General features: G+C 47.4%; 1 protein-coding gene across 1 annotated transcript; it reads right to left on the reverse strand.

Annotated features, from left to right (window-relative positions):
- Positions 1–6047: 6047 nt before the first annotated feature.
- TYR (tyrosinase) lies at positions 6048–58160 on the reverse strand. Its single transcript, XM_060235194.1, has 5 exons — positions 57271–58160; positions 38378–38594; positions 18436–18583; positions 10897–11078; positions 6048–6333 (listed from the first exon to the last, which is right to left on the reverse strand). The coding sequence occupies exons 1-5, from the start codon at positions 58087–58089 to the stop codon at positions 6113–6115; spliced, it is 1587 nt and encodes a 528-aa protein (XP_060091177.1). The 5' UTR covers positions 58090–58160; the 3' UTR covers positions 6048–6112.
- Between the last annotated feature and the right edge of the window lie 13375 nt (positions 58161–71535).

The raw sequence follows: 71535 nt of genomic DNA on the forward strand, positions 1-71535 counted from the left end.
CAAAAACTCTGTGGTAAAAATGGATTCTACCATTTCTGTCCACATACCTGAGTGTTGTCCAGACATCTCAGACGTAACCAGGGGTGGAATTCCAGCAGGAGCTCCTTTGTGTACTAGGCCACATCCCTCTGATGTAGCCAATCTTCCAAGAGCTTATAAGACTCTTTTTTGTAAGCTCTTGGAGGACTGGCTAAATCAGGGGTGTGTGGCCTAATATGCAAAGGAGCGCCTGCTAGAATTCCATCCCTGGATGTAACGATGTAATTTCTGGTACACACCAAAAGTAATGTTGCAACATTGCCAGTGATGTTCCTTCTGCTCCTTGCAAGTCCCCCTGCTGGCCAGCTGATCAAGGGGGTAGAGTCCCTCTAGCTTGCCACCCTATTCCTGCCCCAAAGTCTCCAGGTCTCCCAACCCAGAAATTAAGGCCTGCAGTTTGTGTAGTGGTTAAGTGTGTGGACTCTTATCTGGGAGAACCGGGGTTTGATTCCCCACTCCTCCACTTGGCCTTGGGTCAGCCATGGCTTTTGCAGAGCTGTCCTTGAAAGGGCAGCTTTTGGGAGAGCTCTGTCAGTCCCACCTACTTCACAGGGTATCTGTTGTGGGGGAGGAAGGCAAAGGAGATTGTAAGCCACTCTCTCTGAGATTCAGAGTGGAGGGCGGGGTATAAATCCAATATCATCATCATCACCACCATCACCATCACCACCACTGCCGCCATCACTATCATCACTATCTTCTTCTTCTTCTTCTTCTCATCAGAGATCAGCATGTTCATTTACACCCCACCTTTTTATCCATCAAGGACCCACAATAGCTTACATCCTCCTCCTCTTCTCCATTTTAATCCTCACAACAACTCTGTGAGGCAGGTTAGGAGGACAGTGTGTGACTGGCTGAAGGTCAGCCAGCAAGCTTCCATGGCCAAGTGGGTTATGGCCACAAACATGGATTTGTTTCCACCCTGGAGTGCATTAGATGATGTCTATAAATGCACATTCCACTCAGTCATCCATTAGAAGCGATACTGCACAGAAGTTAATCCATTGTCTGTCCAGCCATTAGTGCAATGCATTGGATAATTGGTCACTCATTCATCACGCATTAATTTAATGAAGTTTTAATTAGACGCCTGGGAAAGTATCATTCGTGGGAAAGTATCATTCGTGGCAATGGCATTTTTTATATATATGCAAAATCGTCCCAATCAAAAGGAAGTTAATCAATAGGACAATTTAGTCTCAGAAACTTAATTTCGGCAGCACTTAAGGGCTAAACGGCACATCATCATATTGGGATTCCCCAAATGAGCCTGCAAACATGATTGGTGGTCCTGAAAAGTGAGTTTAGGAGTAGGGTTGCCCACCTCCAGATGGAGTCTGGCTGGGGTGGAATTCTAGCAGGAACTCCTTTGCATATGAGGCCACACAACCCTGATGTAGCCAGTCCTCCAAGAGCTTACAAGGCTCTTTTTTGTAAGGTCTTGGAGGATTGGCTACATTAGGGGTGTGTGGCCTCATATGCAAAGGAGCTCCTGCTAGAATTCCACCCCTGAAGTCTGGAGATCTCCCAGAATTACAACCAATCTCCAGGCTACACAAAATGGCAGCATTGGAGGGTGGGATACATGGCATTATAACCTCCACAGGTTCCTCCTCTCCCCAAACCCTGTCCTTCCTATGCTCCACCCTCAAGTCTCCGGGAATTTCCCAACCCAGAGTTGGCATGGCAACCCTATTTTGGAGCCTCACATTGGATAGAGACTTTTGTGCTAAGGGGTGAGTGGATTCACCTCCAGCACTGCACCTCCCATTGAAAATGGCCTCCCCAGTTGCTTGAAGCTATTGTGGTGGTACATAAGAACATAAGAGAAGCCATGTTGGATCAGGCCAATGACCCATCCAGTCCGACACTCTGTCACACATTGGCCAAAAAACCAGTTGCCATCAGGATGTCCACCAGGGGGTCAGGACACAAGAAGCCCTCCCACTGCCCCCCCCCAAGCACCAAGAATACAGAACATCACTTGTCCCAGACAGAGAGTTCCATCTACACCTTGTAGCTAATAGACACTGATGGACCTCTGCTCCATATGTTTATCCAATCCCCTCTTGAAGCTGTCTGTGCTTGTAGCTGCCACCATCTCCTGTGGCAGTGAATTCCACGTGTTAGTCACCCTTTGGGTGAAGTACTTCCTTTTATCCGTTCTAATCTGACTGTTCAGCAATTTCATTGAGTGTTCCCGAGCTCTTGTATTGTGAGAAAGGGAGAAAAATATTTCTTTCTCTACCTTCTCCATCCCATGCATAATCTTGTAAACCTCTATCATGTCACCCCTGAGTCGACGTTTCTCCAAGCTAAAGAGCCCCAAGCGTTTTAACCTTTCTTCTTAGGGAAAGTGTTCCAATCCTTTAATCATTCTAGTTGCCCTTTTCTGCACTTTCTCCAATACTATAATATCTTTTTTGAGGTGTGGTGACCAGAATTAGTGGTGGTGGTGGAGATAGTTTGCACTGAACTGCCACGAAACAAAGGCAAACAGTTTTGAAACAAGAGTCATTTGAAGAGCAGAGAGCTCCAGGTAATAGCTGAGCTGCTGTATTTCCAACCAATCGATGTTTCCAAGTTGTCTCCAAGAGCAGCTACATGAAGAACACGTTGCAGAAGTCTAGTCTGGGAACTACCCTGCCATAGATCATCATGGCCTGCTCAGCTGCATCAAATAGGCAAGATAAATTCCATATGAAAGGAAGCTGGAAGACAGCACTTCGGCCGCCATATGTTTTCCCAGGGCTTTTTTTTTTGTAGCAGGAACTCCTTTGCATATTAGGCCATGCCCTCCCATATAACCAATCCTCCTGGAGCTTACAGTAGGCCCTGTACTAAGAGCCCTGGAAGCTCTTGGAGGACTGGCTACATCAGGGGTGTGTGGCCTAATATGCAACGGAGTTCTTGCTACAAAAAAAGCCTATAGACTTGGTGATGGAGGCAGGGCAGGACAGAAACCTCAGTGGAGTACAGTACCATAGAGCCCCCCCCCCCAAGCATCCATTTTCTCCAGGGGAGCTGATCTCTGTATTCTGGAGGGCTGTAATTCCAGGGGACCCCCAGATCCCAACTGGAGCTTGATATCCTTATGAGATCAAAGACTTTCTGCACTGGAAAGCCAATGGGCTGAGTTAAAGATCCATCCCACATTTGAACCTTGTGGCGAGTGACAGCCAGTTTCAAAACTGAACCAGCTTCAAAAAATATAAGCTCTACTGAATTGCAGCAATATTGATTTTAATGAAATAGGAGTGCCACTCTGAGAACAGTTATGCCCTTATAAATCCACCGAACGATGGGATTAGATGAGGGTAACCACAGCGATCATTAACCAGGGACTAAAGCAGCAGATTAGCTGAGGGTGTAAAAAATAGGAGTCGTTTTTGGTCCGGTTGGAGTAGTCTTTTATTTTTTAAGGCAGAAGACAATATTGTGTAATATTAAGATATTTGATGCATGCCCCCAGAAAAGGCAAAGGAATACACATTTGATTTTAGGAATATAAATACAATGACCAGTTTTCAATATACAGAACACTATATAAGCCCTCTGAAGATAGATGGCCCAGGCTAGCCCACTGTGGTCAGATCTTGGGAGTGAAACAAGGTCAGCCTTGGTGAGGACTTGGATAAGAGATCACCAAGGAAGTCCGGGTTGCCACACAAAAGCAGGCAAAGGCAAAACTCCATTTTTCTCTTGACTTCAAAACCATGTAGGCTGAACCTTGACGGCACTAGAATCATAGAATTGGAGGGGACCTCCAGGGTCATCTAGTCCAACCTCCTGCACAATGCAGGAAACTCACAAATACCTCCCCCTAAATTCACAGGATCTTCATTGCTGTCAGATGGCCATCTAGCCTCTGTTTAAAAACCTCCAAGGAAGGAGAGCCCACCACCTCCTGAGGAAGCCTGTTCCACTGAGGAATCGCTCTAATGGTCAGGAAGTTCTTCCTAATGTTGAGCCAGAAACTCTTTTTTATTGAAATTTTGAAAGGGGGAAGGGTAAAGGAATGCAGAAATGGAAGGGAAAAAGGGATAAAGTTAAAATAAAGTCAACAATGTTTTCCCCCCTGCATCACTAGATTGCATGAAAGTACTCTTAGTCTTAACAAATTCCTAGCCTATCGGTTATGCTAAATAGTTTGCTTCTATAAATTCAACCATAGCAAAATGAGGAATACATTAGATAGTGCAACAGATAATTTACATGACCAAGTTCATGCTTTAAGCCATTCATAAAAAGCTTTCCAGAGATTTTCTCCATCTTTTGGTATTTTGCCCTTAAGATGAAGTGCAAGTATATCCATTTCTGCTGTCTCTAACATTTTATCAATCAAATCTTGTTTCTTTGGAGCTTCATGATGTTTCCAATGTTGTGCTATCAAAAGTCTTGCTGAAGTTATGATAGGTAGTCCCCCTGTGCAAGCATCAGTCATTTCCAACTCTGGAGTGACATTGCTCTCACGACGTTTTCATGGCAGACTTTTTACGGGGTGGTTTGCCATTGCCTTCCCCAGTCATCTACACTTTCCCCCCAGCAAGCTGCGTCCTCGTTTTACCAACCTCGAAAGGATGGAAGGCTGTGTCAACCTGGAGACGGCTACCTGAACCCAGCTTCCACCGACACAGACCTCTCCACCAGGGCAGAACTATTACTTTGTAAGGTACAGACAAAAGCAAAGCAAGCAAGGCGCAGCAGAATAAAACTCCCCCAAACATTCCCAGCACAGTTACAGAGATTACAGAGAACAGAAATATTCATGGCAAAGCCGCTTGACACTGCCGTTGATCTCGAAGGCACTGCTGGATTCAAATCTAGCTCTAGAGTGTCAGAAGCACTACTGCTGACTCGTGTGCCTATGTGGCAATGTGTAGATTTCCCATGTGGGTATGACTTCTGTTCACATGAAAGTGAATCTACATGGATGGAAACCCAACGCAATGTCTCTCTGTCAAGTGATATGATCACCATCTTCAAGTACTTGAAGGACTGTCATCTAGAGGATGGTGCAGAATTGTGGCCCCAGAAGGTAAGATCAGAACCAATGGGCTGAAATTAATTCAAAGGAGTTTCTGGCTCAACGTTAGGAAGAACTTCCTGCCAGTTAGAGTGGTTCTCAGTGGAACAGGCTTCCTCGGGAGGCTGTGGGTTCTCCTTCCTTGGAGGTTTTTAAACAGCGGCTAGAGGGCCATCTGACAGCAATGAAGATCCTGTGAATTTAGCGGGAGGTGTTTGTGATTTTCCTGCATTGTGCAGGCGGTCGGACTAAATGACCCTGGAGATCCCTTCCAACTCTATGATTCTATGATTCATCGGGACTGATCACTTGGGAATTTCTCCCCACTTCCTTCCCTAGTCTGTTCTCCTGAGAGTCCCCCCACACCTGCCTGTTCCGTCCCTAACTCAAAACCACAAGCTTTGCCACCCAGGAAAGGAGCAGGTGGAAGAACCTACAGCCGTTATGCCTTCTGCTTCATTTCAAAGCTACAGCCCAAATCTTCAGGTATTATCCTGGCAACACTGTTAACAGGGCTTTTTTTGGTAGCAGGAACTCCTGTGCATATTAGGCCACACCCCTCTTATGTAGCCAATCCTCCAAGAGCTTTCAGGGCTCTTCTTACAGGGCCTACTGTAAGCTCTTGGATGACTGACTACAGCAAGGGGTGTGGCCTAATATGCAAAGGAGTTTCTGCTAAAAAAAAAAAAGCCCTGTCTGTTAATAACCACAAATTGAATTCGTGGGAAACATCCTGTGACCAGCTGATCAAACACAGCATTTGTGGGGTATCGAAGCCTGCCTTAAATGCAGGGCTTTTTTTTGTAGCAAGAACTTCTTTGCCTATTAGGCCACACCTCCCTGATGTAGCCAATCCCCCTGAAGCTTACAGTAGGCCCTGTAAGAAGAGCCCTCTAAGCTCTTGGAAGACTGGCTACATTAGTGGAGTGTGGCCTAACATGCAAAGGAGTTCCTGCTACAAAAAAAAGATCTGCTTAAATGTACCTGAATTCCAGTTAGCACCTTAGAAGCACCGACGGCTTAAGACCGGGCCTTGGGCAGCGGTTATAAGTGCGATTGGTAGGACACGGGCTGATAATCATCACTCTCCATGAGCAGAGGCTGGGTCTCTTCTAAAATCGTTTTCTTCTTCCGACATCCCAGAATGGTGCATCCAGCTATCAGGGCGGTGAGGAGACCACCTAACAACGCTGCTCCCACCAGCCAGGGCCAGATCTGTCGGGCTTGTTCCCAGTAAGGCACCAACAATGTCTGGAAAGGGTCATCTGCAAACAAAGGAAGGAAAAACTCTCGTGTTAACATCGTCATAGAGAACAGCAGGGGTCATTTAAAGCCCTATATGGCCTAGGACCTGCCTACCTTAGGGACCGTCTCTCCCCACATGTCCCCAGAGAGTACTGAGATCGGGCTCTCAAAATCTGCTTGCTATCCCCAGGCCAAAGGAGGCCCATCTGAAATCCACCAGGGACAGGGCCTTTTCTGTAACGGCTCCTTGCTGGTGGAACCAGCTGCTGGAAGAGGTGAGGGCCCTGCGGGACCTTGGCCAGTTCCGCAGGGCCTGTAAGACAGCCCTCTTCCGGCTGGCCTATAATTAACTGGCATTAGAAATTCTATAGAAGGTTCAGTGTAGTATTTTGATAGATCGCTGTTTAAAAGTTTTATTATTTTACCGTTTTAACTGTTGTAATTGATGTATTTTAAATTTAAAATTCTATGTTAGATTTTATATGTTGTGAGCCGCCCTGAGCCACTTCGGTGGGAAGGGCGGGATATAAATTGAAATAAACTTAAACTTAAAACTTAAATTTCATAGAAAAAGAGGTGCCGGAGCTCATAAGAATAACTCATTTGCATCACTCGTTTGCCTATGCCACACACCTCTGACATCACCAGAAGGTGTACTAAATTATATCAGCTCAGCATCTCCCTTAAAATGCTTCTTGGATTTTAATTGTCATAACAAAACCTTACTCCCATCTTACTTTTAAAATTACCTTCTCCTCTGGGGCCACAGTGGCACGATGAAGATTTCCATCTGTCTGCTTTGGTTATTTCCCCATTTTTTTTGTGGGGAGGAAATATTAGAAAGTTTGTCAAATCATAGAGTTCAGCAAACTAAGTGTAGCTCTATTAGATTTCTGCTTTGTTTTAATGCTGTGCTTTGCCTTGTTTTAATGTTTTTATATTTTAAATGTCTTAATTGTGTAAATGCCTAAACTTAATTTTGTTATGTTGGATTCCATGTGTTGTGAGCCACCCTGAGCCACCTTGGTGGGAAGGGCGGGATATAAGAAAGAAAGAAAGAAAGAAAGAAAGAAAGAAAGAAAGAAAGAAAGAAAGAAAGAAAGAAAGAAAGAAAGAAAGAAAGTTCTCCTAGGGTGTTTGAACAATGGAGCCTAGCAGCAAGTATTGAGGAGGGTTAGGGTGCTGAGAGAGATTCCACAGGGCCTGTAAAATGGTGCTCTTCCACCAGGCGTTTTTGAATCAAAATCGACAACAACAGGAAAGCAGAAGTTAATCCATTTGGCCCACCTCCAACATCATATTGTGACTGGGGTCTTTTTCTTATAGGACATTCAGCAGAAATAATACTTAAATAATAAAATTTTAACACTGATGGAGTTGGTAGTCTCCTGCCATCATCCATACATCAATCTATTTTAATGTGAGATCAAATAGCACCTACCATTACGTAATTGTACATATGAACATATGAAGCTGCCTTCTACTGAATCAGACCCTTGGTCCATCAAAGTCAGTATTGTCTTCTCAGACTGGCAGCGGCTCTCCAGGGTCTCAAGCTGAGGTGTTTTTTTCACACCTATTTGCCAGGACCCTTTTTTGGAGATGCCAGGGATCGAACCTGGGACCTTCTGCTTCCCAAGCAGATGCTCTACCACTGAGCCACCGGCCCTCCCCAAATTGTTTTATATATTTTTATTTAGGATGTACTTGTATTTTTATCTTTTGTCAATTCATGTTGGCCTTATGTCCTCTTCATGTGAGCTGCCCTGAGCCTGATTCGGCAGGAAGGGCGGGATACGAGTCGAATAAATAAATAAACAATAAAAGAAAGAAGACAGGAAGAAAGAGCGCAGTAAAATTTTGAGGTTCCAGATAGGGTTGCCAATCCTGAGGTGAGGGCAGGGGATCCCCCGGTTTGGAGGCCCTTCCCCCACTTCAGGGTCATCAGAAAGCAGGGGGAGGGGAGGGAAATGTCTGCTGGGAACTCTGTTATTCCCTATGGAGACTTATTCCCATAGAAAACAATGGAGAATTGCTCTGCGGGCATCTGGGGCCCTGGAGGGGATGTTTTTCGAGGTAGAGGCACCAAATTTGCAGCATAGCATCCAGTACCTTCTCCTCAAAGTACCCTCCAAGCATCAAAACAATTGGACCAGGGGGTCCAATTCTATGAGCCTCAAAAGAAAGTGCCCCTATCCTTCATTACTTCCTATGGAAGGAAGGCATTTAAAAGGTGTGCGGTCCCTTTAAATGTGATGGCCAGAACTCCTTTTGGAGTTCAATTGTGCTTGTCACACCCTTGCTCCTGGCTCCACCCCCAATGTCTCCTGGCCCCACCCCCAAAGTCCCCAGATATTTCTTGAATTGGACTTGGCAAGACTAGTTCCAGAGCTTCACTCCTGTGAGCTCCTGCCCCAAATGAGACCTCCTGGGTGGTATTAGCAGTGCAGGCTGGGGTGCCACGTTAGGCTTGCCTAGGGTGCCAGGCAGGCTAGGGCCAGCCCTGAACCAAAACATTTCTAAATTTCATTTTGGAACAACCCAACCAGGAGAAGGAAATGTTCTGAATACCCCAATTTCTGGTCTTTCAGATGGTTATAGCAGGCAGACACTGAGAAGAAGAGGACAGGATAAATACCAGCATCATGGCTAAAAGTAGCAATACTTTCAGTCCACTCGCAATGCACTTTGCCCCTGGATCTCACTGCGTGAAACGGCAACTTGCGCTCGCCAGAGGTCATTAAGTGCGTCGAAAGTGAATTGAAATGGCATTATTCAGTGCATGTGGAAGCACCTTAGCTAGGCACAGAATTAACCCTCGAGCACGATCGCATCCTGCGACTTTTCCCCTCCCATTTCCACCCTCCGTTAAATATCTGCATCGGCAGTCATCTTAGACGCTTTCCCCGGCAGATCGTCTCCAACCTCTTCGGAGCTCCCCAGCTGATAGTTACCTGCTTCAAAAGACTCGGCGCTGGGAAACATTAATTACTTTTTAAAAAGAACAAACTGCTGTTTCCCGCTATTAATTAAGTCAGTGCTGAGAACAGTCGTCCTAACCTCCACAGTGTTTTTTCGCATGAAGGGGACTTTCCCCCTCCCCTTGCGTTTCAATTATTTTCCTCTCCCCTGTAGGCTGAGACAATTCCTGTGGTTAAATTTAATCCTCCCCCCCCCCCCACCACCTTCCTTGCAATCAGATGTTTTCAATCTCATTCTCCCTGAACCCACATTTTAGGAAACCAAACACTTGTACAGGGGTGGAATTCTATCAGGAGCTCCTTTGCATATTAGGCCACACCCTTCTGATGTAGCCAATCCTCCAAGAGCTTACAAAAAAGAGCCTCATAAGCTCTTGGAGGATTGGCTCCATCAGGGGCGTGCGGCCTAATATGCAAAGGAGCTCCTGCTAGAATTCCGCCCCTGGGGCTTGCCAGCCTCCAGCTGGTGGTTTGAGGTTTTCTGAGATTACAACTGACCTCCAGGTGATGCAAAGTAGTTCACCTGGAGAAAACGGTCACTTTGGAAGGTGGGCCTTATGGTGTTATACCTCACTTAAGCCCCTCCCTTCCTCAAACCCTGCCCTCCTCAGGCTCCACCCCCAAAATCTCTGAGTATTTCTCAATCTGGAACTGGCAACCTTCACCATCAATCTTCCTTAGGGCCAACCAGTCAGCCATCATCAACATCATACATCAAATGGTCAAGTATCCCACCTTATTCATGTGTTATAATCAGGGCTTTTTTTGTAGCAGGAACTCCTTTGCATATTAGGCCATGCCACCCTGATGTAGCCAATACTCCTGGAGCTTACAGGAAGCCCTGTACTAAGAACCCTGTAAACTCTTGGAGGATTGGCTACATCAGAGAGGCTCACAATCTCCTTGTCCTTCCTCCTCCACAACAGACACCCTGTGTGGTAGATGGAGCTGAGAGAGCTCTCACAGCAGCTGCCCTTTCAAGGACAGCTCTGCGAGAGCGATGGTTGACCCAAAGCCATTCCAGCAGCTGCAAGTGGAGGAGTGGGGAATCAAACCCGGTTCTCCCAGATAAGAGTCCGCACACTTAACCACTACACCAAAATGATGAAATGATCCTCTCCAGGCTGTTTTGGACTTTCATACCAGCAATTCCCCATGTTCCTCTTTCTGAGTGTTATGTAAGTGGACTCAAGGGAAGACTTTGGATGTTTCTGCCGGGCTCATTGGAGCCGTACGGACTGAGCTTGGGGACTTGGGAACAAAGGGCTGCAGGATTCAACCCCCTGCAGCCCAGGACCAATCACAAGCCCCCACCGGTTTGAATGACCCAATAACGTGCTTGCGTGGGAACCCAGAATTGTATATAAGTTTGGCCCGTGGGCCTCAATGCCAGTCTTGTAATGCGACCCTATACTATGTGACTCCTATTAAAGAGCTTGTTATCACTTACTCTGAGACTCTGCCATGCATAGAACCCACTATATTATACCAAGATTGCACAAAGGTAGAGGCAGCTGTCTCAAAACATGGCTTTTGCGTTTCCAATCCGAACCTAAATAAAGATCTGACACAGGTAGGCTGTCCGGTCCCTTTCAGCATTACCTGGATTTGCTAGATATTCGTAATCATATCCCAGCTCTTGCGACAAAATGAAGAATTCGACGTTCCTGTAGAGAGGAATGAAGGGGACCATGTAGGCTTCCCGGTTGTGTCCGATGGGGGCGTTGGCTGCAGGGTAAACCTCACGATCGGGTCGGTGTCTTCTGAGCCACTGTTCAAAGATGCTACAGGAAGAGGAATTTGCGTTAGTAGTCACGCCACATAGGTAAGGAACTTTTTGAAAAGAAAAGCAATGCAGCTGGTTCAAGACCCTCAAAGAGGTTTTCCCTTTTGTAAGCCGATTGGAGAGCCGGTTTGGTGTAGTGGTTAAGTGTGCAGACTCTTATCTGGGAGAACTGGGTTTGATACCCCACTCCTCCACTTGCACCTGCTGGAATGGCCTTGGGTCAGCCGTAGCTCTGGCAGAGGTTGCCCTTGAAAGGGCAGTTGCTGTGAGAGCCCTCTCCAGCCCCACCCACCTCACAGGGTGTCTGTTGTGGGGGAGGAAGGTAAAGGAGATTGTGAGCCGCTCTGAGACTCTTTGGAGTGGAGGGCGGGATATAAATCCAATATCATCATCTTCTTCTTCTTCTTCATTTGAGGCTGTGTGCTGACATAACAGGGGCATAAGAGCATGGGATTCCCTGGTTTGGAGGCCCTCCTCCCCCTTCAGGATCATCAGAAAGCGGGGGTTGGTGGGGGGAATTCTGCTGGGCACTCCATTCTGCCCTATGGAGACCAATTCCCATAGGGTTTAATCAGGGATCGATTTCTAGAAAAATAGGTAGTGGAGCTCATTAGCACAACTCATTAGCATATGCTGCTTCTCCACCAGCCAAAAGGAACCTGACTCAAGAAAGGAGAGCCCTGGGTGAGCGAGGCCTGCTTGGGCTGGCCAGAGATCCAGCCAGCCCAAGCAGGCCTTGTTCACCTGAGGCTCTCCTTGGCTGCCCCCGCCCCCCCCCCCCGGTCAAAAGGCCAGCAAGCCACCTGCCATCCAAAATCACATAAGAAGTGGAGAAAGGGTGGCATGGGATTCTCCGGGGGCTGAGAGTGTGGCAAAGCTCCTGGTGGATGGCTGACTGCCTGCTCTCCTAATCCAGGGTTTGTTATGCAGCTGCACCTACTATTCAATGGACAAGGTAGGTGGGGAGGAAGAGGGGTAACCCTCAGAAAGGTTCAGGAGCTATGCTCCTGTAAGCTCCTGCTGAATTCAAGGCCTGCTTAAAAGAAGCCTGCAAACTGCTTGTTTTGGAAACTGTGTGTGCCTTTAAATCTAAGCAAGAGGAAAGGTGAATGGGTAGGGTGAATAAGCAGAGCTGCATGGGTCTTCCCAGTGAGTGTGCAAAGTATGTGAGAAAGGAGGAGAAAACATCAGAGTTCCTCTGTTTGTTTGGAGGAAAATTTCACCCCCTAGGCTGCTCTGCTTTCATTTTTCTGTTAGTCTGTAGCTGATTGAAATACAGCAGATGGTTACATTCAGCAACTCCCATGAGTAAATTGCCCCAGTGAGATTACAAAAGTGTGTGCATCCTGGGTTTATTTTGGCTGCTTTATGATAGAGTGTGTGAGAGTGTTCACTTTCATTTAGTGGAAGTGCAGCTGCTGGAGGCTGAGGAAATGAAGACTGTATTCAGGAGAACTACTCTGCTGTATTTTTATTTATTTATGTTAGGGAATGGAAAAGTCTTTCAGCTTCACCCCCAAAGTCCCCAGATATTTCCTGAGCTGGGCTTGGCAACCTCATGGATTTAGTATCACACAAACACATGAAGCAGCCTTATACTGACTCAGACTATCAGTCCATCAAGGTCAGTCTTGTCTATTCAGGCTAGCAGTGGCACTCCAAGTCTCAGACAGAGGTTTTTCACATCTCCTAGATGTCCTTTTAACAGGAGATGCCAGGGATTGAACCTGGGACCTTCTACATGCCACAAAGATGCTCTCCCACTGGCCCACAGCCTCCACCTAAAACATAAAACCTTCCACTGAAAGAAAGAGCACTTCTGTGGGGTTTTTAAAAAGTTCTTAATAGGTAAACTTTTCAGTTGAAAAAAATTGCCTCCTTTATCTCATGAAATGGTACAGTGCTTCAAGGGCACTGTCCAGTGTCGCAGAATTTTGGGTTGGGTCTCTTATGAAATGGGCACTAACACCTTAAATTACTATATTTCTCTTTGAGTTGGCGTTCACAATTATTTTGGATGCAGTTATGGAATTTGGCCACTAGAGGTCTCCATCTTTCAGCACCATGGGGCTTCTATATTAGGGCTAGATGGAGTAACTGAGTGAAGGTTCAAGCCACCTCTTCAGGCAGAAAGTACCATATATGGTAAAGATCCTTATATGGCAAGGAGGAAACAATATGGAGGAGGCAGCCCCAGTAAGACCCAGAAAGTAGGTGAAAGGTAGAGAGGAACTGGAGACAATCTGATTGTTTACAGTAGGCTGTAGAAATTGTTGACAATAAATGATCCAGTAGATCTGATATGAGATCGCTGGAGCCTTTATAAGCTATGAATTTTGGGGGCCAAGCTGCTGATCTGTGCTAGAGGTTTGGTACACTGCCTCTATGTCAGATCATGCCAAGCTAACTGGAACTTAGACTCCTGAGTTGCTCTGCAGAGACAGTTTCTCTGCTGAACAACCTAAGAGGAGAAACAGCCTTTGCTGGTTTTAAATCACCTTCTGTTTGGGATCTCAAACATGCTCAAACATAGTTTAATGCTTTGCTAGAATATAGAGCACAGCTCTGTTAGAATTGGACTTGGGACTTAGATTCTAAATGGGAAAATGTAGACTAATAGGGATAAGTCCCTGTTGGGACTTAGATTTTTCATTATTGCTTTATTGTATGTTATGCTTTATGCTTGATTGAATTCTAATTGTGTAACTGTTTTCTGTTTGCTTTTCTGTCCATATATTTGAAGCCTATCTAAAGGAGAAACTGAAATGTACTAAGTTTATCTAACTGCTTTGTTTTCTATCCATTTGAAGAAGCCTTCTGTCTAAAGGAACTGTATGAGCAAGTGTAGTAATGTAATCTCTTGTTTTGCCTTTCTAACTATATCTGAAGTCATCTGTCTAAAAGAGAAACTTGGAGTCTAATAAATTGTTTGCTTTCCTAAACATGGAGACTAAGAAAGTTTATCTACAAGGTCTTAAAACTTATTAGTGAGTATGTATTAACCTTCTGATAACTGCAGATTGTTTTGATAACTGCAGGGTTTTAGTTTTGGGTTTTCTGTTGCTGGGGGTACAAAAGAAATCCCCCAACAAATTATTCTGGACAAAAATAAAAACAACAGTTTTTAGAAGAAGAAGAATTGCAGATTTATTTCCCGCTCTTCTCTCTGCATCAGAGACTCAGAGCAGCTTACAATCTCCTATATCTTCTCCCCCCACAACAGACACCCTTTGAGGGCTCTCACAACAGCTGCCCTTTCAAGGACAACCTCTGTCAGAGCTATGGCTTACCCAAGGCCATTCCAGCAGGTGCAAGTGGAGAAGTGGGGAATCAAACCCAGTTCTCCCAGATAAGAGTCCACACACTTAACCACTACAAACTGGCTCTTTACTGAATGGATGTGTTCTTAAGCCGTCACCTGGATGGCCAAGACTAGCCTGATCATGTCAGAAGCTAAGCAGGATCAGCCCTGGTTGGTACTTGGATGGGAGACAACCACAGTTACTACAAAGAGGCAGACAATGGCAAACCACCTCTGAACATCTCTTGCCCTGTCACCATAAGTGAGCTGATGCTTGATGGCATTTTTCACCACTGCAGGTTGGATCCAGTGGTGCAAAAAAACACGAGAGCTGCTAACAGACTGGCACTTTGGGTCAACCTAGAGACGCCTCAGGAGGCAACCCCCCCAAAAACCTCCACATGCAAACATCTGGCGGGCATCCCATTTTCATACTCACCCCGTCCTTGAGGCTGTTCCACCCACCTCAAAAAGGCACCACAGCAAAAGTGGTGCCTCTGGAAGGCTCAGAAGCACCTGAAGAGCACCCGGGGAGCTGTGAACAGGATTCATAAACGTGCCAGATGCTCCCCTGTTGCTCACGGCCAGCCCCTTCCTGCAAGCGCCATCTGGATGTTCCAGGGTGCTCTATTTCCAGCCAACTGTATTCAGGGTGGCTTCAAGCCATCCCAAAGTTGCCATCTGTTATCAGCCAGTTACATGCAGGTCTCATTTTGGGCAGGAGCTCACAGGAGCAAAGCTTTGGAGTCTCTAAATGTGTTCTTTCTTTCTTACTCCCTCCCCCACCCCAAGAAAACCACTTGCTTCTGGGCTCCATTGTTCAAACCCCCTGTGAGAAGTTTGCTGAACTCTAGGATTTGACAAACTTTCTAATATTTTTTTCCACACACAGAAGATGATAAATAACCAGAACATATAAAGCAGACAGATGGTAATCTTCATCATGCCACTGTGGCCACACAGGAGAAAAGTAGGGCATTTTTTGTAGCAGGAGTTCCTTTGCATGTTAGGCCACACACCTCTGATGTAGCCAATCCTCCAAGAGCTTACTGGGCTCTTAATACAGGGTGCAGAGTGGTAAAGCTGCAGTACTGCAATCGGAGCCCTCTGCTCATGACCTGAGTTCAATCCCGGCAGAAGCTGGTTCAGGTAGCCGACTCCATGTCAACTAGGCTTCCCAACCCCCCCACCCTGGTAGGGGACCCCCAAATTTGCAGCCTCCTCCCCCGCTCTCCAAAAATCCGGAAGCGGGGGGGGGGGGGGAGAGAACATGCGTGTAGGCATCATGTAGTTGTAGAGCTTCTGATCCGTTTGTAAAATGTGTGCCTTTAAGGCTGTACAGGAAACAGGAAACAGGAAGGGCTTCATTGGAAAGTGTCAGTAATAGTTTCCATGGAGAACGGCCCCTCCCTTTCTTTTGCTTTCATTTTCACAGCAAGTAAAGTTCTGCAGGAAGAAGATCTAGTAAGTATTTGTGTGTGGGAGAGAGAGAGGGGGCAGGGGATTCCCTGGTTTGGAGGCCCTCCCCCCCCCTTTAGAACGCATTGGCAGGGGGAGGGAAATATCTACTGGGCACTCTATTATTCCCTATGGAGAACAATTCCCATAGCGAATAATAAAGAATTGATCTGTGGGTATTGGGGGCTCTGGGGGGGCTATTTTTTGAGGTAGAGGCGCCAAAATTTTAGTATAGCATCTAGTGCCTCTCCCCTGAATACCCCCCAAGTTTCAAAACGATTGGACCAGAGGGTCCAAAAGATGGTGCCCCTATCCTTAATTATTTCCTATGAAAGAAAGGCATTTAAAAAGGTGTGCTGTCCCTTTAAATGTGATGGCCAGAATTCCCTTGGAGTTCAATTATGCTTGTCACACCCTTGTTCCTGGCTCCACCCCCAATGTCTCCTGGCTCCACCCTCAAAGTCTCCTGGCTCCGCCCCCAAAGTCCCCAGATTTTTCATTAATTGGACTTGGCAACCCTAAGGTCGACTCAGCCTTCCATCCTCAAAATGAGCACCCAGCTTGCTGGGGGTCAAGTGTAGATAACTGAGGAAGGCAATGGCAAACCACCCCGTAAAAAGTCTGCCTTGAAAACATCATGATGCGACATCACCCCAGTGTTGGAAACGACTGGTGCTTGCACAGGGGACTGCCTTTACCTTTTACTGTAAGCTCCAGAAGGATTGTCTACCTTGTGTGTATGTGTACGGCCTAATATGCAAAGAAGTTCCTGCTACAAAAAAAGCCCCGGGAGAAAGTCATTTTAAAAGTATGATGGGAATAAGGTCTTATTATGACAATTCTAATTCAAGAAGCCTTTTAAGGTAGACGCTGAGCTGATATAATTTAGTCCACCTCCCAGTGATGTCAGGGGTGTGCGGCATATGCAAATGAGTTGTGCTAATGAGCTCCAGCACCTCTTTTTCTATGAAATGACCGCTGGTCACGTAGACTTTATCGATACCCATGAGTTATGAGCAAACCGTTTGTTTTCTGTCCCTGCCTTGGAAGAGCCACCTGAAACATGGTGTCGTCACCTCTCGAGCTCTGGAGAGGGCGATTTTTCTTCACACCTGGCCTAGAGTTTAATTGGGGCTTGTTGCGGTTTTATTATTTTTTTTTTTTAAACCTCATTAGTCTTTGGCTCTTTGAAGGACTGGGAGAAACTTCGTCCTCAGCAAGCCAAGTACAGACTGATCGGGGCCCTGAGCTGACAAACATTTCAAGCAAGGGAGAAAATGTTACAGATTTACTGTAAGTGTGGGCGTCAGGCCGCAGTTAATGGCTGCCTCTTGACCTGCCTTTGTCTCTGAGGACTGCCGTCGATTGGAGCTGTATTTCATGCCATTCCGTAGCATATAATTTGGAGCAGATTTCGTCATTGGAGGGGGAGGCAAGGGCTGGGAACCAGCTTGAGGCTCCCAGTGTGAAAACCAAACAATAAAGGTAATACGAATAATAATATTTGGCATGCATGCCGAGCCTTTTAAATGCCCAACTGCTGCATGAATATTAATCAGTCTTCCAGCTGAAAATGGATCACATCACGGACGGGTGAAGTGAGGCAGTAGGCCCCTGTTGCCTTAACCCGATTGGTCAGGAGCTCCAGAAGCAGGGGGTGTTTTGTCCTAGAATGGCAACATAGGCCTGCCCTTCCCTTTTTAAGTGCTCAGCAGCAGTGCCTACACTTAACTTCCTGCAAATATTGCTGTTATTCAGAAAACTGTAACCATTCTATCATGCTTTTCAGTGTATCTCTCCGTCTCCCACTCTAAAACTGCAGTCACAAGTTACTTATTGGGCCAATGTCAGGGGTTGGCATGATTGGTGAGGGGTCTGGAGGGTGAGGGGTATGGAGATCATGTCCTATGAGGAAAGGTTGAAGGAGCTGGGGATGTTTCGCCTGGAGAGGAGGTGGCTGAGAGGTGATACGATCACCATCTTCAAGTACTTGAAGGGCTGTCATATAGAGGATGGTGTGGAATTGTTTTCTGTGGCCCCAGAAGGTAGGACCAGAACCAATGGATTGAAATTAAATCAAAAGAGTTTTTGGCTCAACATTAAGAAGAACTTCCTGGCCGTTAGAGCGGTTCCTCAGTGGAACAGGCTTCCTCGGGAGGTGGTGGGCTCTCCTTCCTTGGAGGTTTTAAAACAGAGGCTAGATGTCCATCTGACAGCAGTGAAGATCCTGTGAATTTAGGGGGAGATGTTTGTGAGTTTCCTGCATTGTGCAGGGGGTTGGACTGGATAACCCTGGAGGTCCATTCCAACTATATGGTTCTATGATTGACAAGCTACCAGCCCCTAAGAGGCCCCAATGCTGAGTCGGACCCCTGACTGATGAGTCTTAGAGAAGCATAGGAAGTCACACTCCACTCCCTGTCCCCAGAGCTTCCTGTCGATGTCAAACACCAACCGAGCTTGAAGTATGGAGGATTATCCACTCTGGCACTTAGGAAAAACAGAGGAGGATTAGCTGCTTCAGGGGGGTACAGCCTAATATGCAAAGGAGTTCCTGCTACAAAAATAGCCCTGGTTTTGCAAGCATCAAACCTACCTGTCAACAAAGGCATGGTGCAATATAAAGATTGGGTCGTTTGCTGATCCTTGTACTTCAGACATGGTGCCATTCATGTAGATGTGCAAGGCATTATGCAAACTGCTTTGGGATGTATTCGAAATCGCAGTGCTTGGATTCGCAAACCCTGTTGGTAAAAAAATAAACTGTGCAGTAAAAGGCAATGCATACACATTGAATTTAAAGAATGGCGGAAGAGTCAACTGATTGGTCCAAAATGGGGGGCAGAGGCTTTTCACTGATGCCTTATATAGAGAAAAGGCTTAAAGCACAGCACTCATTCACGCTTAGTTTCCAGATTCAGTTCAAAGCTCTAATTTGTACCTTATAGAGGACAGAGCTTCCATTAGCTGAAGGGGATCTCCAGCTTCAGAGATAGATTGCCTCTGAAGATTAGATGCTGTGGGGCAGTCAGTGTCCTTTTTTAAAAAAACATATTATAAGTTTATTTTAAAAATTCCAGGTTATACAGAACTTTGTTGGATGAAGTAGTATCAAGAAGATTAATTCCACACATAAATTCTACTGTGCATAAAGTACTATGGTATATATAACTTTGAAGAATATCTTATTTAGCATTTAAGGCAATGTCCGATAGATAGATAGATAGATAGATAGATAGATAGATAGATAGATAGATAGATAGATAGATAGATAGATAGATAGATAGATAGATAAAGAAATAAAAACATATATAAATAAATATATTTGTCTTAGCAGTAGTATGTGCGAAAAGGATTCTAGGGGTCTTAGTGGATCATATTCTGAACATGAGTCAACAGTGATGTGGTGGCTAAAAAGGCAAGTGCAATATTGGGCTGTATTAACAGAAGTATAGTGCCCACATCAGGTGAAGTGATGGTATCACTTTACTCTGCTCTGGTAACATTTTGTTCAGTTTCAGGCACCACATTTTAAGAAGGATATAGACAAGTTGGAACGGGTCCAGAGGAGGGCGATGAAGATGGTGAGAGGTCTAGAGACTAAGTCCTATGAGGAAAGGTTGAAGGAGGTGGGGATGTTTAGCCTGGAGAGGAGGCGGCTGAGAGGTGATATGATCACCATCTTCAACTACTTGAAGGGCTGTCATATAGAGGATGGTGTGGAATTGTTTTCTGTGGCCCTGGAAGGTAGGACCAGAACCAGTGGGTTGAAATTAAATCAAAAGAGTTTCAGGCTCAACATTAGGAAGAACTTCCTGACCGTTAGAACGGTTCCTCAGTGGAACAGGCTTCCTCCTTGGGAAGTGGTGGGCTCTCCTTCCTTGGAGGTTTTTAAATAGAGGCTAGATGGCCATCTGACAGCAGTGAAGATCCTGTGAATTTAGGGGGAGGTATTTGTGAGTTTTCTGCGTTGTTCAGGGATTGGACTGGATGACCCTGGAGGTCCCTTCCAACTCTATGATTCTATGAATATCTTATTAAGGATAAATTAACTGATAGTTGGGCTAGAACTTTTGACTCTTAAGCTAAGAATAATACCTTGCTCCATCCCAAGCCAAATGAGAAAAAGAGAAAGAGGGGATATCATATGTTGGAAAGAATTATAGTGAGAGAAATTGAAGGTAAGTTGTGTTACCAGGTAAGATGTTTTTAGATTCAGTACATTCCAGAAATGGAAGTCATTTTTCTTCAAAAGATGTGATCTTAAAAAACAACAACAATGTGATCTTGGGGTAAATGTCGGACAAGGAAAGTTGTGCCGTGATTTTCTCCATTATTAAAATGTCCCAGGTTTTGTAAACCAGAGTTCAAGTGCTGGTAAGGTGTTGGATTTCCACAGAGATACTATAGTCATTTTAGCAGCTGTAAGAAGACTTTAAATCAAAAAGTCAGTGACTGATTGGCTACTGTTGTGCAATGCTGTCTCCCTTCCAGGCCCCCTTCTCCCCCCCCCCCAAAAAAAAAAAACCCCTCTTGGGATATCCAGGCTTGCACCAGGCAATCTATTCTAACAGACTCAGTCCAGGAGATCTGAAAGAATGTTTGATATACAGGGCTCTTTTTACAAGGCCTACTGTAAGCTCTTGGAGGATTGGCTACATCAAGGCGGTGTGGCCTATTAAGCAAAGGAGCTCCTGCTAAAAGAAAAACCTGGTTAGAATATTGAAGACATATTCAGCCTAATGCAGCTCACTGGCTTGTTGAGCCTCAGCCAATAGAAGGAAGAGAAGCTTGGCTCAGTAGCTCTGCTGTGCAGTTCAGAGAGCCTGGCAAAACAAAGCTATCCCTCCATCCAGGGGTGGAATTCTAGCAGGAGCTCCTTTGCATATTAAGCCACACCCCTTGATGTACCCAGTCCTCCAGGAGTTTACAAGGCTCTTTTTTGTAAGCTCTTGGAGGACTGGCTACATCAAGGGGGTGTAGCCTGATATGCAAAGGAGTTCCTGCTACCCAAAAAAGCCCTGCTGATCTTCATCGACCAAAGATCTGGTTCATTACAAACACAGCTTTTTTTTTTTTTAGCAGGAACGCACAGGAACACAGTTTTGGCTGGCTTGGTGTCAGGGGGTGTGGCCTAATATGCAAATGAATTCCTGCTGGTTTTTTTCCTACCAAAAAAGCCCTGAGTACAAGGGAAGCTTTAAGTCGGCTCTACAGAATGTCCAAAGTGACCGCCCCCCTCCCCCAGGCGCTTCCAGCATCTCACATTCCTGCAACTAATTTTTCATCAGAAATTGTCGGACAAGAAATTACACCACCGGATTGCATGCTTGCCCGAGAATTGTATCCAGGAGTCAAGAACTCGGCCAATCAAACGGTTCCTCTTCAGCGATCTTCATTTGTTGGAGAGCCGACAGTGCAAGACACATTGAAAAGGTTTCGGAAAGAGTATATCTGTATTAATTGCTTGGGGTTACTCAAGGGGGAACGGCCAAGGTTCCCTACATCATTCTTCGCCTGCGCCTTTCGACTCCCGATTCAAACATCCATGACCCTCTGGCTCCGGTAATGTGAGATTGCTTCTTTTCTGGTTGGTTCTCTTCCAAATGACTGCAAGCTGTTTCACACATGCATGCTTTTACCTGACGCTTGCAATGCCAAAGGATTCACGAGGGCCTGAACAGGGCTACCCCACCCTGTCTGAAGAAGACTGCAGATTTATACCTCAGCCTTCTCTCTGAATCAGAGACTCAGAGTGGCTTATAATCTCCTATATCTTCTCCCCCCACAACAGACACCCTGTGAGGTGGGTGGGGCTGAGAGGGTTCTCCCAGCAGCTGCCCTTTCAAGGACAACTCCTGTGAGAGCTATGGCTGACCCAAGGCCATTCCAGCAGCTGCAAGTGGAAGGAATCAAACCTGGTTCTCCCAGATAAGAGTCCGCACACTTAACCACTACACCAAACTGGCTCTTGTCTAAAGACATTGAGTTCAGTGGATTTAGAAAGCTGTAACTCAGCTTATGATTGGTCTCATTGCTCCACATGGGGGAAGAAGATAAAGGAGATTGCAAGCCGCTCTGAAGCTCCGATTCAGAGAGAAGGGCAGGGTATATATCTGCAGTCTTCTGCTTCTTCATTCCAGAAATTTGATTTATATCCTGCCCTCTACTCAAAAGCTCAGAGTGGCTCACAATCTCCTTTATCTTCCTCCCCCACAACAGAAACCCTGTGAGGTAAGTAGGGCTGAGAGAGCTCTCCCAGCAGCTGCCCTTTCAAGGACAACTCTGCGAGAGCCATGGCTGACCCAAAGCCATTCCAGCAGCTGCAAGTGGAGGAGTGGGGAATCAAACCTGGTTCTCCCAGATAAGAGTCCGCACACTTAACCACTACACCAAAATTGTGAAATGAGCCTCTCCAGGCTGTTTTGGACTTTCACACCAGCATATTTGCATATTAGGCCATACCCCTCTTATGTAGCCAATCCTCCAAGAGCTTATAGGGCTCTTAGTACAGGGCCAACTGTAAGCTCCAGGAGGATTGGCTACATCAGGGGTGTGTGGCCTAATATGCAAAGGAGTCCCTGCTACAAAAAAACCCCTGGGTCACACCACTCAAGTATATGCGAGGTGCTTTCCTGGCTCTCCACAGGCATTCAGATGGCTGGGGAAAGTGCCCCACAATCGCATTAGAGACTTGTCACCAGTTAGTGACTAGTTGCTTTTTAAGGCAGAATAGAGGTGGCGGATGATGGGGGTCTTTACCCCACCATGAGATGGGACCCAGATGTGCATGTATGAATGCACCATTTTGATCTAGTTATTGGGGAGGGGGGGCGGGGTTGCCTGTGCGGACCCAAATTGGCTGTCTGAATTCAGCCCTCTTTTATCTCTCTGTTAGTGGACGCTGAGAAGCTCATCAATGGAGCACAAAGGGAACATACTTTTCATCTATGTGCAAATATGCATGGATTAAAGGGAACGAGGGCAGCATGATACAGCCTGGCCCGGTTAGGGTTGCCAATCCCCAGGTGGAAAATAAATGCTTAAGCAGTTCCTTTCATAAGGATGCAATTATTATCATCACAAACCAACATTCATTAGATGCCCATAGAAAAATCAAAAAGTTATTTCACGCCGCTCTTGTAAGGTAGCACTTTCAAAATCAGAATGTTATTTCACATCACTCTTGTGAGGTAGTACTTTACAGTCCACTGTCTCAGTTCTCCTTTGCTTGAAAGACGTAGACAGTCCCTCGCTTGTATAGGATTCCTCCTATGGGTAGCAGACCAAAGTGTGCGGTGCGACGGCTACACAGGTCCTAAGTTCACTTTTGTGTTTTGTTCACCTTCCGCTGGCCGCTTTCTTTTAGCTTTGGAACCCGTGCTAAAGGCAGTCGCTCACACGTTACAATACAATGTTACTTTGCAGCTTGCACGAATGGTTTATTTGCATATTAGGCCATACCCCCCTGAAAACAGTGGTTTATTTCTAGTGTTTGCTAATCAGTACACTGCAGTTTCCGGTTTGCCCAATCCCCAGGTGGGGGCAGGGGATCCCCGGGGTTTGAGGCCCTCCCTCCACTTCAGGGTCATCAGAAAGCGGGGGGAGGGGAGGGAAATGTCTGCTGGGAACTCTATTATTCCCTATGGAGACTTATTCCCATAGATAATAGTGGAGAATTGATCCGCGGGTTTGCGGGGCTCTAGAGGGGCCTGCTTTTTTGAGGTAGAGGCACCATGTTTTCCGTATAGCATCCAGTGCCTCTCCCTAAAATATCTCCCAAGTTTCAAAAAGATTGGACCAGGGGGTCCAATTGTATGAGCCCTCAAAAAAGACGCCCCCTATCCTTCATTATATCCTATGGAAGGTATTGAAAAGGTGAGCGGTCCCTGGCCAGAACTCCCTTTGGAATTCAATTGTGCTTGTCACAACCTTGCTCCTGGCTCCACCCCCAAAGTCTTCCGGCTCCACCCTCAAAGTCCCCAGATACTTCTTGAATTGGACTTGGCAACCCTAGGTCCAGTCAGGTGTGGGAAGCTAAGCAGGGCCGGTACTTGGAAGGGAGACCCCTTGAGGAAGTCTTTGCAGAGTAGGGATGCCACGTCCAACTCAAGAAATATCTGGGGACCCTGGGGGTGGAGCCAGGACACTTTGGGGGTGGAGCCAGGACACTTTGGGGGTGGAGTCAGGACACTTTGGGGTGGAGCCAGGAGCAAGATTGTCACAAGCACAACTGAACTCCAAAGGGAGTTCTGGCCCTTTCATTTAAAGGGACCGCATGCCTTTTAAATGCCTTCCCTCCATTGGGAAATAATGAAGGATAGGGGCGCCTTCTTCTGGGGCTCATAAAATTGGACCCCCTTGTCCAACCTTTTTTAAACTTGGAGGGTGTTTTGAGGAGAGGTACTGGATGTTATGCTGAAATTTTGGTGCCTCTGTCTCAAAAAACAGCCCCTCTAGGCTCCCAGATACTCAAGAATCAAGTCTTCATTATACTCTATGGGAATTGGTCCCCATAGGAAATAATGGAGTAACCAGCAGACACCCCCTCCCTTTTCTGATGACCCTGAAGCAGGGGGAGAATCTCCAAACCGGGGGATCCCCTGCCTCTACCTGGGGATTGACAGCCCTATTGCAGAGGGAGGTCATAGCAAAGCCACCTCTGCTTTTCCCATGCCTCGAGGGCCCTTTGTCAAGGTCATTGTAAGCCACCTGCGACTTCATGGAACTTTGCACACCCATTCATAGGTTAAAGCAAACAATTCTGCAGTTTAAAAGTGAAAAATTGACTCAGGCTGAAACCCTGTTCACGCTTAAAAAAAAAAAGTAGTTTCCTGTGCAAGCATCAGTTGTTTCCAACTCTGGAGTGACGTCGCATCACAACGTTTACATGGCAGACTTTTTACGGGGTGGTTTGCCATTGCCTTCCCCAGTCATCTACACTTTCCCCCCTGCAAGCGGGGTACTCATTTTACCGACCTCGAAGGGAAGGCTGAGTCAACCTGGAGCCAGCTACCTGAACCTAGCTTCCGCCGGGATCGAACTCAGGTCGTGAGCTTTGACTGCAGCACTGCTTACATGGCTGCAATCTTACTGTGAGTAAACATGCATCATACGACAAGGTAAGAATTTTTTTTAAAGTAATCTTAAGTAATTAAAAGAGGGGGGGGAGTGACAAAAGAGGAAAACCAAAAGGAACAGAAAATTATAGATTGCAAAACCCACCTTCCTACGCTTCACGCTTGAACACTGTTTACATAGCAACATCATGCACGTCTGAACAGTCTCTCCTGTATGCTCTCTGTCTTTTAAGAAATTAGTCATGGTATTTTCCCCCCATGTCTCTGGCATTAATTAAAGCAATTGATTTGCATGTAACAATAACCATCCATATTTCCACATTTGCCTGAGATGGCGATGGCTTACCTTTCTCAATAACTTTGCTATTATCTCTTTTTGGCACCTTCTCATAAATTACCCACCAGATTTCAATCCGATTTCCATACCTAAGCTCTGAGATCTTTTACGAGTACCCTTGCGGTTTATGACAAAGTGCACTGCCTGTAATCCCAGTGATTATGTGCCATATCTCTGCCCGTATGATTTTACATTGCCCCCAGATAGACAGGGTAGCCTCATTATGTATCTGTCAGGAGAATCTGCATGTTTACCCAGACAAAAGTCTCATTTTTATTCAGTGGGGATTACTTTCAGGTAAATGCCTTTAGGATTGCGGCGTATCTGCCTATCTGGTACATTTTAATCCCCTAATTTCTCCAAGTAGCTGAGGGATGTTTTATTTTATAAGGCCAGAAGAGAAGCCATGTTGGATCAGGCCAGTGGCCCGTCCAGCCCAACCCTTTGTGTCACACAGTGGCTGAAACCCAGGTGCCATCAGGAGGTCCACCAGCAGAGCCAGAACTCCAAAAACCCTCCCATTGTTGGCCCCCAAGAATACAGAGCATCACTGCCCCAGACAGAATGTTCCCTCTTTATCTTGTGGCTAGTGCCACTGATGGACCTCTACTCCAGTATTTCCTCTAAGCTGAGTTAGTGTGAGCTAGCTCACAGTTTTTTAGCCTCCAGCTCACACATTTTTGTCTTATCTCAGGAAAAATGGCCCCAGAGCAAACTAATTAATACAGTAGCTAACAACTTTAATGCCAGTAGCTCACAAAGTAGAATTTCTACTCACAGGACTCCACACACAGCTTAGAGGAAGTCTTGCTCTTCTCCATATGTTTCTCAGATCCCCTCTTGATAACAGAGACTACCACACAACCACCCTGTGAGGTAGGTTAGTTGGTGAGTGACCATCTAGTTAATATAATCCAGTGAGCATTGTGTCAAGACGTGGAACTTCAAACAGAGACGGATCATATTGTTGCAAAATTAATCCATTTATTTGAGAACATACAGTCTAGCGAAGTAGCAAGTTGAGTTTGATAACAGGCAGAGCTGAAGCCTTGCCTTTTTGTACATTTCAAAGAGAGGAAACAATACAGCATTCTCACACCCTTGGAGACAGTCGGCGCTTCCCATACCTCCTTATCTTTCTCCCAGGAAGCTACCCACTGGTTACTTTGAATATGCTAACTTCAAAGGCCCAGATGGCTTTCAGGCCTAGTGTGAAATTCCTCTCCTTGCGGTTAGGAATTGCCTTGGGGAAAGATACATGTTGCTGTTCTCACAGTTAGTAAAAGCAGGAAGTATAGCATAGCAAAATACAATATGGGGTTAGTCATGTCAAGCAGTTACACTCTACCAGTTACAATACTATATCTAAGTTACACGTCTGACACATTGTGGCAGAGTGCCTTCTACTACAGAGCACCACAGGAGTTGGGTTTTGTACCAGTCGTGCCTTGTCATGATTAAGACCACTGCCCTCCCCAGTGTTATACAGATATACCTCAAGACTGAAACTCGGTATTCATGCTTGGAAATGGGGTTGCCAACTCTGGGAAGGGAAATTCCTGCAGATTTGGGGGCAGAGTCCAGGGAGCTCCACTAGGGAGTAAGAGAGCTTAGCAGTGATGTATGTCCTTACAGTCCACCTTTCGAAGCTGCCATTTTCTCCTAATCTTTGTAGTGTGGAGACAGGGTCAGCACCAGGTTTTTCTGGGCTGACCCAGGATGGTGAGGGTGGGCGCCAAGGAGTGTACACACTGCTGCGGCACCCTGCTGCTCTCCCCTTCCCGAGGTTTGTGCAGACCTAGGAAGTGAAAAGCAGCAGGTAAGAGGGAGGGGGTGCACAGCAGTGCCCCTGTAGGCCAGGTAGCACCCTAGACAGCTGCCTATTTGGCCTACCCCTGTGTGGAGATCATTTATAATTCTCCCAGCCTCCCCAGGAATCTCGCAACCCTACTTGGAAAGCATACTGCCCGTTATGTAGGAATTGCACATCCTCTCTCTAATGAGATATGAACACATGACGCTGCCTTGTAATGAGTCAGGCAATCAGTCTGTTGAAGTCAGCCTTGTCTGCTCTGGCTGGCAGCAGCTCTCCAAGTTTCATAGGAGTGGCTTGTCTGTCCAACATTCTTTCTTTCTTTCACCTGTCTGTTCGAGCATGTCCCTATGGATTACAAAATACTGACATGTACCTGCACCGCTGCCCGGGAAATGCAGTTCCACCCAGCCAGTGGCTGAGTGAGCACACACCAACATGATGATTGTCCCTAAGCTCCAAAGCAGCCCATACACTGATTTGGAGCCAGTTTGGTGTAGTGGTTAAGTGTGTGGACTCTTATCTGTGAGAACCGGGTTTGATTCCCCACTCCTCCACTTGCAGCTGCTGGAATGGCCTTGGCTCAGTCAGAGCTCTCTTATCTGGGAGAACCGGGTTTGATTCCCCACTCCTCCACTTGCACCTGCTGGAATGGCCTTGGGACAGCCATAGCTCTGGCAGAGGTTGTCCTTGAAAAAGCGGCATCTGGGAGAGCCGTCTCAGCCCCACCCACCTCACAGGGCGTCCGTTGTGAGGGGAGAAGATATAGGAGATTGTCGGCTGCTCTGAGACTCTGTCCTTGAAAGGGCAGCTGCTGTGAGAGCCCTCTCAGCCCCACCCACCTCACAGGGTGTCTGTTGTGGGGGAGGAAGGGAAAGGACATTGTAGGCAGCTCTGAGACTCTGTCCTTGAAAGGGCAGCTGCTGTGAGAGCCCTCTCAGCCCCACCTACCTCACAGGGTGTCTGCTGTGGGGGAGGAAGTTAAAGAAGATTGTGAGCCGCTCAGAGTCTCTGATTCAGAGAGAAGGGCGGGGTATAAACCTGCACTCTTCTTTACCTGGGCCACCAGATTCAAAATGATCTAAAGCATTGGTACTCCCTTGCAATGGCAAGTAAGCAAATCACTGAGGGGACCGATGGAAGCTCAGTGGGATATGACCAAGTCAAACAAGTCAAAGCAGTGCTGGACTGGCCTTGGGTTAGCCATAGCCCTGGCAGAGGTTGTCCTTGAAAGGGCAGCTGCTGTGAGAGCCCTCTCAGCCCCACCCACCTCACAGGGTGTCTGTTGTGGGGGGAGAAGATATAGGAGATTGTAAGCTGTTTTGAGTCTCTGATTCAGAGAGAAGGGTGAGGTATAAATCAGCAGTCTTCTTCTACAAAAAAAAAAAAAGCCCTGATCATCATCATCCATCATCATCTGAAGCAGGTGCTGTGAAAGACCTAGATTGCCAACCTCCAGGGAATGATGGGGCCTGGAGAACTTCCAGAATTACAACTGATCTCCAGACAACAGAGATCAGCTCCCCTGAGAGAAAATGGCTGCTTTGGAAGGTGGACTCTACAGCATTGCATCCTGCTGAGGTCTCTCCCCACCCTCCCCAGGATCCACCCACAAGTCTTCAGGAATTTTCAATACGAAAGATGGCTCCCTTGGAAATCCTCTGCCTGAGACCTTGGTGACAGCTGCTGCTAGTCTGAGTGGACAATACCGACCTTGATGGAAATATGAAGAAGAAGAAGGAGGAGGAGAAGGAGAAGAAGGAGGAGGAGAAGAAGGAGAAGAAGAATTTAACTTCATTAATTGTCCCATCCTCTGCCTGAGACCTTGGCGACAGATGCTGCTAGTCTGAGTGGACAATACCGACCTTGACAGAGAGATGATAAAGAAGAAGAAGACATTGGATTTATATCCCACCCTCCATGCCGAATCTCAGAGTGGCTCACGATTTCCTTTATCTCCCTCCCCCACAACAGACACCCTATGAGGTGGGTGAGGCTGAGAGAGCTCTCCCAGAAGCTGCTCTTTCAAGGACAACCTCTGCCAGAGCTATGGCTGACCCAAGGCCATTCTAGCAGGTGCATGTGGAGGAGTGGGGAATCAAACCTGGTTCTCCCAGAGATGGCCAGATTCAGTATAAGGAAGCTTCGGGTGTTCCCAAAAAGCCACTCAAGTCTGATTCTGGCAAGAAAAGAAAAGGAGCCACGGAGAAGACTGTTTGGCGTCAAAGCTAACAAGAAATGAGAGTTCTCGGTATTTGGCAAGGGGGTGGCAATCTGACAGTATTTGGAGAGAGATTTGGAGAGCGCTGAACAATATGACAGACAGAAGGTAGGCGTCTTTTTGAACACTGCAGGGCCCCGAGCAGGTGATGTATCTAATAGCACGCAGCCAGACAGAGCTAAGACAGTGAGCTGTATAACTAACCATGCCGAACGTTTGAGGAATGCTTTACCCAAAAGACAGCAGATGTGTTGAAAGGGGAGGGGGAAAAAAGATTTCATTTCAGGACTCCTAAGGAAAGTGTGTTATCTAAGGACATCTTAGAAGGAAACAGGCAGCCTAACGTGGATGTACTGCAGAACTAGATTTTTCAGACAGATTTTTCCAGATAAAGAGTATTTATTATTTATTTACAAATTTATAATATAGTGGGTTCAACGCAAAGGAGAGGCGAGGTGGTGGTGATCATAGCTCTTTATTAAATGCAGCATAGTGTAGGGCTGCACTAAAAGACTGAAGAACTAGGCCAACGAGGCCGACTATATATGAACATATGAACATATAAAGCTGCCTTATACTGAATCAGACCCTCGGTCCATCAAAGTCAGTATTGTCTTCTCAGACTGGCAGCGGCTCTCCAGCGTCTCAAGCTGAGGTTTTTCATGCCTACTTGCCGGGACCCTTTTTTGAAGATGCCAGGGATTCAACCTGGGACCTTCTGCTTACCAAGCAGATGCTCTACCACTGAGCTACCATCCCTCCCCCATTCTTATATACAACTCAGGGTTCCCACGCAAGCACGTTATTGGATCATTCAAACCAGCAGGGGGGCCATGATTGGAGCAGGGCAGCAGGGATTTGGATCCTACTGCCCATTGTTTCCGAGTCCCCAAGCTCATGGCTCCAATGAGCCAGGCAGGAACGCCCATCGTAGTCTTCACTTAGGTCCTCATATACAACAAAATTCATACCCCATCTTTCCGTGCTCATAACGGCCACCAAGATGGGTAACAGTTCAAATATACACGATAAAAACCACATTTTAAAAACGACATTGCAGAGCTGGAAGAAAGTGCAGAGGAGGGCAACCAAAATGACGAGGGGGTTGAGTGCTGTCCCAAACTGACAGCCAGTTTGGTGTAGTGATTGAGTGCAAGGACTCTTATCTGGGAGAACCAGGTTTAATTCCCCACTCCTTCACCTACAGTTGCTGGAATGGCCATAGCCATAGCTCTTGTAGGAGTTGTCCCTGGAAGGGCAGCTTCTGGGAGAGCCCTCTCAGCCCCATCCACCTCACAGGGTATCTGTTGTGGGGGAAGGAGATTGTGAGCCGCTCTAAGACTCTGATTCAGAGAGAAGGACAGGGTATAAATCTAAGGTCTTCTTCTTCTTCAGTTTGGGTAGTGGTTAAGAGCAGAAGATTCTAATCTGAAGAACTGGATTTGATTCCTCATTCCTCCTCATGAAGCCTACTGAGTCACAGTGCTCTCAGAGCTGTTCTCTCGTGAGCAGTTCTCTCCGAGCTCTCTCTCAGCCCCACCTACCTCACAGGGTGTCTGTTATGGGGAGATGAAGGGAAGGAGATTGCAAACTACTTTGAGACACCTTCAGATAGTGAAAGGGCAGGGTATAAAACCAAACCTTCTTCATCTTTTATGAGGAAAGACTGAAGAGTCTGGGACTTTTCAGTGTAGAAAAAGGGATGGCTAAGGATGGACATCTCCTGTCCTGGAGTACTTGCTGCCATAACCTGTCATGGCACCTTTAAGCGCTGACAGCCTGTTGCTAGAGAAACTTGCAACTTCATCACCCTTCAGGAGGACTTAAAGTCACTTTCAGCCTTCTCTGAAACAACATCTAAGGCAGGGGTGTTGAACTCATTTGTTATGAGGGCCGGATCTGACATAAATGAGACTTTGTTAGATCCAAATAGGCAGCCATGTTGGCCTGAAGTAGTAGAACAAAATAGGAGTCGATTACACCTTTAAGGCCAATTTAGTCAGGTTGGGTTAAGCATGCTGGGCCGGGCCATTTGTGTACCTATATAAGATTAGGTAGCAGAGATATAAATTTTATAAAGAACACAGACAAACACAAATATTTTTTTAAAAAAACAACAACCTTAAAACATGCTTAAAACATTAGCACTCATTGGTTTTAAAGTTGCTTTCTTTGTATTTCTCCCATGGGATCCAGGGAAATGGGCAAAGGAAGCTCTGACTCTTTCCTTCCTTCCCCAGGGGACTGGGGGGGGGGAGCCTTAGTCAATAGAAGGAAGAGAGGTGTGGCTCAGTAGCTCTGCTGTGCAATTGAGAGAGCCTGGCAAAGCAAGCTATTCCTCCCCCCTTCCTCCCCAAGGGAGGAGCCCGAGCCAACGGTGAAAATAGACGTTTTGCTCTGTAGCTCCTGTGCAATTGAGCAAGCTTTTAGAAAGCAAGCTGTTATGCAGAAGGAAGCAAGATATAGGGAGAAGGAAGTAGATGACAGCTAGTTGCTTGGGGGCCTGATAAGAGCCCTCTGGGGGCCTGATTTGGCCCCTGAACTGCATGTTTGACACCCCTGATAAAGCTTTCTGTACTCTTGACTCCAGCCACAGTGGGCTCCAGTCTTGTGTTCTGCCTTGAGGTGAACCTTGGCCTTGAGTGATGGGGGGCCTCAGAAACAACATGGGGAGGAGTGGAATCTACAGGAAAATGATCTTATGTATTCAGCTTTGGAAGAGCTGGGCAATGAATCGGGCTTATGCCTTGTGAGTGGAGGATAATGGAAAACAGGTTTGACCTAGTGCCTTGTTATTGGGGATTTAGAATATGGCATAGCAAAACTGATACTTAAAATTCTGTTTGAACAAAGAAAAGAGACCCATTTGCATTCCAGCTTTCCATTATGCTCAAGTTTTCTGATCCTCTTAAGAGGCTTATCTTTCCAGGATCAAAACCCACCCTGAACCACAAAGGAATGAGAAACGTCTACGAGCCACGACGGCTTTACGTTTGACCAGCCGAGAAGACTTATTTATAGGTTTCCCATTGGCTCGTGAGATGCCAACCCATTTGGTGGAAGCCTGTGACCATCGTTCCGTGACAGCTCCACAATGGAGCAAACAGGAACTCCCTTGGAGGGCAGTTTTGACTTGCAAAAACGGCATGGTGGAGAAGGCTGGAGCCCTGACATCAGCAGGGCCGGTGCTGGGGATTCTGCCGCTCGATGCAGACCCCTGTGCAGCGCCCCCCACCCAGCTCCTTTGGGAAATGAAATCATGTGCGCACAAAGCATATGTGTGGCATGATGACATCACTAAAAGTGACATAATCAAGCAGGCCAGGGGACAAGCCTTGCTCAGGCTTCTTGCATTGCAGGAAGCCTGATCGGGCTCGGGGGGGGGGGGGAGCCGACGCTTGCATACCACTCTCCTTGCAAAGGAGCACGGTATGCAAGCCCTGTCCCTGCTCAGGCTTCTTGCGTTGGACAAGATGGGCCTCTGGTCTGATCCCGGATGCCTTCCTGTTTTTGAGTTTTCATTTTCAGCTGCGGAAATAGTAGGAACGATAGTCGAGTGATTTATTGGACTGGGGTTCCAGTAGGGTTGCCAATCCCAGGTGGGGACAGGGGATCCCCCGGTTTGGAGGCACCCCCCCCCCGCTTCAGGGTCATCAGAAAGCGGGGGGAGGGGAGGGGAATGTCTGCTGGGAACTCTGTTATTCCCTATGGAGAGTTATTCCCATAGAAAATAATGGAGACTTGATCCGCCGGTATCTGGGGCTCTGGGGGGGGCTGTTTTTTGTGGTAGAGGCACTAAATTTTCAGTATAGCATCTAGTGCCTCTCCCCAAAATATCCCCCAAGTTTCAAAACGGTTGGACCAGGGGGTCCAATTCTATGAGCCCCAAAAGAAGGTGCCCCTATCCTTTATCATTTCCTATGGAAGGAAGGCATTGAAAAGGTGTGCCGTCCCTTTCAATGTGATGGCCAGCACTCCCTTTGGAGTTCAGTGATGCTTGTCACAGCCTTGATCTTGGCTCCACCCCTAATGTCTCCTGGCTCCACCCCCAAAGCCTCCTGGCTCCACCCCAAAAGTCCCCAGATATTTCTTACATTGGACTTGGCAACCCTAGGTTCCAGTGAAGAAAAAAAAGAATTCTCTTTTGAAAAAAAATGTTTTCTGGATATCGTTGGGAAAAGCTGCCTACAAACGGAAAAGCTGTGGGAAAGGCCTTGAGTCAGCCATAGCTCTCGTAGGAATTGTCTTTGAAAGCGAAGCTTCTGTGAGAGCTCTCTCAGCCAAACCCACCCCACAGGTTGTCTGTTGTGGGGGAAGGAGATGAAGGAGATTGTGAGCCGCTCTGGGACTCTGGTTCAGAGAGAAGGGCGGGGAATCAATCTGTGGTCTTCTTCTTCTTCTTGTGAGAGTTTGATTTATGACAGGGTATGAGAATATATAATATTTTTTGCATTGTTTGATTTTGCAGGCTGATCATCACAGAAACTGTTTGGTTTTTCTCCAGTCACCCATTTGGGGACTGGCAACCCTATATCATAATCCTATTCTGGATTGTGACCTAAACCAGTAAATTATATAAAGTGGGTTATAGGGCTGCCTGGCCAGTTGCTATGCTGGGAGTCCCCCTGCCAACAGCTGTCTTTGCCTGCTGCCAGAGTGGCAGCAGGAAGGGGAAATGTAAAAACCAGCAATTGCAGCTGTTCTGCTACATCACTCAAGAAAAATCCAAGAAGGGACAGGAAGTAACTTTAGGAATAACCAGAAACTCCATGGTTTTACCGTAGAGTTTCTGGTGATTCCTAGAGCTATCCTGGATTTTCCCCTTGGCTACCCTAAGGGGGGGGGGATGTAAATGTCTAGCTTCACAAGCTATTAAAAAGCTGATGATATTATGCATCTTTTGCAACTACAGTAGAATCCGCAAATCTCCCTGGGAGATGAACAGTAACCATAAATTATACAGCTATATCACAAACTGCAGCAGCTCAGGAAACTTTCAATTTATTACAGGTTATGAGTTTGTGATGTTGTTTCTTTAAGCTCAAAATCATGAGAAATAAATCGATACAAAAGGGCATTAATGGCAGGTCTCCAACTTAGCATAATGGGACGGAATCCCACCCTCAGCTAATATTTTAAAGCAGTCATTGCATAAATATGTCATATTTGCAAAGGCATTCACAACGATCAGCGTTTTGGTAAGCAGAGCGCAAAACATTTCTCTAATATATTGGGTAATAAATATATAGTTTTAGGTGGCTGACGAGGAAATGCCATAAATCAGGCTGACTCAGCTTGCGATCGGCTCAGCTGCCCACCTGCCGCAGATTCTGCTCTGCTTGGAACTTGGCAGCGTCCTTCGCAGTTACCGAAAGCCGTAAAATAAGAGGCTGATCAAGACCCAGATGGGATCAGTTCATACCAGGGCTTTTTTCGTAGCAGGAACTCCTTTGCGTATTAGGCCACACACCCCTGATGTAGCCAGTCCTCCTGGAGTTTACAGTGAGCCCCGTACTAAGAGCCCTGTAAGCTCTTGGAAGATTGGCTACATCAAGGGTGTGTGTCTTAATAGGCAAAGGAGTTCCTGCTACAAAAATTGCCCTGGTTCATACATTGTGGAATACAAGAGTTGGGCCTGAGATAAGAACATAAGAACATAAAAAGAAGCCATGTTGGATCAGGCCAATGGCTCATCCAGCCCAACACTCTGTGTCACACAGTCACAAAAAAACCCAAGTGCCATCAGGAGGTCCACTGGTGGGGCTAGAAGTCCTCCCACTGTGCCCCCCAAACACCAAGAATACAGAGCATCACTGCCCTGGACAGAGAGTTCCAACAATACGCTTTGGATAATAGCCCCTGGTGGACCTCTGCTCCATATACTTATCCAATCCCCTCTTGAAGCTGTCTATGCTTGTAGCCACTGCCACCTCCTGTGGCAGTGAAGACAATACATACATGTATCAAAAACATAAATTTGCTAGATTCAACTCCAGTAGCACCTTAGACAACAACAGGATATTGGGGGTATAAGCTTCTGAGAACCCAGTTCCCATTCAAAAATTTATCCCAAAAAACTCTGGTTGGTTCCCAAGATACTATTGGATTCAAACCTAGCCGTTCTGATGCAGACCAACACGGCTGCCCTCTGAAATTAGATATATAAATTTGGCACTCAGGAAGGAAGGAAGGAAGGAAGGAAGGAAGGAAGAAAGAAAGAAAGAAAGAAAGAAAGAAAGAAAGAAAGAAAGAAAGAAAGAAAGAAAGAAAGAAAGAAAGAAAGAAAGAAAGAAAGAAAGAAAGAAAGAAAGAAAGAAAGAACTCCTCTTGCCCTGTTGGAGATCCTGTTGGAGTTTGCAAGTTCCCTGCCCAAAGCCATGAAATAATGGACTGTTCGTTTATGTGGTCTGGCATCTTAGCTAGTTCAAGTTTAGAGACCCGATAGCAAAGCCTGCACGTATTTGCCACCAGAGCTAATGCATAATTAGCTAGTGCCTCTCCTCAAAACACACCCGAAGTTTCAAAAAGATTGGACCAGGAGGTCCAATTCTATGAGCCCCCAAAGAAGGAGCCCCATCCTTCATTATTTCCAAATGGAGGGAAAGCGTTTAAAAGGTGTGTGGTCCCTTTAAATGTGATGGCCAGAACTCCCTTTGGAGTTCAGCTGTGCTCATCACACCCTCGCTCCTGGCTCCACCCCCAAAGTCCCCAGATATTATTTGAGTCGGAGCTGGCAGCCCTAGTTGTTCATGGCCAGTACTTGGATGGGAGACCACCAAGACGTCTTGTGTAGCCGGAACTCCTTTGCATATTTATTTATTTATTTGTTTGTTGTTCGTTTATTTATTTATTGTAGATTTGTATTCCACCCTTTCCCAATTTGGGCTCAGGGCGGATCCCAACATATCGAACGATTAAAACCAACAATCACACTAAAACAATCAATAAATAAACAGTAAAGCAATCAAACAATCGGGCATATTAAAAGTTAAAAACAGTTAAACCAGTAACTTGGATTTAACTTAGGCAGTGTGGATAATGTGGACACTTAAATTCACAGCTTGGTGTCCAAGAGATGTCAGCTGTATCAACTGTATCAGCCTGATTTCCTCCAGTCCAGATAGTAGTCAATAACAGTATTGGGAGGCCAGGTAGATGGTATAGCAAGATAAGGACACCCGTCCACCTCAGCCAAAAGCCTGGCGGAACAGCTCTGTCTTACAGGCCCTCCGGAACGGCAACAAATCCAAGAGGGCCCGAACCTCTATAGGGAGCTGATTCCACCAGGCTGGGGCCAGGACTGAAAGAGCCCTGGCCCTGGTCAAGGCAAGGCGAACGTCCCTTGGGCCAGGGATGGTCAGGAGATATTGAGTGACCGATCGTAATGGCCTCCAGGGCTCATATGGGAACAGGTGGTCCCTCAGGTATGCTGGTCCCAGGCTGCACAAGGCTTTAAACGTCAGTACTAATACCTTGAAGCGGATCCGGTACTCGATTGGTAGCCAGTGCAGACTGTACAGCGTCGGCCAACTGCTCGCCCGTACAGGCGATTCAGTCAGCAAACGTGCTGCTGCGTTCTGCATCAGCTGGAGTTTCCGGGTCAACTTCAAAGGCAAGCCTGTATAGAGTGAGTTACAGTAGTCCAACCTGGAAGTGACTGTTACATGGATCACTGTAGCTAAGTCCCAAGGAACCAAGTAGGGCACTAGTTGCCTTACCTGACAAAGATGGTAAAAGGCAGATTGTGCAACTGTTGTGACCTGGGCCTCCATAGAAAGGGTGGCATCCAGTATCACACCCAGACTCCTCACCTCCTGAGCTGGCACAAGAGATGCACCATCCAGGGTGGGGAGTCAGATGCCCGATCCTAGCCCCCTACGACTCATATACAGGACCTCCGTCTTAGTTGGATTAAGCTTCAGCTGGCTCAATTGCAACCAACCAACCACTGCTTCCAATGCCCTGGTTAGATGGTCTGGGGCAGGGTCTGAGTGGCCATCGATCAACAGATAGCGCTGGGTGTCATCTGCATACTAGTGACAACCCAACCCAAAACCTCTGGCAATCTGGGCAAGGGGGTGCATATAGATGTTAAACATCATCGGCGAGAGAATAGCTCCCTGTGACACAACACACTCTAGTGGGTGACGCAGGGAGGTTTGCTCACCGAAAGCCACCCTTTGTCCCCTACCACGGAGGAAGGAGGAAAACCACTGCAAGGCCACTCCCTGGACTCCGATGTCAGCAAGACAGTGGGTCATTAGATCATAATTGACTGTGTCAAACGCTGCTGAAAGATCTAAAAACAATAGCAGCGCTGACCCGCCTTGATCCAGGTGCCTTCTATTAGGCCACACCCCCCCGATGTAGCCAATCCTCCAAGAGCTTACAGCACTCTTAGTACAGGGCCTACTGTAAGCTCCAGAAGGATTGGCTACATCAGGGGTGTGTGGCCTAATATGCAAAGGAGTCCCTGCTACAAAAAAAGCCCTGGAGACTGCTAAGGAAGATGGGGATTGCTGTGCAAAGGAAGATAATCACAAGTTACCTCTGTTCATCTCTTATCTTGAAACCCCCTTGAGGAGTCACCATAAATCAGCTATGTCTTGATGACACTTAACTGTTGATTAGCTTGGAACTCAAAACATCTGAGGACAAATTTGGAAGGATATTTAATCAGAGCATGATAGGAAGATCTCCTGTCCAAAGGCTTGAGGTCAGCGGGAGTTCAACAGTCTTACCCAGAAAAAGAACCACCTTGGATGCTGTGCTTAAAGCACATACGTTGTGTTAATTGGGATATTTCCATGTGCAACGCTGGATCATCATCTCTTGCTTCGTGCACAGCTGCACCATGATGTTTCTGTTAACTCACGAGAAGCCGTGACATCGATGATTTGGGACAATTACACCCCATGAAATCAAACCAGGATGTTTCTGGTTTTATAGGCATCCTCATATAATTAATTAGCAAAGCAAATTTTCAGATTTGGAAATCTTTCTCTCCCCACCTCCCCCGGGGCAGGTAGAGGAAGAAATAACAATGATATGCACAATCGGCGGATAGGAGAGACAAACAGAAGCTACCTTCCAGAGTATTCCTGAAGCTGAAATTGGCCAATTTGTCCATAGTCCCAGCCTCGTATTCGGTCAGACTTAAACAGAATTCGACATCTGCTGAAGATGGAAGCCGGGGAGTCCGATCTTTATCGTGATTCCCAGGATTTCGGAGCAACGGCCCTTCGTTCGTACCATTGCAGAGTTCTTGCCGAATGTTGTACTCTTCGGATCGACTGCAAATCACCTGTGGGTTTTTTAAAAAAGTTTCATTGTGTGGTTGGGTGTATGGCTGATCTCAATCCATGTATTTATTCAAAAAAGCCCTATATGGCCTGGGACCTGTCTACCTCCGGGACATTCTTTCCCCAAATGCGCCTCAGAGAGCACTGTGATCAAGCTTACAAAATCTCTTAATGATCCCCGGGCCAAAAGATGGTCAGCTGTCCACCACCAGGGCAGCAGCCCCTAACCTCTGGAATGCTCTCCCTGGAAACATCAGGGCCCTGCAAGACTTACCACAATTCACAGGCCTGCAAGACAGAACTGTTTAAACAGTCTTTTAACATCTAATGGAGGCGTCCAGTACTTCACCACCCCACAGCATTAATATCCTAACTCAGGGGTGGCCAACGGTAGCTCTCCAGATGTTTTTTTGCCTACAACTCCCATCAGCCCCAGCCGGCATGGCCAATGGCTGGGGCTGATGGGAGTTGTAGGCAAAAAACCATCTGGAGAGCTACCATTGGCCACCCCATCCTAACCCAACCCAAACAGAAATGCAAGGCACTCAATAACATCCAATAATGTCACAGTAAACAGCACTAATCAAGAATCAATACTAATGCCATCTAGGGATTAAAATTGTATACGTTTGAGACATTTCAATAACTTATTGTGATTTTATTGTAATAATTTAATTTTATGTTGTTTTAATTGTTGTTAGCCGCACTGAGCCCATCAGGGGAGGGCGGGATACAAATAAATAAAATAAAATATTCCCATCCTCACGAGTGCCTTCCAACCAGTTCCCATAAGCAATAAATTACAATAAAATAGGCAACACAGCCAGGATTTTTAAAGAAACATATTTAAGCATGCAAATTCCTAATTCATAAATTCATAGAGTTGAAAGGGACTTCCGAGGCAATCTAGTCCAGTGGTTTTCAACCACCAGTCCATGGACCAGTGCCGGTCCACCAGAAATTTCTGCTGGTCTGTGAAAGGAGGGAATCAGAACGGCATCCCCCCCTCCCCGCATGAAACTCTCCCCACTCTCCCTCCTGCCAAAGTCTCTGGGATGGGTTGGCTGGAGGGAGGTAGAGCTGCCTTGCCTGGTGCCGGGCTGGGGCATTCTGTGGTTTTTATTTCTGCCTTAGCAGTCCCCAAAATAATGATCCTCTTTTCAGCGGCCCCCAAGTATAAAAAGGTTGAAAGCTACTGATCTAGTCCAATCCCATTCCCTGCACAATGCAGGAAATTCAAAAACACCTCTCCCCCACCACACTGCCAGTTATCTCTGTTCCAAGCCCAGAAGTTGACAACTCTCCAACCCTCCAGGATCCCTGGCCAAACTGGCCTGGAGAAAATTGTTTCCTGGCTCTCTTTTCCCTTCCCCAACCTCACTTTCCTCAGGATCCACACCCCCAAATCTCTAAATATTTCCAAACCTGGAGTTGGCAACTCTAAATATGTGATAAGATTTGACCAGCCTGTTCTATCCTGGTCAGGGAGTCAACAACCTACTGAATATGCTTTACATTCCCTCCCCCAGTTTCTTATAAGTGAGATAAAACCTAAGTCTTCAGATTCCCTGGGAACAGATCTTTAAACAGAACTGGAAGTGACATCATCGGACAGTGCGCATTGCACAAATGCCCAGCCCTTTGGCTGGCCAGCTGCACCCAAGGCCCCCACTATTGATCAGGTGTGCCTGGTAGGCTTCCCAATCTCCAGGTCCCAGCAGGGGATCCCCTGGTTTTACAGGCTTCCCCCCCATCCCCAGCCAGCTGGCTGGCAGAGGAAGCCTCACCCCCACAGCTACCATGCACCTCTAGATCTCGGGCAGGTTTAGAAACCTGCAAACAGGTCTGTTTCAAAATGTGTGTGTGTGTGTGTGTGTGTGTGCCTTTAAAGTTGATCAGGAAGAAGGAAGTACTTCATGGGGAAGGGTCAGCAATACAGTCCGTTTGTTTTTCTTTCATTTCAGAACAAATTACAGTGTGTGTGTGTTAGAGAGAGAGAGCAGGGTAGCCCCTGTTCTTTTAGATATGTCGTTGTGGAGGAACCAAACTCAGTAAGTGTGTGTGTGTGTGTGTGTGAGAGAGAGAGAGAGAGAGTTGCCAATCCCCAGGTTTGGAGGTCCCCCCCACCCCACTTTAGGGTCATCAGAAAGCGGGGGGGGGGGAGGAGGGAAATGTCTATTGGGCACTCTATTATTCCATATGGAGAATGATTCCCATAGGGAATATTGAGGAATTGATCCGCAGGTATTAGGAGCTCTGGAGGGGGGTGTTTTGAGATAGAGGCACTGAATTTTCAGTATATCATCTATTGCCTCTCCCCAAAATACCCTCCAAGTTTCAAAAAGATTGGACCAGGGGGTCCAATTCTATGAGCCCCTAAAGAAGTTACCCCTATCCTTCATTATTTCCTATAGAAGGAAGGCATTTAAAAAGGTGTGCTGTCCCTTTAAATGGGATGGCCAGAACTCCCTTGGAGTTCAGTTATGCTTGTCACACCATTTTTCCTGGCTCCGCCCCAATGTCTCCTGGCTCCACCCCCAAAGTCCCCAGATATTTCTTGAATTGGACTTGGCAACCCTAGCACCTGGGCTGGGTGGTTTGGCAGCCCCTTCTCCTCCCATGTCCCCCCTGGCTGCAGGGGGGCTGAAGCATGCTGTGCTGGGGTGTGGGCCTGGCTTGGTCCTCCAAGGCCCCACCACCCAAGGAAGGCAGGCTGCCAGCCAAGCTCTACACCACCCTGCCTCTCCCTGTCTCTTGCGAAGTGGGAGAGGGATGGACAAGGGACAGGCCAAGCCATGCATTTGGGTCAGCATGAGTGGGGACACGGAGGGGGCCCCTGCAGCACTGTGGCGTCCCAGGTGGCTGCCTAGTTCTCTGACTCCCACATGCCGGCCCTGGTCAAATGTAAACTGGGTTCCGTTTCTTTCTGAATTTTTACTTCTTTTACACATTTCTTGGTAAGTATAGAAAAAAGTAAGAGCTCAGTAGCTCCTTCAAAGCTAACACCATTTGTGCTAGGGTACGAGCTTTTGTGAGTCACTGCTCACTTCTTCCAAGCTCATGAAAGCTCCTGCCCTGCCATGAGCTTTGTTAGTCTTTAAGGAGCTCCTGGACTCTTGCTGTTTTCTACTGCTACATGTCAAGATAGCCTGATTCTGCTCAAAGACTGATGGGTCCTGCCTGTCAAGAACAGGCCTGCCTAAAATCACGATGGGCCAAATGTAGGGTTCCCAAGTCCAACTCCCAAAATATCTGGGGACTTTGGCGGTGGAGCCAGGAGTCTTTGGGGGTGGAGCCAGGAGACAATGGGGTGGAGCTAGGGGGAAGGGGGGGAAACGGCGAGCCGCCCCTGCGCAGCTGACGCCTCTTCTCTGCTCGCCGTGGTTGCTCCTCCGAGATGGGCTCAAGTTGAGCCCATCTCGGAGGAGCAGCCACGGCGAGCGGAGAAGAGGCTGCCGCGCCGCTGCCGCCTCGCCCGCTCCGCCTCTGGGGTGGAAGCGGAGGGGGGGTGGAGGCGGGCCGGGGGCGTGCCTAGAAGGGCCCGGATTCGCGGCTCGCCATGCTCCTGGCCTGCCTTGCCCTCCCCTGCGCTGCTGCCGCCTCTTGGCTGCTACTCTGAGATGGGCTCAGCCTGGGCTCATCTCGGAGGAGCAGCTGCAGTGGGAGGGGAGGGGAGGGGGCAGCAGCGGCGCGGCGGCCTTGCCGGCTCCGGGATGCGGCAGCTGGCCATGCTCCCCAGCGCCATTTCCACCCCCTCCCCCCGCTTCCATTTTTGGGGGGAGCGGGGAAAGAGGGTGGAAATCCTGGGGTCCCCCGCCAGGGCGGGAGGGTTGGGAAGCCTAGCCAAATGCTGCTAAGTTATTTTCCTTTAGTGACCCCTCCTTTCCTTTATGGCTGGTAATTGCTGTGAAAGAAGTAAATTGGGCCTTCCCAGACAGAGGTGCGAGGGAGTATGAGCCGTGCATGTAAGCAAGGCCAAACGGTGTGATAGCTAGCCTGGGAATGTATCTTTTGTAGTTATGTGTGAACGCTCTCGTACTACCCTCCCCGTAGGAATTCTTTTGAAGTGTATCTTATAATGCTTGTATCAATGTATTGGCTTCATTCTACTCAAGCGTTCGGCTTGAGCCACAGTTTCATCGATGACTCCTTGTTGAATCCGTCTACTTGACACTACAAGGCAGACTAACATGGCTACCCATCTTGATCTATCTTGCTAAGCGTGGCTGAAGCAAAGTACCTGTAATAAAAGAAACAGTCCTTGACAGATCTCACTCGGGAAAGAGGCAGTTATGGGACTCGATTTCTGCTTTTCCTAAGTGTTTGTGTAGGCATATAAACAAAGCTTGAAGTTTTTCATAAGATGTGAAAGATCCAAGTCATTAAGAGCCTTAAAGGCGACTGGCAGCACTTTGAACTAGGCCTGGAAATTTATCTTTATTTCAGTGGTGAGGCAAAATTCCTCCTGGCTGCTTTAAAATGATCTCTTGGGAACTACAGGAGAAAAAAAGAGCAATGAAGAATAGCTGCTTCTTATAATAAATGTCCTCTTCAAAATTTAAATCAATGCAGTTCCCCAGTGGGCTTCAAATAATCAAACTTGCTCAAGAATCGTTGCTTCCTCCTCTACGGATGCTATTTTTTTCCCCAGTGAAAGCAAAGGAATGGAATATCCCCAAGAATGAATGGTTCCTCAAAACACAATTGTGAGGGGTTTGAAATGCAAAGAGAAAGGATATTGGCATTATAAACTACTATTCTGAGTTACATTTTCTGTAGGCGTTCTGTATGAATACAAGCATAGCTAGCTTCAAGAGGGGATTGGATAAACATATGGAGCAGAGATCCATCAGTGGCTATTAGCCACAATGAATTGATGGAACTCTCTGTCTGGGGCAAGTGATGCTCTAATTCTTGGTGCTTGGGAGCGACAACAGTGTGAGATCTTCTAATGTCCTGTTCACACTGATGGACCTCCTGATAGCACCTGGGTTTTTTGACCACTGTGTGGCACAGAGTGTTGGACTGGATGAGCCATTGGCCTGATCCAACATGGCTTCTATTATGTTCTTATGTAACACCCTTCTCGGGGTTGCCAGGTCTGGAAATTTTGGGAGGGTGGAGCCTGGGGACAGTAGGATTTAGCGAGGGGAGGGACCACAGCAGGGTCTAATGCCATAAAGCCCATCCTCCAAAGCAGCTACTGAAAGACAGTTTGGTGTAGTGGTTAAGTGCATGGACTCTTATCTGGGAGACCCGGGTTTGATTCCCTACTCCTCCACTTGCAGCTGCTGGAATGGCCTTGGGTCAGCCATAGTCCTCACACAGTTGTCCTTGAAAGGGCAGGTTCTGGGAGAGTTCTCTCAGCCCCACCCACCTCACAGGTTGTCTGTTGTGGGGGAGGAAGGTAAAGGAGATTGTGAGCTGCTCTGAGATTCAAAGTGGAGGGCGGGATATAGATGCAATATGTTCTACTTTTTCCAAGGAAAGTGATCTCTGTAGTCTGGAGATCAATTGTATTAGTTGGCAGGGCTTTTCTTGTAGCAGGAACTCCTTTATATATTAGGCCACACCCCTCTGATGTAGCCAGTCCTCCAAGAGCTTACAGGACTCTTAGTACAGGGCCTCCTGTAAGCTCCAGAAGAATTGGCTACATCGGGGGGAGTGGCCTAATATGCGAAGGAGTTCCAGCTACAAAAAAAAAAAAGCCTTGATAGTCGGCAACTCTGCCCCGTCTCAAGGGCATAGCCTGGCAGGGCTGACCCTGCTTAGCTTCCAAGATCTGACAAAATCAAGCCAGCCTTACATATCCAGGTCAAAGTTTACGAAATGTACTATAGATCAGTGTTCCCTCTAAACTGAGTTAGCGTGAGCTAGCAGATAGATTTTTAGCCTCCAGTTCATACATTTTTGTCTTAGCACAAGAAGCGTGACCCCAGAATGGAATAATTTATGCAGTAGCTCACAACTTCAATGCCAGTAGCTCACAAAATAGGATTATTGCTCACAAGACTCCGCAGTTTAGAGGGAACTGCTATAGACTATCTCCAAAATACCCTTTCCTGTAACATCTTAAACCATTCTAGCTAGCTATTCTAGAGAAACGTCTGTGCCTCTTGAAGCAATTGACCAGCGTTTTGGCAGTCATAGTAAATTAAGCACTGGGTGAGTGGTCTTTCGTCTTTCACATTTATTCGCATTCTAGATATGATACAAGGTGTGTGATTATTATACTGTAAGCTGTGGCAGAATTTATCTTAGGTTGGCCCTCTTTATGATCTTAACCAAACTCTTTATGAAATCGGCTACAAGAGCTCTTTCTGAAAGTAGCCATACTCTTAGGATATCAGCACAAAGAGTTCTTCAGCTCTAAGCTCCTCAAACACCTTAAGCCATATTGCTCTCCGAGAAAAGCATAAGTGGGTTAATGTGTGAAAGTTCATAAGCTGTCCCAGGGCAGGAACATCCTTATTTGGTATGATCCTTATATGGTATGGCAGGAAGCAAGAGAACTAGCCCTTTGTATAAGTAGGTTAAAGGTAAAAGTGAACTGAGGACAATGTTTTCAGTTGGCAGTATAATTGTTTATATTAAAATGCAGCTGGAAGTTTTCTGGAATTCATAACATTAGATGAAATAGAGATAAGTGATAAAGTTTTCCTTTAAAAGCCCTGGGCAGTTGAGCACAGGCTGCTGGTCTGCACAAGAGGCTCCCTCTGTGTCGATCATGCCGAGCTAATATACTTAGAATCTGGGCTGGCCAGCTGTTTAAGTCATCTCTTGTTTGAGGCCTCAAACATAGCCTAAGTGCTCAAACAGAGTAAATGCTCAGACTTGGAATATAGAACATAGCATCTACTAGAGACTTGGGACTTAGATTTTAAATGGGAAAATGTAACTAATAGGATGAAGTCCATGTTGGGACTTATATTTTTCAGTATACTCTCTGCTTTATTGTATTTTATGCTTTATGCTTGGCTGAATTCTAACTGTGCAACTGTTTTCTGTTTTGCTTTTCTATCCATATATTTTAAGCCTTCTATCTTAAGGAGAAACTGAAATGTATTAAGTTTATCTAACTGTTTTGTTTTGCTATGCATATATTTTAAGCCTTCTGTCTAAAGGAGAAACCTGGAGTCTAATAAACTGTTTTGCTTTTCTAAACTTGGAGTCTAATAAAGTTTATCTATGAGGTCTTAACACTTATTAGCGAGTATGTATTAGCCTTCTGATAACTGCAGGTTGTTTTGGTTTCTAGGTTTTTGGTTTTCGGTTTGTGTTGCTGTGGGTACAAATAAAATCCCGCAACATAAGCCTGTATATATTTAGTTCAAGATTGTTAATCATTGACTGAACGCGGCTTCAGCCGCTAAGGAGAACTGCCTCTCTTCAAAACACACCAGGGGGTCCAATTCTACAAGCCCCCAAAGAAAGTGTCCCTATCCTTCATTATTCCAAATAGAGGGAAGACATTTAAAAGGAGTGTGGTCTCTTTAAATGTGATGGCCAGAACTCCCTTTCAAGTTAAGTTGTGCTTGTCACCAGGGCTTCTTTTGCAGAAAAAGCCCAGCAGGAACTCATTTGCATATTAAGCCAAACCCCCTGATATCACCATTGTCTCACACACAAAAAGCCCAGAAGGGACTCATTTACATATTAGGCCACACCCCTCTGATGTAGCCAGTCCTCCAGGAGCTTACAGAGCTCTTAGTACAGGGCCTACTGTAAGCTCCAGGAGAATTGACTACATTGGGAGTGGGTGGGGTGGGGGTGGCCTAATATGCAAATTTGCATCTTAGGCCAGACCCCCTGATGCCAAGTTAGCTGGAACTGTGTTCCTGTGTGTCCCTGCTTAATAAAAGCCCTGCTTGTCACAACCTTGCTTCTGGCTCCACCCCCAATGGCTCTTGGATCCACCCCCGAAGTCCCCAGGTATTTTTTGAGTTGGACTTGGCAACCCCATCTTAAACATAGTCTAGTACCGCTGCATTATAGTTGGCAAATATAGGAAAATAATCGGTCAAATAGAGGCAAGCAGCCAATTCAGTATGCCAAAGGGAGACCAGACATTTGGGGTGAATATTCGACAAATATTCGGATGCTTCCAAAATAATCAGAGAACTCATTCTTTTGACTGCAAGAGTAGAGAGAATAGAATACAAAAACCATGCATGTGTACTGAATTAAGCCCAGCCTGTGGCCGACGTAGTTCATCACTAGCCATCACCGGAAGCTTCGATAGCAGTGCAAGAACCTCAGGGCAGCAGATGTGAGATAATCCACACTCATTAAAATCCCCCCCATAATCCATAGGTTTTAGCTCAGAAGCAAGAGAATTCTTAATTCCTTCTCAAAGGGCATCATCGCATAGCCTGGCTTTTGTCCCCTATATGGATAGCCAATCCCTGCTGGAATTTCGCAGCAGTTATGAGCTCGAATTTCCCCATGGTAACACATTCGGCTGTTTTGTGACACCGAATGTGCAGAAGGGCCTTTTCTCTGATCGGGTCAGCAACAGGTCACCTGTTGGTTACAATAAAAGGTCCCCTTGTTCTTGACTTAATTTCCTGCCCCGCTATGCTTTTCTGTCTTGAAGGAGATTGTAAAGCAGTGATTCTGATTCAGGAGGGTTGCCGTGTTGGTCGGAAGCACGTGTCGGTCTGACACCGGCTAGTCATAATCCAGGTTACTTGTTGCATTTCATCATTTGTAGTTCAAGATTCCTTTTCTTTGGCATTCAACCTTATCTGCCTTTCAATCCATAAAACAGAACAAGGTTTGAGTCCTGTGGCAACTTCAGGACCAACAAAGTTTCACTCAAGGTATAAGCTTTTGTGTGCATGCACACTTCCTCAGATATAATGGAATGGAAAATACCAGTCCATACATATAGGTAGAGTAAAAAGTAAAGGTAGTCCCCTGTGCAAGCACCAGTCGTTTCCAGCTCTGGGGTGACATCACATCACAATGTTTTCATGGCAGACTTTTGTTACGGGATGGTTTGCCATTGCCTTCCCCAGTCATCTATACTTCCCCCCTAGCAAGCTTGGTCCTCATTTTACTGACCTTGGATGGTTGGAAAGCTGAGTCAACCTTGAGCCGGCTACCTGAACCCAGCTTCTGCTGGGACCGAACTCAGGTCGTAGGCAGAGAGCTCAGACTGCAGTACGGGAGGTTCACCACTCTCCGTAAATTAGCATACAGCATAATCAGGGCTTTTTTTGTAGAAAAAGCCCAGCAGGAACTCATTTGCATATCAGGCCACACCCTTGATGCCAAGCCAGCCAGAACTCACAATCCTCTCTGGTTCTCACCACCCTGAACAATTTAGTGTCATCTGCAAACTTGGCCACTTCACTGCTCACTCCCAACTCTAAATCATTTATGAACAAGTTAAAGAGCATGGGACCCAGTACTGAGCCCTGCGGCACCCCACTGCTTACCGTCCTCCACTGCGAAGACTGCCCATTTATACTCACTCTCTGCTTCCTATTACTCAGCCAGTTTTTGATCCACAAGAGGACCTGTCCTTTTACTCCATGACTCTCAAGCTTTCTAAGGAGCCTTTGATGAGGAACTTTATCAAAAGCTTTCTGGAAGTCAAGGCAGCTTTCTGGAAGTCAAGGTAAACAACATTTATTAGGTCTCCTTTGTCCACATGTTTGTTCACCCCCTCAAAGAAATGTAACAGGTTAGTGAGGCAAGATCTTCCCTTACAGAACCCATGCTGAGTCTTCCTCAATAACTCATGTTCATCAATGTGCCTGCTCAGGCGGGCAAGGCAGCTGGCTCCCTTCCTGGAGCGCGACAATCTAGCAACGCTGATCCATGCTACGGTCACCTCGAGGTTGGACTACTGCAATGCCCTCTACATGGGGCTGCCCCTGTGCCGAACCCGGAAATTGCAGCTGGTGCAGAACGCCGCCGCCCGGTTGTTATTGGGGCTCCCAAGGTGGGAGCACATCCAGCCGGGACTTCGGGCTCTGCACTGGCTGCCAATATCCTACCGAGTTCGGTACAAGATGCTGGTTATTACCTTTAAAGCCCTATATGGCCTAGGACCTGTCTACCTGAGGGACCGTCTCTTCCCACATGTTCCCCAGCGAGCACTGAGATCGGGAACTCAAAATCTCCTGGTTGTCCCCGGGCCAAAAGAAGCCCGTTTGAAAGCTACAAGGGACAGGGCCTTCTCCATAATGGCTCCATCTTGGTGGAACCAGCTGCCGGAAGAGGTAAGGGCCCTGCGGGACCTTACTCAATTCCGCAGGGCCTGTAAGACAGCCCTCTTCCGGCTGGCCCACAACTGACCGGCACTGAGTACTGAACACTGAACATCGAATTTGAATTGAGCGTAACTTAAGTCCGCTGAATGATTTTAATGTTTTATGTATATAACAAATGTTTAGATTTTTAACTATAAATTATGTAATGTTAATCTTAATGCTTAATTTTATATTTTATGTTAGTTTTACATGTTGTAAGCCGCCCTGAGCCACCTAGTGGGAAGGGTGGGATATAAATCTCAGATAAATAAATAAATAAATAAAAATTTCTGTCCTTGATAATGCTTTCTACCAACTTTCCCAGTATTGAAGTCAGACTGACTGGCCTCGGAGCTGCTTTTCGCGCGATCAGGGGATCAGTGTGTGTGTGTGTGGGGGGGGGTGCCTTGAAAGAGTCCCAGGAGCACAAGGTGGGTTGGAGAGAGGGAGGGGGAGGTGTCGTGGAGGGGGCGGGGGCCACCAGAGCCACAGGGAGATCAGAGGCTGCCTGAGCAATAGTGGCGGGGAGAGCGGGGCCGCGAGAGCAGAGGGGAGAGTGGGGCTGCCACCGCCAGGAGGGACCATACAGGTCAAAGGGGTGTGTGTGGATGGAGGGGCCGTGCCTTCCAGCCCCTTCCCACCCCCGTGGCTACAGGCCTGCGTAAAGCTTGCTCTGACTCTAAATGCAGACTGATATTCAGGCCCTGTGTTTTTAATTTTACCATTGTGCGCTCCACATAATAGAATATTTATTTTGATAATATTTCATGACCTGTAGCTCGACCCTTGTAGCATTTCACCCTTCTTCTCTTGTCCTGCTCCGCAAGGCGTATAGGGGAATTAGGAGGGCCTGTATGGCCCATCCACTTCTATGCAGATCTGGGTCACCAGACATGAACACACATGTTCAGCTGGGTGAATATTCTTGTGAGTCATGCTTTTGATACTCTGGAAGGTGATGATGTATGTCATGAGAGCCAGTTTGGTGTAGTGGTTAAGTGTGCTGGCTCTTCTCTGGGAGGACCAGGTTAAGTGGTTAAGTGTGCTGGGTAAGCCATAGCTCCCACAGAGCTGTCCTTGTAAGGGCAGTTTCTGGGAGAGCTCTCTCAGCCCCACCTACTTCACATGGTGTCTATTGTAGGGGAGGAAGGCAAAGGAAATTGTAAACCACTCTAAGATTCAGAGTGAAGGGCAGGTTATAAATCTGCCGACATCATCATCATCATCATCTTCTTCTTCTTCCTCGTTGTCTTCTTCCCACAGTTGTGCCATCCGCTACTGAAGCGAAGGACAGTGTGGCAGACCATTCAAAAAGACAAGAAGTGATTTTCAAAATTCTCATTATTTAAGCTTTTTTTAAAAAATGCATTTAGCTCTTGTACTATTCCAGATTTTTTTTTTTAAATGTGAACAATGGAGCTCACATTGTTTCTCCCTCAAGCACCTTGCGAGTGGATTCAGAAGCACCCGGGCATCGTTGTCACAGACGATGCAGAAGAGTAAGTAAAAAATCTGGTCTTCTCTTCCTGTTGGTATGACAACAGCATCTCTCCTTGGCACCTCTCTGTGTCTCCAAAGGAACACCCACCTCTACATCTATTCTAACCTCCCTAGAACACATTCTCTTCAATGCTCGGCCCCCTTCCTGCTCACTCCCTGCAGTGTGGGAGTCACATCTGTGTGGCATAATCCCATGCTGCGTAGGCGCATGTGTGAATCACATGACCAGGTGGGCAGGGCAGATCACATGGGCCGTTCCCAGCTGCCACCTGTCCTTCTGGTGGGATATCAAGGAAAGACTTGTGTGATTGGGAGCCAGTTTAGTGTAGTGGTTAAGGGAGTGAACTCTTATCTGGGAGAACCGGGTTTGATTCCCCACTCCTCCACTTGCACCTGCTAGCATGGCCTTGGGTCAGCCATAGCTCTGGCAGAGGTTGTCCTTGAAAGGGCAGCTGCTGTGAGAGCCCTCTCCAGCCCCACCCACCTCACAGGGTGTCTGTTGTGGGGGAGGAAGGTAAAGGAGATTGTGAGCCGCTCTGAGACTCTTCGGAGTGGAGGGCGGGATATAAATCCAATAACTTCTTCTTCTTCTTCTTATTGCCCCTGCTTATGTGTTTGTGCTGTTGATAGGAGCCCCATGAATCATGTGCTTACACAGAAACAGCAGTTATGCTGTGGCACATAAGAAGAGCCCTGCTGGATTAGACCAGTAGCCCATCTAGTCCAGCGTCCTCTCTCACAGTCAGTTCCCCTGGAGGTCCAGTAATGGTACAAAGGCAGAGGCCTTCACAAGAACATAAGAAGAGCCCTGGTGGATCAAGCCAGTAGCCCATCTAGTCCAGCGTCCTCTCTCACACATAGGGCTGCCAAGTTCCCAGGCTGGGTGGGGCTTCCCCCGCCTGGGAGGCTTCCAACCCACTGGCTCACATTGGGCCAGAAGGGAAAATCCACCCACATCGCTGGCACAATGATGTCACTCACAGTGACATCATCCCGCCGGTGACATAGCACGCTGGCCGCTCGAGGGACTTCCAGGAAAGCTCTATGGTTTTCCCGGGTGCTCTAGCAAATTTGGAAGGGAAAACTCTATGGAGGCTGCCGGGGACTTGGCAACCCTACTCACACAGTGGCCAACCAGGTCTGCTGGAGAGCCAACAAACAACAGGGCATAGAGGCTGAGGCTTTCATAAGAATATAAGAAGAGCCCTGCTGGATCAAACCAATGGTCCATCTAGTCCAGCATCCTGTCTCACACAGAGCCCAACCAGTTCCACTGGAGAGCTAACAAACAACAGGGCATAGAGGCTGAGGCCTTCATAAGAACATAACAAGTGTCCTGGTAGATCAAACCAATGGTCCATCTAGTCCAGCATACTGTCTCACAGAGCAGCCAACCAGTTCCTCTGGAAGGCCAACAACAGAACATAGATTTTTTTGTAGAAAACGCCCAGCAGGAACTCATTTGCATATTAGGCCACACCCACTGATGTCACCATTGATTGCACGGGGCTTTTTAAAAGAAAAAAGTCCAGCAGGAACTCATTAGCATGTTAGGCCACTCCCCCGGCACCAAGTCAGCTGGAACTGCGTTCCTGTATGTTCCTGCTAAAAAAAAAAGCCCTACTGCCCCCCCAAAAACCCTACTGAGTTATTTCCCACTCCAAGCTATGGTGGGAAATTCCCCTTCCCTCCCAAAACAGCAGCCTCATGTACTTACTAGACGTTTATACAGGAAGAAACAAAGGGTAGCTCTAGGAATTGGCAGAAACTTTATGGTCAAACCATAGAGGCCTAGCATCCCAGCCTGGGAAGTTCCTTCTTTAACCCATCCTCCGAGCATTATTGAATGGCAGTAATAAAACTATTTAACATATTGGCTTTAAGAAAGGGGGGAGGCGGGTCGGAGACCATGATATGTTTTGGAGAGCTCTAATGGCAGAAGCCGGGAAATTGGTCAGAAGTAAACAACAAGATTGTCAACACACAGAGAACGTGGCTTGCAAATGCATTTGCCTCCAGAGGAACAGCTTTTGGCTGAATTTTCTTTTAAAAAGGTAAAAGGTTGTGGGGGGGGGGGGGAGAAAGAAGTCTACGTTTCACCATGCATTCACAGTTATCCCTGTTGCCATGGCAACTTCTCAATGGAAGCAAATGTGTGCTCCTTCCTTGAAGAAAAGGGGGATGCTGAGTTAGAAACAGACACTTGCCCGTTTCCTCCCCCAAAAGCAAGCTCTACAATTCTCAAGTATTCCCCCTGTGCCTGGATTTCTCCCATCTCAGTGTCATTATTTTGTAACAGTTTAAAAAAAAACAACTTTTTTTTTTGCCAGAGACGATGGCCTGAAATTTATTTTCCATGAAAGAAAGCTCTCTCTTCCTCATTTTCTTTTCACGCTTTTGCTTATTTGCCAATTCAATTTCCACAACGCTATGAAAAGCCCTTCATTCATCCTCTCGGCCAGCCTTTATTTTCATTTTGTTAGCTCCTTGACAGAGTTCTGGCACGCGGCGCGGGAGATTCAAGGCCTCCTTGATGCCACACTCACTCCTTTGTGGTGCTTACCGAGCGTGAGGCTCTCATCTCAATTATGCCGGTAGGAATCTGAGAAAAGCCAACTGAATTCAGAGTTGCTCCAGAAGAAGGGAGATCAAAATGGTCTCCGTAGATGGTGTGAAAACTTCCGTCTACCTTATTCCTTCTATCTGCCTTATTTAGGGTTGCCACCCTCTAGATGGCACCTGAGATGTCACGCCAAATACCACCAAGGCCCTGCGGTATTTAATGCAATTCTTCAGGGTCTGTAAGGCAAAGATGTTCTGCCAGGTTTTGGGCTGAGGACAGCAAAGGTTCTGTCATAACCAGCCTCTTTCCCCTCATCTTCACTTTGCCCCCCTCTTCTCCTTCCTACAAGTCTAGAGTGGAGTAACAAAAAAAAGTTATCTCCATCTAAGATAATGTAGCCAATTTTTTGCTTTTAATTGTTTTTGATAACTCACTGAAAATGTCAAGACAGTGTGCGATTGCAATAAAAAAGGCCAAAGCCATGCTGGGAATTATTAGGAAGGGAACTGAAAACAAATCAGCCAGTATCATAATGCCCCTGTATAAATCGATGGTGCGGTCTCATTTGGAATATTGTGTACAATTCTGGTCACCACACTTCAAAAAGGATATAGGGTTGCCAAGTCCAATTCAAGAAATATCTGGGGACTTTGGGGGTGGAGCCAGGAGACTTTGGGGGTGGAGCCAGGAGACATTGGGGTGGAGCCAGGAACAAGGCTGTGACAAGCATAATTGAACTCCAAAGGAAGTTCTGGCCATCACATTTAAAGGGACAGCACACTTTTAAAAATGTTTTCCTTTCATAGGAAATAATGAAGGATAGGGGCACCTTCTTTTGAGGCTCATAGAATTGGACCCCCTGGTCCAATCGTTTTGAAACTTGGGGGGTACTTTGGATAGAGGCACTAGATACTATACGGAAACTCTGGTGCCTCTACCTCAAAAATAGCTCCCCCAGAGCCCCCGAAACCTCCAGATCAATTCCCCATTATACCCTATGAGAAACAATTTCCATAGGGAATAATGAAGACGTTTCCCTCTCCACACACACACACCCCTTCTCGCAAATCTGATGTAGGGGATTGCCCTCTCTACTCATCAGCCAGCTTATTTCAGCAACAGACACAGACACAGAAAGTTGAAGCCTTTCACCACGTCTGGAGGTGCAAAGGCACATGGTCCTTTGGGGCGGGGCAGGAAGCAGCCTGGGAAAGCTCTGGCTGCTGCGATAGAGCTGGGCGGGAAGGGGAGGGGCAAAGAGAAGCTGCTGCAATCGAGGTGAGAAGGGAAGGGAAGGGAGGAGGAGAAGCATTGGGGATCGGTGGGAACGGGAGAGGAGAAGCTGCTGGGATCGAAGCTGGGTGGGAAGGGCTGCCATTCCCCCCGCTTTCTGAATTTTTGGCCAGCGGGGGGAGGAGGCTCCAAATCGGGGGTCCTCCGCCCAGGCGGGGGATTTGGGAAGCCTAAAAGGATATTATAGCATTGGGAAAAGTCCAGAAAAGGGCAACTAGAATGATTAAAGGGTTGGAACACTTTCCCTATGAAGAAAGGTTAAAATGCTTGGGGCTCTTTAGCTTGGAGAAACGTTGACTGCGGGGTGACATGATAGAGGCTTACAAGATTATGCATGGGATGGAGAAAGTAGAGAAAGAAGTCCTTTTCTCCCTTTCTCACAATACAACAACTCGTGGGCATTCAATGAAATTGCTGAGCAGTCGGGTTAGAACGGATAGAAGGAAGTACTTCTTCACCCAGAGGGTGATTAACATGTGGAATTCACTGCCACAGGAGGTGGTGGGGGCTACAAGCATGAACAGCTTCAAGAGGGGGTTAGATAAAAATATGAAGCAGAGGTCCATCAGTGGCTATTAGCCACAGTGTGTGTGTGTGTGTGTGTATTGGCCACTGTTGGACTGGATGGGCCATTGGCCTGATCCAACATGGCTTCTCTTATGTTCTTGATGGTTGTACATCACTTAGAGCCCTACATTGCAGGGGGAATAAGTGATCCATAAATTAAATATGTTAAATAAATAATATAGTTGATTTCCAGACAACAGATAGCAGTTGCCCTGGAGAAAAATGACTGCTTGGAGAGTGGAATGTGAAGAAGAGGAGGAGAGGAAGAAGAAGAGGAGGAGGAGAAAGAAGAAGAAGACTGCAGATTTATACCCTGCCCTTCTCTCTGAATCAGACTCAGAGAGGCTTACAATCTCCTATATCTTCTCCCCCCACAACAGACACCCTGTGAGGTGGATGAAGAAGAAGATATTGGATTTATATCCCGCCCTCTACTCCGAAGAGTCTCAGAGCGGCTCACAATCTCCTTACCTTCCTCCCCCACAACAGACACCCTGTGAGGTGGGTGGGGATGGAGAGGGTTCTCACAGCAGCTGCCCTTTCAAGGACAACCTCTGCCAGGGCTTTGGCTGACCCAAGGCCATTCCCGCAGGTGCAAGTGGAGGAGTGGCTAATCAAACCCGGTTCTCCCAGATAAGAGTCTGCACACTTAACCACTGTTCTGGGACCTGGGTATTTGATACTTCCATATGATCCTGCCCATGCTTAAAGACTATGTGTTGAGGTGAAGGTCTATGTGGGAACAAGGAAGATGTTTTCCAATTTCAGAATGCCTCCCCAGTGATAGCAATTCAGGACAATTGGCCTCAGTGGCCCCACTGATGCACCTCCTGATGGCACCTGGGGTTTTTTTGGCCACTGTGTGACACAGAGTGTTGGAGTGGATGGGCCATTGGCCTGATCCAACATGGCTTCTCTTATGTTCTTATGTGACACAGAGTGTTGGAGTGGATGGGCCACTGGCCTGATCCAACATGGCTTCTCTTAAGTTCTTATTTTTTTTAGGGTGGGGGGAAATCTGATTGCCCGTATTCTCAAACAGAAACAAAGATAAAGAATAACCGTGAAGCAATAACTAAGCAATGTCAACCACTATATTGACATCAATTTACATCGCAGAAGAATCATTCGTAGGTTCAACTGAAAAACTCTAATGAGGTACGACTCTTAATTCACTCTTAGCCCAATGAAGGTACACTCCATCTCTGAAATTGCACGTCATCCTTCTGCTAAGTAAAGGATGGCTTTTTATCACGTCTCGACGCTTGAAGTTGGAATAATTGGAAAAGTCTCTATTGCAAGCCCACACATTAAGAATGAACTAATTGGAGTCACAGAGCACTTTAAGAATTGGTGAACTCTTCTCTCCCTTGTGGCTTTATTGGACTATGAGTGAATTAAGAGTCGCACCTTATTAGAGTTTTCCAATTGAACCCATGCACGATTCTTCTATGATATAAATTGATGTCAATGGAGTTGTTTATATTGCTTAGTCATTGTTTCCTGGTTATTCTCTAGCTTTGTTTCTGCTTCTTTTGCAGATACTCTCTAGCAGGGCTGGACCTAGACTGTCTGGCACCCTAGGCAAGGCTCCAGCGGGCCCCCCCTGCACTGATAACATCACTAAGTCACATGGGAGCACCCAGTTCAGCACCCCCAGAAGGCCGGCACCCTAGGCAATCACCTCGTTTGCGTAGTGGCAGGGCCGGCCCTGTTTGGTGTAGTGGTTAAGTGTGCAGACTCTTAGAACCGGGTTTGATTCCCCACTCCTCCACTTGCCCCTGCGGGAATGGCCTTGGGTCAGCCAAAGCTCTGGCAGAGGTTGTCCTTGAAAGGGCAGCTGCTGTGAGAGCCCTCTCCAGCCCCACCCACCTCACAGGGTGTCTGTTGTGGGGGAGGAAGGTAAAGGAGATTGTGAGCCGCTCTGAGTCTTTGATACAGAGAGAAGGGCAGGGTAACAATCTGCAATTCTTCTTCTCTATTCTCATATAGGCAGCCTGCAACAACGAATCTGCAGGGATCTGGGATGACAAATCAAGCTTATTCCTGGCACATACACCCTCCCTCAAACACAGGCTTCCCAATGCAGTGTAGTTCTACCTTCTCTTCCACACTAGCCAAAATCCAATCAAAGGCCAAAAGGGGTGGGTCTGTGGCTCAACGACGGAACATCTGCTTGGGATAGAGAAAGTCCCAAGTTCTATTCCCAGCATCTCCAGTTAAAAAATTAAGTAAAAGATACTGGATTTGAAGAAGATATTGGATTTATATCCTACCCTATAATCTGAATCTCAGAGTGGTCACAACCTCCTTTACCTTCCCTCCCACAACAGACACCCTGTGAGATAGGTGGGGCTGAGAGAGCTTTCCCAGAAGCTTTCCTTTCAAGGACAATTCTGCAAGAGCTATGGATGACCCAAGGCCATTCCAGCAGCTGCAAGTGGAGGAGTGTGGGTAAATGTCCTCCTCACCCCCACACTCCCTTGCGCTTACCTGCCATGAGGAGAAAAAAGAGGCCGAGCTGAGAATATTCGGATTGGTGGGGTGCCTGCCTCCCATGTATTCATCTGTACAGATGGTACAAGTCTCAGCATCTCTCCAGTCCCAGTAGGGAATGGTGAAGTTCTCATTCCCTGTAAGCTTCTGGATCTCGTTTTCCCACATGAGCAAGAAGAGTCGATGCCAAGGAAGAAAACCCGGTGCCTCGTGGGCAAAATCAATGTCCCGCCATACGTTGGTGCCCCCTAGGAGGGTGTCCCGAGACACGTAGTAGTGCATCCAGACAAAAAGGTCATACAGGTTGATATCCCGGAACATTGGGTTTGAGCCATTATTCATCTGGCCGTATGTCCCGACGGCGATGACAAAGTCCCGGCTAGTGGTTTGCTTGGCCAAGATGAGGTAGGCAAGGAATTGATTCTTCTCCTCGGCACTGATCCGGAAGATGTCCTTCCTGATTCGCAGCCTCCGCTCGGTGCAGTTTGGGCCCACAAAGTTGAACTTGCAGTCCCCACAACTGAATCCCATAAAGTTACCCGAACACTGGCACGTCCTGTTGTAAAACACGGAAGGCCAGTCTTCCCGGTCGTCCACTCCCGAGAAGGGGTACTGAGGACCAAAAGGGGCATCTGAAAGAAGGATATCTCGGCAGGATCCTCTACCGGAAAGCTGTCCACAGGGGGACCCATCTCCGGGCCAAATTGGGCAGCACTCCTTCCGCAGCAGGCTGTCTGAATTGGCGCAGGCCCGAGGGAATTGGCTAAAGCCAAGAGGGAGAATGCCCAGTAGGACCCCGATGAAAAAGAGAGACATCCTCTTTCCACAGCAGGATTCTTTCTGTCCGGCTGATTGGCCCAGTGGCTATGAATAAACTGTGATCATTATCACAGTCCTGAGAAGGAGAGGCATTCCCTTCATGCAGTGGGAAAGTTCTTCCCGCATAGTTTTTTTTCTGACTGTCAGCCGGTTTCCCTGCAGTTTCTCATCCATGCACACATGGACTTTTTTTCTGTTAATCTGATTATCACATGTTCTGGGTGATATCCAGGTCGCTTTTGTTAGTTTCTCCCCCCTCCCTTTGGCTTCAGACATAGAGTCTTATTATAAAGCCCTCATCTTCTGCTTAGCACATGATCGCTTTCGATGCGCTGATTCTGGCGGGTGTCATGCCTGGTTGCATACAGGAAACTTGAAAGTTTTGAAGGACAGCTCGTCAAGATTACCTCGGGGAAGAACGAGGTGGCGGGGAAGGGAGGGGGAGAAAATAAAACAGGAATCCGAGCAACAAAGCACCCGGATCTGCAAAGTGAAAAGAGTGCAACGAAACTGCAGACTGCAAAAGAATCTTGGGCTGAAGGAAGAGATAATTTCACGCAAGTTCCCAGAGAGGCACAGGGGTTGAATTCTAGCAGGAGCTCCTTTGCATATCAGGCCACACCGCCATGATGTAGCCAATCCTCCAAGAGCTTACAAGGCTCTTTTTTGTAAACTCTTGGAGGATTGCCTACATCAGGGGTGTGTGGCCTAATATGCAAAGGAGCTCCTGCTGCTTTGTAAAATCATTCTATTGACTCAGTGGGTTGCAGACCCAGGGAAGGCTGGTGTCAGCATTCCCTCAGCTGCGGCAGTTTCCGGAGCCCAGAACTTCCATCAGGGCCCACTCCTGCTAACCTCCCAACCTACTCTTCCCTTGCCTACTCACTTGGGAATGTCCAGTGCCCCCCTCCCAGCTTCAGCTGCACACACTACCCAATGCCATCAGGGAAAGGGCAGAGCAGATGGCTATGAGCATAGGTCATAGGGTTGACAGGTGTGGCTGGCTAATTAGAATGTAATTAGGGGATGGGAAATGGTGTGCTGGTGTCACCCTGGCAAGCTGATGTCACTTCCAGTAAAAACTGGAAATGATGTTGGGGTGCTCTAGGATTTACAAAAACTCTATGGTGAAATCATAGAGCAGGACATCTGGCAACCCTAGCAAAAGGAGGACTTGTGAGTGGTGCAAGGGAAGGATGCCGAGACAGGAATTGAGACATATGAGTGAGAAGGCGTGAAGAGAGTCTCTGGGAACCCTTTGCCTAGGGCCCCCCAAAATCTGAAAGCAGCTGTGTGCAGACCTTCCCATTCTCCAGAGCTGCCTTTAAAACTGAATTTCAGTTCCTTTAAATAGATATCCTGCTTCATCAGCTTGATGTGTTTTAAAGGGGTTTCTGAGGGACTCATTGGGGGATTTCGCTGCATTTTATTCACATTGTTGACTTCATTTATACACCACTTTTCTTGAGAAGGACCCAAAATGGCTTAGGTTAGGGTCTGAGGATGTGAATGGCCCGAAGTCATCCAGCATCCATGGCAGAGGAAGGATTTGAATCTGGGTCACCCAGGGTCCTAGTCCCACGTGGTAAACACCGCACACCATGTTTTATGGGTCTAAATTTCTGAGTGAGTTGAGCCATGGGGGAAAAACGCAGCACATAAATATTTTAATGAATATGAAATTAGAGCAAAAATCTCAATAAATATCTAAATTAATCAATACAGATCAAATTCCATGCCAAGTATCTCCAACAAGAGAAATCCACGTCCGGGAGCAGCACTCTGGATACTCTATGGATGCAAAAGCCATTCTATTGATCTGCCAGAATTTTACCCTACCCTTTCTTTGAAAGCAGAAGAAGAAGATGTTGGATTTGTACCCCACCCTATACTCTGAATCTCAGAGCATCTTACAATCTCCTTTACCTTCCTGCACCCCACAACAGACACCCTGTGAGGTAGGCAGGGCTGAGAGAGCTCTCCCAGAAGCAGGGCCAGCTCATGGGAGTCGGCCAAGTAGGCAGTGGTCTAAGGCACCACCCGGCTTAGGGGTGCCAGGAGGCATCCCCTCTCCTCACACGCTGGGCCTGCTGCCATCCTGACCTTGCTGAGGCGTGAGTCAAGGGCATGGCAGTGAGCATGCTCAGAGCCCGGCTTACCCTCCAAGTTTTGGTAAGCTCTTGGAGGATTGGCTACCTCAGGCATGTGTGGCCTAACATGCAAAGGAGCTCCTGCTAGAATTCCACCTCTGATGCTGTTTAGGATTGGATGGATAGGCTTGTCAAAACATGCACTGATCTGCAAAGGACTCTGCCTCTCAAAAAACCAATTAGGAAGCCCCCGGGGGTATCCTTCCTTAGGAAGTGGACTTCTTTTTGTTCTCTCTCTCTCTTTTGCCTTTCTGCAAGAATCAAGGGGGCATCATATGACCCCTCTGAGAAGCACGAGGTGCTTTAATCCTCTTGGCCTTCGGGAAAGGCAGACGGATTATCACAGGGTCTCTGCGCCTTGCTTGGGTTCCTGAAGTTATTTTCCACGCAGGCTCACTCCAGGAGCATTCTGAAGTCACCTCTGACTGCAGACAACTCAGGTTGCTGCACTGTGTTAGGGAAACTGCTCTCAAAATAAAGTTGGGGAATTAGAGTGAGAGACAGCTAGCCCCTAAACGGAATCTTTTATCTATGTATACGAGGCTCAACCGATCAGAGAGTCAATGCTCAATAAAGAACTCTAATTTGATAAAATCAATTGTGGTTTATTTGAAACAATAGTTCGTTCACACAAGGTACAAAATCAATCACACATTCATACAGGTCTAGGAAAAATAGAGAGATCGATAGGGGAACATAAAGGAATTGACATACAGGGTAATACTACCTCTCGCAGACTCCAATGGAAGGCTCCGATGGCGACGAATGAGGAAATGGGGGAAAGGTCCCGAAACTGATCAGGAATCGGGGGTGTTACTACCCAGCGGGAATGGGGGTTTACTGAGTAGAGGGCACACCTGTGGGTAGCTAGTCCACAGGTTATATAGAGTCACCTTAGTCCTGAGGGGATGGGAGGTGACTAGGAGTGGTAATGGGAGGTTCTGCTGATGACCAAGAAGGCTGGACTTCGGCTGGACCAATGGTGGGTCAATGGCGACACCTGATTGGGTGTGTACTTCAACCAATGAACATCACCTTCATCCTGGGCATCCTGGAAACTTCCAGGTTGCGACAGGGCCTGGGGCGGCTCCGTAGGTATCAATGTGGGAATGACTGGGTGATTGGGAGGAGATGGGATTAACTGGGAAAGGGACAATAGAGAATCAGATATGCACCTAGGTATTCCGGTGTAGACAAAAAGGCTTGATGGTATCAGGAGAGATTCTTCCTCTTTCTCAACTCTCCGGGGTGAAGACAGTTGTTTAGGAAACCACTGGGCAATCAGGATTAATAGTGGAGCCATTAATCCATTCATAAACTAAGTGGGTTGCTTGCGGGCTAGGAATGACTCAAGGTGTGTACGTGAGGTTCCCACATAGAGGGAATGAAGCCCAACCAGGCAGGAAGATGGCTACATGTGGTGTAAGCAAAACACAGTGGTTTCCATGCTTAACGCTTCACACCGTTCGCCTGGACAGCTCCGTGGCGGCGTAGCCTCCTCCTTGCCATGGCGGGTTCCACGTGATGGCGGGGACAAGTTAGAGCGCGGCTGCAGACACTCTGTGCCTGACTCAAGCGCTCATATACTTGTTAATAGGTACACTGGAGTCGTATGTAGTTCCTGGGTAGCATCACTCGCATTCACTGGCCAGGCGGATGCAAGCTTACTTCTCCAGGCGCCCTGGCAACCATGTTGGTGATCATGATGTGCACATATTAGGAAAAGTAGGGGGTTTTTCCTCACAGTTCCCCCCCCTCGAGACTGACGTCACCGCCTAGTGGCGAAGTCTCGCATATGCAACGGGTAAAAATAAAGAAAAACGGGGCTTCGTTAAGAGGGTGTTAAACCCTTGAAGCACGGGAAATCTACTATGGAATACCGGCTACCTGCAAAAAGGTTGGAGCCACTATCTAAAACTACTCAAAAACATAATTTAAAAATGCCAATGGGCCATCAGATCCTTCCTTGGCGTTCGTGCTTACAGGGAGGCCTTCTGGGATACATTGTACATATTCAATATTTCATATAGCATTATTAAAACACATAGTAAAGTTTCACAATACACAGTATCTGAACCAAGGGTTCATATAACAGTATTAAAATTCATAAAGGCACATAATAAAATCTCATAATACAAAGTATTTAAATTTTAAAAGGTTACTTAAAAGCAAAATATAGCATTATTAAAATCCATAAAATAAATAAAAAAAAAAAAACATGGTGAATCTCCAGATACAAGGTATTCGAATCAAAGGTCACTTAAAAGCAGAAATCATGTGTGCAGTCTAGACCGGCTAGGCTGCCATAATTGATTAGACAGGCAGTAAGCATTTTATATTATACGCAGATTCCCAAGGCAAGTCATTTAAAATCACTGGGTTACATTTCATACATATAATAAAACACAAATCCTATCACTATGCTAATACATAATTCATCTGTCTGACCTTTTTGGTCTTCGGTCTTCTTCTCCCCCCCTCGATAACTTCCACGCTGGGGAACGGGGAGGTTTCCCTTCTCATTTGGCTTGTCTGTAGTCTCCTTCTGGAGGGGAGGAGGCTGGCGGCGCCGAGGAGTCTGCAGCGGATATCCCACCCCCCCCCCTTGTATTCAGGCTGCCCATAGTGAGGTCAAGTCACCCATGGAGCATGCCCAACACGGAGGCCTCCGATCCTGCTCGGATCCGGTCGGGGGCCCGTTCACATGGTCTGGGGAGACCCTGTCAGAAGGAGTTTCCTGTATATTTATGTAAATGTCATGGACAAAGGGTTCTGGGAGAGGTTTTTACAGACTTTTGTCCAAGTATATACAGTTCTAGCACAATAATAAACTTTCCAGACAAAACACTAATACACAGTCATAGTTTCTTATACTTTTGCAGCCCTTTCCCCGTTTGGCTCCGGACTGTTCTCTTCAATCTTAAAGTAGGTCCGCTCCCGTGCCCTATAGGTTTGGCATAGGGGAACGGCATACGATGGACGTGCGGACCCATGGGTCTACAACCCGAACCGGGGAGTGTGGCCACGGAAAGGCCTCTCCTGGTGTGTAGGTTCGGGGAAGTAGACCCAGGGATCGCTTCCCATATTTTAATCGGGAGCCCGTTTGGGCTCCGGAGAACCCGCTTAAGCGTGGTTCTCTTTTAGGGCCTATTGGAGTCCCTCCCTGACTGGGAGGGGGGGACTCCCCCTTTACTTGGTAAAAGATAGAACATAAGCAAAAACAAACACATAAGGAAAACTTAGGTTCCTATTAACACTCAACCTACGGGTCTCTGTCTGTCAATCAAAGTTTGGATTGGCAGGGGAGGGTTCTGCGTTGCCTAGAGGTTCCCACTTCCTGTGGGGTCGTGCCCTTAATGTGGTGCCAGTAGTCTATTGGTGGGTGTGGGAGATGCAAATGACCCTGTGCAAAGCAGCGTGGGGGTTTTTCTTTTTCTTCCCGTCCCTCATGCTAACCTGACCATGCGATGGAAACCATGGTGAGGAGGGTTTTGAGTGCGGCCAGTTACTCCTTTGGGTGGGCTTCTCCGAGCCTACACCACCAGGAGAGGCCTTCCGCCAGGGAGATGCTTCTTGGGAAAGCTTGATGAGATAGCTCGTAAAAGGGCTAACTCGATTCTCGCTCCCTCCAGCTCCACACTCCCTGGTTCGGCCTCGCAATTTCTCCAAAAGCCTGCTCTAATTTTTGAGCCCAGCCCCCCCGAAAAGGGTGGGCACCCTTCTTTTGGTCAAAAATAGATTCATAACATCTTACAAACATACATATAAACATGGCTGGTCGGCCAAAATCCCATCTTCCGTCCCTTCTCCCGCCCGGGAGATGACAACGGGTAGACTGACACGTCATGTCTTCCGCTGAGCGCTGCCTTCTACTGGCAGACAGGGCGGTTCACAGAGGCGTCGGGCAAAGAGGATATTCAGTTCATTAAGCAAACCAAGTGGGAGGCACATATGCAAATACTCTTTTGCCTTGAAATGGGTCCCTGGGGCCATTGTGGGGCACCCCCTTTATTCAAAATCACCCCAAAAGGTTTGAGGTTTAATTTCAGCGGTATTCCTATTATTGGGCACTCCTTTCTGGTGGGGGAAAGCCAGAGTCACCGTGACTTGAAGGTGCTTCGGTGTGTTTGGCGTTCCCGGTGGGGGCCGAGTTCAAACATTCTGCCTGGTCTCGTGTGCGCCTTTACAAACTCAGGGTGCCCCTGCAAGTATGGCACCTGGTGCAGAGTCTGTTCTGGCCCCCTGAGACCCTTAGGTGGGCGGAACTTTTAGCTGGAGCTCCGCGCTCCGGAGGGCAAGTGTCAGTGCCTGCCCTCTTTTAACCCTCGGGCTGCTTCGGCGGCCCAACCTTCTCTGGTAAAAGATAGACAAATCTTAATAGCAATAATTCATTACCCCATGGGGGGTTAGAACTCTAAGTCCCAGATGTCTCCAATCCTGCACTTTGGGTTAGTGCATGCGCATGGTGTGTTTATGCAGATGAACTAAGCCTAAGGCATGTTGGGAGTAGGATATTATAAAACATTTATCAAATATATGGACCTGGGTTCGGTCCGCTCCTTGTGGGAATAGTGGCTTGTGAATGGACCATAGTTTAGGTGTATTGGCTCCAAGATTGCTCTTCGCCCGCGTTGCCTTTTTAATCTAAAAAGGTAGCTGGCGGACCTAGGGTGCCCGGGGGAGGTGGCCTTTCCTAAGCTCCTCGGTTCGGGTGCCCATGCACAGCCTGAGTCCCTTCCACAGTTATGTGGGTAAGGGCTGCACGCTCAGGCGTCCCAATGGGTCAGAACAGAGGCTGCGCCAGGTTCCTGATGCTTTGAGCGTCTGCAACTTCTTCCCCTCTCCGTTCCCTGTGTTCCTTCAGGATCACGGAGCGCCGGAAGAGTCACAGGGCTCAAACACTGGACTGCTGGGAGTCTCTCTGGGTCAGAACAGGTTCTGTCCCAGAGTCACTTTGGGCCTTGTAGTGATGGATCACTTGGTGGGACTGTTATCTAGACCATCAAGAAGCGATCCAACACTTGCAAGAATGCCCTGAGTTTGTTCTGCTCAATTTGGGCTTCCTCTCACCCCTTCCCCCTGGGCCAACGAGCCCACCCTTTACTTGGTAAAAGATAGAACTCCCCATAGGAACAGAGCGAGGGGCTGACATATACTGACATGCATAATGTAAAAACGGGCTGTGGGGACTACACTTCCCATCGTCCTCTGTTTCCCATCCCGAAAGTTGGAGCATGTGCCGAAGAGATCTATGCAAATGCCCCAAATACAGGGTGATCTGGGAGCGACGGGGCAGTGGGGTCTTTACCCTTAAAGCCTTGTCCAGGGGTGAGCAAGGAGGGGGAAGTTTTCCAAACCCATACACAGGGTGTAGGGATTTAAAATATATATTGAGCCGAGCTTTCATTTGACTCGTTGTGACCCTTTAGCTACTTGGTGGAATCGAGGCATCAGAGGGGGATGATCCGACGGCTTTAGCCTGTGACCCGGCCGGTCCCCGCTGTTGTTAAACATGTGGGGCTGCAAAACCGGGGGTCCCAGTGGGCCTGTCGAACTGACGCGCCTGGCGCGATCCGGTTCAGATGGGAGCCTGAAGTGGCAAAGCAGGGCACGCACCCGATGGGAGTCTTCCGATGAATACTTCTGAACCCTCGGGTGGCAGCCCTTGCAAGCTCTACCTTGCCACTGTTGGTCCTCCCTCCACGGTTCGGTTTCGTCGCCTTTCTCCCCTCTCCCTTTCCCTTGGGCTATACAGCCCTCCCTTACAAGTAAAAGAAAGATCTTGGAAAAGGAATGAAGAAAGGGAGCCTCCCCCCCCCCCCTCGCACAAGTGGGGAAGGGATTCAAGGCGGTACTTAGGGCTTTTCTATGACGAGGGGACGATATCTCCACATGGTTTGGAGCTCGTCCACCTTCTTGAGCTGCTTTCTCAGCCAGCACCCCAAGACAATTATTGCAATGCAGAGTATAATCTGGAAGACCAAAATGACTACAATAGGGTGCAGGGCTACGTTAAGGATCGCTGACCCAGTAGGGCTCCAGCCAAGGAGCGCGTCAAGGAACGAATGCTTTCCCGTGTCCTTGATCTGTGTCAGTAGCCCGGAGATTTCCTGTCCATCATGTTTAACCACCATGGACGCTGTGTCTCCGCTCCTCTTAATTTCCTGCAAGGTCTGTTTTAAAAGGGGATGGGACAGCAGGGATCTAATCGCCCGCAGCCCCATGCCCAGAAAAACTGGCTGGATGAATTTGAACAGACTCGGGGCCAGCAGGATTTCTTCCCTAGTCCATATGGGGACTGTGAATTCTATATCGCATCCCACAATGGAAGATAAGTTACAGAAGCATCTGTTTACATCTGGGAGCATGGGTTGGACGTGGAAAGTATTTATGATGAGGTACTCACAATACGTCCTCACGCAAGCACACCCTCTTCCCAAGTACACAAAAGCGGAGGCGTTCTCTTGCCTAAGCGCATATTTGCATTCTTGAGGGGAGTCCCTTAAGGGGTTCACGCAGGGGTGGTGAGTTTGTAGAGTCTGCTCATCACAGATAAATCCCAGGTTGTCTTTGTGTACACATGCCTGTAGACCCACAGCTTCCCAACTTCCGTTTTCATTCCTGGCCCATTTATCTGAGTCCAAGGAATACAGAACTTCGGTTGGTCCCACTTGCAGCCCCAGTGGCACAACGGGGTGTACATAAAAGAACCTTTGTGCAGTGGGCATCAGGATGAGAAGTCTCAGTTCCTGCCTGTCCACGGAGAAAGATGTATTCACCAGAGTCCACCAGGCTTCCAATTCCAATTGCGGGGTGGGAATTTCTGGCTTAATCAACTGCTTGATTTCCAGGGGGATATTTCCCTCCGTGGCTTGTCTGATCATGCCCATGGTTACTGCTAAATTCATAGCTTGAGCCTGGGTGCATGCCAGCGCTAAAGAAATATTCAATTGTAGTGATTGAGTGCCTCTCAGCAGCAAGGCAAAATCTCTTTCAATTTGGTTTTCCCAATTTACTAAAATGGAGCTGATGGAATGCTGGACTTCAGAGATGGTGTGGAAAGAGTCATTAATGGGTTTTCCCAGCTGGGAAATATAGGAGGTAGCGTAGGCAAATTTATTTGCGAGGGTTTCTATATTTATAGAATCTAAAACCGCTACTCCTCCAGCAACTGGTGCAACCCAGTCTCCTACAGATCGTTTCAATCTGCGAGGCGTGTTCCCCACCCATAACTGCAGCCAAGCCTCCCAACCCTTTTTACTGGGTTCCAAGTAGGGAGCACATTGTGGCAATTTTTCGATGGTATTTAATCCCGTCAGGCTGACCCTGATTTCCTTTAATACCATCTGTGGCCGAATTAAAACTTGTTCCCTAATATCCCGCTTAATCACATGGGAGCCAATTATGTGAGAGTTGGCACTTAATGTGCTCTCAGCGTCTGGAATGAGAGGGTTGAATTGGAGCTGGGTAAAGTTCCCTATTGTGAGGGTGTAGTCTCCTTCCTCCGATGGAAGCTCTGTGTTGAAGGTGCCCAATTTGGTGAATTTCATTCCCATCGCAGACTCCCGCTGGCATAGAGGGTCTATTACTATAAACCAGTCAGGAGGTCCCTGTATCCCTAACTCCGAATCAGTAACAATCCAATTTTTATTTGACCATGCAGTTAGCTGGTAGTGATGCGTCTCTCCACTAGGTGTCTGTATTGAGAACGCAAGCGGCTTTTCTATCCTAGAGCCAATTGATAATATAAATTTGAAAGGATTCTTTGCGCTCCACACTGCGGTCGACACGATTGCAATTTCACAGTATGGCCCCATGTCCTCAGTAAACCCTTTAGAGGCTGGAGTAGCGCTAGAAGTTATTGTGGGCGTTGTTGTTAATTTCCGTGGGCCCTTTGGGACATAAACACAATGCATTGGCACTAGAGGTCTCATGGTGTCCTCATGAGAAAAACAGTACAGTTCCTGCGTTAACATTCTGGTCCCAGCACATAACAGAATCATATTAGGTGGTCTGACCCACTCTTCATCGCAGCTGCGAAAGTCATAGCTGCTTCTGGGGAGTCTGCTGTCATTTTCCCCATAATTAGACTTTATGACTTTGCACAGCATGATTTCCTTGGGATATAGGCTTGTCTTACATCTCCAATGAGAGAATGGGACTATAGTGGGCAATACTGCTCTATCAGCTGTACATTCCTCCTGCATTAGCATCAACATTAAATACATTGCATACATCATTGTTCTCACAAATCTCACCTTCACATTCTGGTAATCCATATTGTGTACCTGAAAATAAAAGATAAGATTGCGCTGTAGACCCTTCTTGCTATTTCTATAAGCTTGAAGGAGTCAAAGTACTAAGGCAAGGTTGGGGAATAGGGGGAAAGGGAAGGAGTAATGTTCGCAAGAGAGAAGAAAAGAAGAGGAAAAAAAAAACTTGCTGTAAAATTACATGTTTGTGTTCTGAGTTCTTTTCTCCTGCACCCCCCCCCCTAGATTACTGTGGACAGGTCTGTCTCAGGAATCTTTGTCCTTGGACTTGTTCAAGTTACACCAAGGGTGAGGAAAGTATCACTTAAGGGAAAATCCACCGGTTCAGGGCAGGGCATGACAGAGATTTGTCGGATTTCAGCTCTTCTCTGCGGCGGCGCCTCTTCAGGTTGCTGAATCTGATTAGGGTTAGCTGGCGCAGTCCCCTTCCATTCCTTGAGTTGGGAACAGTGGAAGTACTTTCGCCAGGTCTCCCCGTTCTTTTTCTGAATTTCTACTTGGTAGACTGCTGGGCTGATCCTCAGTGTTATCGGGACGGGACCTAACCATTTGGCTTCCAAGGAGTGTTCGTTTTGCGAGAATCTCCTATATAGCACTAGCTGGCCTGGATCCCACACTCGAGGGTTTTTAACCCATCCTAATCTCTGATCCATCGCTTGCCGTGTTTTTCCTAGTTGTTTAGCTACCTCCAGGTGAATATTGTGGACCTCCGTGACTAGCGATTGCACCCATGCGTCATTCACAACCACCGGCATCCAGTCAGATGGAAGTTGTGTTTTGAGCCAGAAGGCTTCTGGCAACACCATTTTCCTTCCTGTCATGACCATATGCGGTGTGTGACCATGAACTGCAGTAGTACCCCTCAGTGCCATCAGGATAATGGGTAACTTTTCATCCCAATCCCTGCCTGTGGACTTCACTACTTTCCGTAGGGCTTCCTTGATAGTCCGGTTAGTCCTCTCAATTGCCCCTGAGGCTTGGGGGTGCCCGGCAATGTGAAACCGCTGTTCCACCCCCAAGGCTTTGCATAATTCCTTCGTGACCTCCCCGATGAAGTGTGACCCCAAATCCGAGTCCATGACCCTCGGGATTCCCCACCTCGTCCATAGGTGGTTAAATAAAATTTTAGCAGTAGTAGCGGCAGTATTATATTTACACGGGAAGGCCTCCACCCATTTGCTGAAGGGATCGATCACCGTGAGGCAGTATCGATTCCCTCTTGCTGTGCGGGGAAGGGGGCCGATAAAATCGATTTGTATACGAGCCCAGGGTCCCTCTATTCTTTGGTGCTGGATGGGAGCTTTGGGTCCTGATGTGTCGGCATTAACCATAGCGCACGCAAGGCAATTATTGACCCACTGTGCTACTTCCTGGCGCATGCCCGGCCACCAGCCCGTCTCCTTTACCCGCTCCAAAGTTAGATTTGCACCGCGGTGTCCCTGCTCGTGCACAAACTTGATTAAATCCCCTCTGACCTGCAGGGGTACAATCCAGTGTTGCTCCCCCTGACTATCTACTGCCCAGTAAATGCCCCCTTTCTGAATGATGGTATATTTCCCCGTTTCATCCTTTTGGGCTTTGGCAAGCTCCAGGATCTCTGGGTCGTCTGTCTGGAGCTCGCCCAGATCCATTAGGATTTCCCTCCCTTTGCTCTGGTTCCGGGTGGTAACCGGGTGTAAAGGAAAGGTGGGGGGTGAGCGGAAAGGATTGCTGTCTGCGAATGCGGCTTCTTTGGCAATAGCGTCTACTCTATTGTTCCACATCCCTTCCTCTGTATATTGTCTCTGATGTCCCTTAACATGAGTCACGTAGGTGGAGTCAGTTCGCGCCTCTATTCTCTCCGCTATTTGCAGCCATTTCTGAGAATGCGCGACTGTTTTCCCCTCGCTATTCTGCCAATTCTGTTTCTTCCAAATGGGCAGCCAGGCCGTGATCGCCTGCACCGTCCAATGGGAATCTGTAAAAATGGCTAGGGGAGCATCCAAAGGCTCGAACTGGAGGATTGCTAGCACTGCTTCCACTTCTGCGGCTTGGCTAGAATGAGGGCGGACGGTTCCTTTAAGGACTAGGGAATCCTGCACTCTAATGGCGCCGTAGCCGGTTCGAGCTGAGCCATTTACATGGAAAGAAGACCCATCGCAAAACCAACAAACAAGCTCTTGTTGTCGGGCTTCCGCTAGGGTTATTCCTCCATTAACTGGCCAGGGTATATGTTGTACCACTGGCAGCGGACACTCATGCTCTTCCCCTTCAACTACAAGGCCATAGGGCGAGGGCGGTTCCTTTTGTTCCTTCTGGAAATCGACCCCTCTATTAGTTAACGCCAGCGTCCATTGGGCGATCCTTTGGTTCGAAACTTGCCCATCTTTAACTTTCCCGGAGAGAATATACTTAAGAGGGGAATGAGTGGTTTGAACTACCACCCTTGCTCCTCCTATTATAAACTCCCAATGGGTTAAACTCCAAACCAGAGCGAGGCAGACCTTCTCGCAGGGGGAGAATTTTTCCTCCACGGAAGTAAGGTTCCTGGAGGCGTAAGCCACCACCCTCTGCGATCCCGCTCGTCTCTGGATCAGAGTAGCCCCCAGACTGTGCTCCGAGATAGCCAGCTGAATGAAAAACGGCTGGGTAACGTCGGGATGGGCAAGCGCCGGAGCCTTTGCGAGGTCATTTTTGAGCTCTGCAAAAGCCTTTTGCTGCTCCGGTCCCCAATACCACTGCACATCTTTCTTCAGGAGCTCATAAAGAGGCCGGGCTTTCTCGGAGAACATCTCGATGAAGTCCCGGGAAAAGTTAAAGGTACCTAACAAAGCTCTTAGTGAGTGGGGGTCTGTGGGGGCAGGGAGTTTGGAAATCACTTCCACTCTCTGTGAGTCCGGTGTTCTCCCTTCTGCTCCTAGTGTGATGCCGAGGTACTTCACCTCGGTCTTTACTAGCTGGGCTTTCTCCCTGCTTGCTCTGAAGCCCGTTTCTTGGATGAGGTTGAGGACCTCCTCCGTGACCTCCCGGACCTTCTCCTC

Source organism: Heteronotia binoei, chromosome 3 (assembly GCF_032191835.1).
Source record: "Heteronotia binoei isolate CCM8104 ecotype False Entrance Well chromosome 3, APGP_CSIRO_Hbin_v1, whole genome shotgun sequence".
NCBI classification, from domain to species: domain Eukaryota; kingdom Metazoa; phylum Chordata; class Lepidosauria; order Squamata; family Gekkonidae; genus Heteronotia; species Heteronotia binoei.

What these genes read in the sequence shown, in the direction of transcription:
- TYR (XM_060235194.1), bottom strand. Translation starts at nt 58,089, where the DNA reads ATGTCTCTCTTTTTCATCGGGGTCCTACTGGGCATTCTCCCTCTTGGC. An exon ending in CTTCAGGAATACTCTGGAAG is followed by an intron (nt 18,584 to 38,377) that starts GTAGCTTCTGTT and finishes TTTTACCAACAG; the next exon opens with GGTTTGCGAATCCAAGCACT. An exon ending in CGAATATCTAGCAAATCCAG is followed by an intron (nt 6,334 to 10,896) that starts GTAATGCTGAAA and finishes CTTTGTTTGCAG; the next exon opens with ATGACCCTTTCCAGACATTG.